Below are 71,833 nucleotides of genomic sequence, written 5' to 3'. Positions count from 1 at the left end.
CTAAATCTTTGTGTTCCTTGTACCATCGAGTTCCAGAGCCGTCGATCCTTACCTCCAAACCCTACTGCTAAGGGTATCCCTGAGCAGGCTTGGCGGTAAACACCGACATTCGAAGCTTTCGTGTACTTTCCGAAGCCTCCCCACCAGCGTAAGCAGTTCGTCCTCATTCCCCTCTGGGATCTCCACAAGTCCTGCCACATCTTGAGCAGCATCTCTGAGTTCTTCAAGCTCTTGCTGCATCAAATCCTTGCATTCTGACAAAGTTTTAAGCTGCTGAAGACAAGTCGCCACCTCTTGGTCAGAATCCGCCTTGATCTTCTTGTGCTTTTCAATTTCATCTGCGTTTCAGTACATAAGAATCTTTAGATCCAGTACCAAGCTTTCCTCAATCTTTAATGATTTCGAGCAAGCTGTACTCGACTAAAAGAAAAACCTTATAAACACCAGGCAGAATAATCTAGTCGACTGCATCATGTATGCCAAAGACTAACCTTTTTTTCTTTGGAGAGTTTCTTAAGTTTCTCCTGTAGGGCAGCCTTCTCGGACAAGAACATTTTCACCCGCTCTCTCAGAGCATTCAGCTCTGAATCGTCTTGGACCTGGCTACCCTCCTCCCCCAGTACCTCATGTCAAAAAGTACAAAAAGGATCAGTATACACTACTCGATCTATACTCAAGTACTCGAGATATTCGACCACTTACACCCAGTAGCTTGAATGCAAGTTTCAGCTTCTTCTGCGGCACGACACTTCTCTATGAGACCTGGGAAACACTCGCCCGCACCTCAGAAATCGCCTTTTTTGGCACATCTTCAATCCTCCCCACAGTATTCCCTGGATTTTGGTAATTTAGAGGAAAAATGCGCTATTTAATCAAACTAAGAGCAAAGAAAAAGTACTTTCTCAGTACAAGACAGTACAAGTTTACCTATCGGGGTTTCTTCGGGCAGCTTTTTGCTGCCTTCCTCTTCAGGAAGTTTCTTGTCGCCTCCTTCTTCCAGAAGCTTATCGCTTCCACTGCCCTCTGGGAGGCTTTCGTCACTCCTATCAGCATCAGGTAGCGGAGAATTGCGAAGCATGGCATCTGCCATATCCTCCGCCTCGCGAGCACTCATCTCCGGAGTACTCGAGGGTTTCTCCGTTACTGACTTGGGGGCTGAGTCATTTCCAGACTCCCCTTCAGCCCCTAGGAGCGCATCACTAGAAAAACAAATCAGCTACTCGATGCAGAGATAAAATCCTACAATTACAAATTTCAAGAAACTTACGTAGGAGCCCTTTTCAGGGCAAGCTTCTTCACGCCAAATTTTCGGGTAGGCCTCAAGATGATGGCCTTATCACCCGTATTTCTAGCATTATCCACATTGGAACTACTCACCGGTAGAGTAGTCCCAGTCCCCTTTGATGGGTCCACTGTGGTGGAAGGGACGGTTTGTCCCACCACAGCATCATCCCCAGATGTTGAAGTCCGTGGCATTTTAGCCGCCGGACTTGAAAAAGCAAATATTCAAATCAAAACGGGCAAATCGAAGATGAAAGTACTCGATTGCAACTAACTAGCTACTTACCTGTCGCTAGTAGTTTGTGAGGAGCTGTAGCGCTTCCTCACCACTGACCGCGCACCCCTTGGATGCCCGGCCTGGGTATATGCACTTGGAGTGGGGCTGTGCTCCCTGTCACTCCTCTCCTCACCCGCCTCTTCATCTGCACAACCAAGGTTAGACATCAGTACTGTTTATATAAGATTTCATATGAACATGCAAGAATTTGGTTGATAGTATAAGAGCGCGTGGAGAAATAAAAAGGTCGAATAAGTGCCTGGCAGTGGAGGACTACTTTTAAAACGCTCCACGTCCTCCTACAGAAAGCAAATTCTATCAGAATCATACTAAGGTAAAAGTACTCGATTACTACATATCGACTACTCTTATCATGTACCTGCTTCGGAGGACTCGCAGCAGAAAAAGTATCAGGAACAACAGAAACATTCTTTACGTCCCTCAGCAGTCGCAGGACTCGACTAAACACTTCTTCATCCGAGATCTCTTCCTCCGAGTATCTTGACGAGTCAGTTGTTCCCTGATACTGAAAACCAAGCATTTCCCAGGCCTGCAGCGGCTAAATCCTTCTTTTCATCCAGTCGAACATGACAGCCTCTCTAGTTACATTCTTTTGCCTAAGATCGGCAATCCGTGCAAGTAGCTTGGAGATTTGACTATCATCGACTGGTTTCTTATTCCACTCGGGCCATTGAATTGGAGGGCCTGGGGTAATCATAGGGACGCTTTCCCACTGGTTCTCAACATAGAACCACTTGGGTTTCCAGTCGATTACCTTGCTGCTAAGCCTATAGGGCATATAAACTTTATCCTTCCATTGTCTTAGTTGAAGACCCGCACCGCCTACTACATCTAAAACATAGAAATCTGGCTGCGGCTTAAGGTGGAAAAGGAATCGAAAGAGTTCAAAATGGGGCTCGATGCCCAGAAAAGCTTCGCACAAATACACGAAGATTGAAATATGAACAAAGGAATTGGGGGTCAAATGGTGGAGCTGGATCCTATAGTAGCGCATGAGTCCAGAGAAGAAAAATGAATAAGGAAACCCCAATCCCCGTTCCAGATAAGGGACAAAAGTGACGATTTCACCTGTATTTTCATACGGACGATCCTCACCCAAGGTAGGACGCCATTGGATGACGGATTTCTCCAACAAAAGATCAGCCGAAACTAAGGCTTATAGGTCAGACTTAGAGCACCAACTTGCGACCCATCCTTCTTCGCGGGTTGGTTCCGCAGCTGCGCCCTTGCCCTTGCTCGACTTCTTGGGAACCATCCGGAAATCAACAGAGCGCTTCACGCGCATACACTAAATAAAACCCTAAAGGGGATTTGGGAGGCAAGGGAGAGCAAGAAGCTTAGATCTGGGGGCTTAAGGGCAAGAACAGATCTAAACTGTAGAAGAGAATGGCGGCCGGTGGGGTAAAATCTAGTTACCGTTTCATTTTATAATGGCAGTGATAACATGGTAAAAGCACTCAACAGGCCAACAGTCCATTGCCAATCGCATAAAAAACGGGATTTTCTGAGACATTCCTTTTTTCAAAGATTACATTCTAGAAAAAGAAAACACTCACATCCCTGGACAACTACTCGATTCATCTTTTATCAACTGGGTTTACATTCCAGAATAAAGGAAAGGTACTCGACACAGTACAACTACTCGATATTACAAGTCGAGTACTTCTTCCTAACTAGCTTTACAATGACTCAGACCTGCGTGCACACCGCCTGAATCTCCTGGAGCTTCTAATCGAGGCCTGCTGCAGCTAGATTGGCCCAAGGCCATGACAAAGTACAAACTTGTTATTTCCATTAAGAGAATAATGATACTCGTATTTTGGGAGAAAAGTTTCAAGAGTTTGGAGGCAGATTACAGTAATCGCCTCGCAAGATCTCTTGTAGCATCTTGCAGAGAAATTTCTCCTTCTCCCTGAATATGTTGTGACAAAATTAAGTCTCCTTACCAGAGATGTCAGTTCTTGGGCACCCAGAAACAGGCAACCCGAAGAGAACGACACATTTACCTGCAACCAGTCCACAGAGAACCTACTTCATTGGAATATGCAAGGACATGATGTTCAAAATGGATCTGATGAGAGCACTAGGGTTGCAGGATGAGGTAGTAGGGACTTCTTTTGTCACTCCAAGTTCTCTTGTAGAATCTTTTACTGAAAAGGACTACACGAATTTCAGGAGGGCGAGAGCAAGAACACCAAATGCAAGCCATAGCTTCAGAATACTGGTGCTTCTAGCAAAGGCCTCTCTCCTACCTTTTTTATAGCCGCAAGGGACTGTACTCGAGGACAATCCGTGATGCTACAGCGGCAGCATTCACGAGCGTAATAATACAGATTCTCCATACTGTACAAGTCCCATGTGAGCACACAGTAAAAAGATATACATCCCGGGTTTTATTTCTGAGGATATTTCGGGTGCAATCAGTGTGGTGTATCCAATCGAATCATTTTTCTGAGATCTTTTACCCGAAAAAGAGGTCTTTTCGAATACCGGATCTGATTAAACCTGCAAATATTCTGAAGAATAAAATCTGATGCCACGTCTTAAATCTTTAATTCCAAATCTTTGCTCGGGGGCTACCCAAAGAACAAGGGATTTTGATTTAAGGCTCGGGGGCTGCGGGATATGTGCATCCGAGATTTATTTTTCAATTTTTTTGGAAAATAATGAAGGAAAAAGACTGAAGTGACCCTCAGCCTGATTCTGCGATTCAACCTAAGGCTCGGGGGCTACTCCAAATGGAGCGCGAGTACTTCGTGCACCTTATATGATCAAGATTCCGAGTCTTGAGCACCTCACAGCCTCAAAGCAACTGGAAGTACTTGGAGTACTACTCGACGTATATGAAGGAAGACCCAGAGGCAACCAAGGACGTTCTGATTACTTGAAGTACTCGAAGACGCCCGACCAAGTACTCGACGCCTGCAGGACTCGGCTACGAAGAGCTCGGGGGCTTGTCAGACCCGGGGCAGCGAGACTGCTTATAGGCATAGAATGTTCTAGAGTAAGGGATAGCTCATGGATATACCTTACCTCTCTTGTAACTACCCGAATAGGCGTAGAACTAACTGCAGTACAAAGGAAACTACCCGATTATATTGTATAAGGACTCCAACTGTACTCAGCTAGGACACTCCATGTAACCCTGTCCCCCCGGATATATAAGGGCGGGCAGGGACCCCCCCCTCAAAACATCATCAACACCTAAGGCAATACAAACAACCACACAGGACGTAGGGTATTACGCAACTCGCGGCCCAAACCTGTCTAAATCTTTGTGTTCCTTGCACCATCGAGTTACAGAGCAGTCGATCCCTACCTACAAACCTTACCGCTAAGGATATCCCTGAGCAAGCTTGGCGGTAAACACCGACAGAGCAGACACGATGTGACTAATGCCCCAATAGCAACACTAATTCGTTTACATTTCACACTTACTGGTAAGTGTCTATGATCTACAATGCAAAATCACATTAATTCTCAATCAGAAAAACTTGAATAAATTAATTGAAATAAATCTCTAGAAACCATCTAGAATAAAAACACATTATTTTGACACCCTTCAGTTTCAGGCGAACACTCTTTTCAATATCCAGAAACTATCTAGAAGAAAAAAACTTTATTTTGGAAAATGTATATGTCAGTAACCTCGACCCTGCGGTGATGACACTGCCTTTCGGGGGGACACGGTACAGTACAAGGACGTCACCAATCGGCTAGTCGCAGCACCAATATTTACGCTTGATAGGAACGCAACACTTGGCACAGACAACGTGCTCGTTGATATGCTCTCAGTGCAACAACGGCCACACTGACTGCGCCAAATGCTGGGTTCGTATCAAGCGGAAGTGCTGGTGATGCAACCAGCCGATAAGCGACGTCCTTATAGCGCATCATGTCTCCCCGAAAGGTAGTGATGAGGACATGACCAATACGCATATGACCAAGGCCCAAGCGAAGATAGAGTTCAAAGCCCAATCCACATTGAAGTCCGATTTATTCGCGAGTCCGGTTCGGACTGCAGGAGCAGGCCTCACGAAAACGGACGCCCAGGCCACATACGGGCTCCGTTTTGGGCGTTCTACATATCGTTGGAAAGTTAAGGAGATAAGCTTTCCAACCCAACTGATCCCATATCAAAATACGCTCGGAGTCGACGGGAATCGTCGAAACAACATGACGACCAGAATCTGCCTGGATGCAGCGACGCCAGTTTTTGGGCCCGAATGCCTTGTACTCCCTAGGGTTGCCCGGCCACCCCCTTGGCCGCCCCCCTAGCCTCTCTCTTCTATATACACAGCAGCCGCCATTAGGTTACGGGGGTTTTGCTTAGATTATTCTGTCGAGAACAGTTTCGCCGCCGTGTCGGTTTGTGAGACCCCAACTTTGAGATTAATCTTTCATCTGCAGAGTCACTTCAATTGAGCTGCGTTCTTTCGAGTTCTTGCTTGTGTTCTTCGTTGCGCTTGCAGGGATTAGCCTTCTTGGCGAGGTCAACTGAGTTGTGACACGGTTGATAACCAGAGGAGTTGTGGTGCTAAGATTGCTGGATTCGGGTCTTAGGATCTGAAGCCGGATCGGTGTGTCTCGCTCCGCCTACAACGAGAGTTATCCAGAACCTGACGGAAGATCGGGAACCCACGTCCCCATTATTTGGTATTCAGAGACTCAGGTTTACTGTCAGGTTTCACATCTATCTTTAGTTTCATCAATTTCGCCATTGTCCCACAGTCCACCAAAAAGCCCTAGAAAATTTTGTGTTCGTGCTGTTTTCCCATCCCATTAGCCCTTTTAAGCCATTGCATATTTTGATATCGGAGTCCGCATCATTGAGTTTGTGTCCATAGTCATGGTCTTGTTGCTGGTTTAGATCGAGTTCTTAGATTGGTTTGAGTTTTGCATCGTGTCACCGTGTCCTTTTCCATCTCGTCATCACGTCCGGTTCGGACTTGTTTCTGTCCAGTTCGGTATTTTGTTGATATCTCTCACATACGAACTCGGATTTTTGTGTTCTAGTACTTTCTGGAAAGCTTGTGAAATTATCTACAACTTAATCAATTGTGAGAATTCCAGAAAACGTAGTTATCTGCGCCTAATCTGTATTGGAAGCCAATCTGTTGGTTACCCAGAAATTTCTGAATAGTCTGTATTTCGGGGTCAATATCTTCTACTTCCTTTATCCAAAAGAGACTTTCCATATATTGAAAAGAAAGAGAAAAAGAGTATCTACAACTTTCGTGTTGTAAGTTTTCGTGTTTGGGGTCTCTAAATTTGTCAAACAGCCTGTATAAGTTTATGTAGCAAATCTGTAATTTACAGACAACAATTTTGTGATAGTGTGGAGTTGTCTCTTGCTCTTGTGGCACTTTTGAATAGAAAAAGAAAGAAAGAAAAAGGCAAGTGCATAAAAAAGAGCTGCACAAAAAAAAAGAAAAAAAATCAGAAGTGCTTGCATCCTTTTGTGTCCTTTGTGCTTGGTATATGTCGCTTGCTTGCTTGAACTAGTTCTAGGAACACGTTTAGGCCAGCAACATTGATAAGTACTTTGGATATTTATTCAATTTTTGCTATCTGATTTTCAATTGTGCTAATCCTTGCTACTAAATAAAGCCCCCCGAAGCTCCACATATTACTTCAGATCAGTACACCCAAAGGATCTTGCAATCTTGGTACCACTTCCTCACAGGTATCACGAACCAGCCACCGGTTGTACCATCATCTGCTTTGTATTGGTAAGAACACTTGTAAGAGCTTGGTAAGATGTGCGAGATTGTGTTTCCACCATCCACATCCACATATAGTAGTTGATAGGGATAACATTTTTGTGTTTTCTCTTGTCTACTTACTAACAATGTCAGGAAACACTGAGATTGCTCAACGAGTGTTGAGTTCTCAAATGGAGAAAGTGGAGCAAAATCAATTCAACAATTTATTCCAGACTTTCTTTGCCGTGATGGAACAACGTTGCCGAGTCATCATTGATGGTGAGACTTGCACCAACCTTGCAAGTTTAGAGCTAGTCGAGAAGCTTGGTCTGACCACAAAGCCACATCCACATCCATACTACATGCAATGGGTAAATTCTTACGATAAGATTAAGGTAACTGAAATTGCACATATTGAATTTAGCATTGGTTTTTACAAGAGTAGTGCTAATTTTGATATAGTACCCATGCAAGCATGTCATTTATTGCAAGGAACGCCATGGATTAATATAAATGATGTGGTACATAAAAAGGTTGCAAATAGATATTCTTTCAACTACAATGGAAGAAAAATTACACTTAAATCTATGACTGCAACTGAAATTTTAGAAGCCGATCTTGAAAGAGCAGAGAGAAGAAAGAATGAGCCTTTTAGAAAAGAATGGATTATTTCAGATGTTACAGTGTCTTCCTCTAAATCTGATTTTGTACAAATTAAAGATATCGCTTTGTCTTCTGTTGGACCTAATATTTTGCAGCATGTATCTAAAACAGAAGACAAGGTGATAGAGAAGGAACAGGTAATTGTCTCAGGTAAGAGCTCTCTTGATGTGCTGAATTTGTCCACCACTCATGCTATAATAGAGCAACATTTAGTGGACACCAAATCTGAATTGACTTTGTCACATGATAAATATTCTACTAAATTTGGTGATAAAGAAGAGTTGTGTGATAGTTCTATATTTATCCCTGTGCCACAACTTGTGAAGGAAATTGATCCTTTTATTTTGGAACCAAAGACTTATGCTAAAAATAAACATTTGATTCCAATTGCTACAGAAAAGGATGAAAGGACATTGTTGTCTTCTTTAAATACTTTGGGTTATATAGAGTTTGATACTTTGTGTGCACTTAGTAGTTTGGAGGAGAAATTTAATTGTGTTGGATTGCCATGGTTATCTCGATGTACATATCACTTTATTGGCAATTATAATTGTAAAGGAGAGTACATGGTGCATCGTGTTTATATGTGTTCAAATCTGAAATCTCCTTTTGCTATGCAACAATTAGATGAAAAAGAGGGCTATTTTAAGACTAATCCTATCACGCAGAGTTCCTCTTGTTCTTCTTTGTTTGTTTTGTCACAACAGGTTCAATTTCAAGAAGGGGAGCAACGCAGGATCATGTCAAGAATGGGAACAACTACTTCCGCAAGCATCAGCGACTTTGAGTCGAGGACGACTCAAAACCAAGAAGGGGAGAATGATGAGGACATGACCAATACGCATATGACCAAGGCCCAAGCGAAGATAGAGTTCAAAGCCCAATCCACATTGAAGTCCGATTTATTCGCGAGTCCGGTTCGGACTGCAGGAGCAGGCCTCACGAAAACGGACGCCCAGGCCACATACGGGCTCCGTTTTGGGCGTTCTACATATCGTTGGAAAGCTAAGGAGATAAGCTTTCCAACCCAACTGATCCCATATCAAAATACGCTCGGAGTCGACGGGAATCGTCGAAACAACATGACGACCAGAATCTGCCTGGATGCAGCGACGCCAGTTTTTGGGCCCGAAGGCCTTGTACTCCCTAGGGTTGCCCGGCCACCCCCTTGGCCGCCCCCCTAGCCTCTCTCTTCTATATACACAGCAGCCGCCATTAGGTTACGGGGGTTTTGCTTAGATTATTCTGTCGAGAACAGTTTCGCCGCCGTGTCGGTTTGTGAGACCCCAACTTTGAGATTAATCTTTCATCTGCAGAGTCACTTCAATTGAGCTGCGTTCTTTCGAGTTCTTGCTTGTGTTCTTCGTTGCAGCTTGCAGGGATTAGCCTTCTTGGCGAGGTCAACCGAGTTGTGACACGGTTGATAACCAGAGGAGTTGTGGTGCTAAGATTGCTGGATTCGGGTCTTAGGATCTGAAGACGGATCGGTGTATCTCGCTCCGCCTACAACGAGAGTTATCCAGAACCTGACGGAAGATCGGGAACCCACGTCCCCATTATTTGGTATTCAGAGACTCAGGTTTACTGTCAGGTTTCACATCTATCTTTAGTTTCATCAATTTCGCCATTGTCCCACAGTCCACCAAAAAGCCCTAGAAAATTTTGTGTTCGTGCTGTTTTCCCATCCCATTAGCCCTTTTAAGCCATTGCATATTTTGATATCGGAGTCCGCATCATTGAGTTTGTGTCCATAGTCAGTGGTCTTGTTGCTGGTTTAGATCGAGTTCTTAGATTGGTTTGAGTTTTGCATCGTGTCACCGTGTCCTTTTCCATCTCGTCATCACGTCCGGTTCGGACTTGTTTCTGTCCAGTTCGGTATTTTGTTGATATCTCTCACATACGAACTCGGATTTTTGTGTTCTAGTACTTTCTGGAAAGCTTGTGAAATTATCTACAACTTAATCAATTGTGAGAATTCCAGAAAACGTATTTATCTGCGCCTAATCTGTATTGGAAGCCAATCTGTTGGTTACCCAGAAATTTCTGAATAGTCTGTATTTCGGGGTCAATATCTTCTACTTCCTTTATCCAAAAGAGACTTTCCATATATTGAAAAGAAAGAGAAAAAGAGTATCTACAACTTTCGTGTTGTAAGTTTTCGTGTTTGGGGTCTCTAAATTTGTCAAACAGCCTGTATAAGTTTATGTAGCAAATCTGTAATTTACAGACAACAATTTTGTGATAGTGTGGAGTTGTCTCTTGCTCTTGTGGCACTTTTGAATAGAAAAAGAAAGAAAGAAAAAGGCAAGTGCATAAAAAAGAGCTGCACAAAAAAAAAGAAAAAAAATCAGAAGTGCTTGCATCCTTTTGTGTCCTTTGTGCTTGGTATATGTCGCTTGCTTGCTTGAACTAGTTCTAGGAACACGTTTAGGCCAGCAACATTGATAAGTACTTTGGATAAAACCTTTGGCGCACTTGGATGATTAGAACCCTCACTAAAACTGGAAAAAATGGCGGCACCTCTCTAAGGGAAAGAAGAACTCGAGCTCGAGCTACTCTGGTGAAATGGCGCTGGCTCGGGCTCGGGGAGAAAGAAGGCGTCAATTTATAGTGGGCGCATTAGTACTGGCTAGTGGCTCGAGCCAGTACTAAATCTCCACATTTAGTACCGGCCGGAGCCAGCAACCGGTACTAAGTTTCCTGGCCGCCAACTAAATTGTCGCTAGCCGTTGCAGGCGGCTGTCGGTGGCACACTTTAATGCCGGCTGGAGCCACCAGTCGGTACTAATTGGCTCCCAGGAGCACGGTTACATAGGCCCGGTACTAAATGTGAGTGTTAGTAGCGGCCGAAACCGTGACCGATACTAACGTCCACGAACGAATGTACAGTTTTCTAGTAGTGGTATTGACAGGTTATGCTGAAGATTTTTATTACCCTATTTTAAGTTTTCTTTCAAACACCATTGCTACACTGCACGAGACCGAAACTGACAAGCTGATTTTACACATAAACATGTAAAGAAACTACACTTGATGTGTAATGTGAGTTTCAGATGACGCACCATCCACACTGTTGCATGCTTGATGTACCTTCCTGCAAAGGTCTCCACTTATAATTCCTAATTCTCTAACCGGGCAAAAAAATAAAACTCCAGCCAAGAATGACTAAGAACAAAATAGAAACATGGCATCATGGAATCACCAAGGGGAAGATCATTAAATGATGGTGATAGGAGAGAGCAAAAAAATTTCACAATTCACAGTTAGTCCCTGTATATAGTTATGAGTAAATTACACCCACCATTCAACAACTTGTTACGTGGGTGCAAATTAGTCCAAGAACTTGTAAAATGCTCAATTTAGTGCAATAAATTGACAGGTGGGTGCAGATCGGTCCAACAACTTGTAAAATGCCCAACTTAATGCAATAACTTGGCAAATAGGTGCATTCACAGTCCAAACATTACGCGGCAATGTAACTAACGCAAAGTCTCAATAAAGAATATATTCATGTTAGGACAAATTATTAAGTATTATTCGACCATTGATTTTTGTGCTATACCTGCGTGGCAATTTTTTTGGCCAGGATAAACACCCTCACTATTTAGAAAATTAATGATATGTCTTTACATTAATTATTTTTGTATAGTGATTTAATTTTAATTAAAACTATTTAATTTGATATTCAATATCAAAAAATTCACCCCCACTGTTATAATATAATTGATTATATACACTGTTAAACTAAAAAAGTCAATACGTTGATACAAACTATTGATACCTTTTAGGAGCTTGGTACATATATTTTTAAAGTCTCATATATTTGTTAGAAAGGAAAAATGAGCTAAATAAACAGAAACAAACACGAGCATTTGTAGAATACATGAGCAGAAGCGCAGAAGAAACCTAAGGTTTCAAGGTCTCTCTTATCGACTTCAGTGTTTGAGTGATGCTAATGGTGTAATTCTAAAATTTGTTTGCATTTGAACTAATAAAAAATTGTACATAGTTGAAAAACAACAACCGGATCACCATCAATAATTTTCATTTATAAAATTTAAGAATTATTGACGTTCATCTACTTTGCTTAATATGTTGCCGTTGTAATGGTGGTTAAATAATATATTTTTTAATAAAATCATAATTAATTTATTCTGAGAGTGTCCATTGCGACACAAAAATCTACGGTCAAATAATACATTTCGATGTGAATATACTCTTTATTGTGACTTGATGTTAGCAAATATATTGTCGTGTAATGTTTGGACTGTGAACGCACCAATTTACCAAGTTATTGTACTAAATTAAGTATTTTCTAAGTTGTTGGATCAATCTGCACCCAGCTATCAAGTTATTGTACTAAATTGAGCACTTTACAAGTTGTTAGACCAATTTGCACCAACATATCAAGTTGTTGTATGATGGGTGCAATTTACTCTATAGTTATAGATCTTTCGTTGCAAAACAAAAAGTGGTTCTGGACTGCGTATGTACCTGGATGAATCACCCCTTTAAATTCTTCTATCCTTGTGGTATAGAAATAATTTCTGAAGTGATCTTACCTTTTAATTCTTGTCTCTCTACCTATGGTACAGAACTAATTGCTGAAGTGATCTTCCCTTTAGAGATGTCTTGCATAAGACATCAATTTGCAGTTCTATTGATTGTTGTCGGATAATTGATGTTGGATGAAAATGCACATTAAATTAAGACCTCTTTTTTCCAATGAAATATAACAAATGAACAGTTGAACACACAATCAAAACACAAAATATAACTATCTTGATAGTGAAAGATAGATGGACATAAGTACTTTAGACATACAACTTAAAATCTTACGGCAGTAATTAATGGCTAACAGAATCGCTAATCATCTAGGTATTCAAATCGCATGGTCGGGCTCTAATAGATCATTGAATCCACCTTACCAGACTACAATTGTGTACACTTATTTGATTATGCAAAAATGCGGATCTGGATATGTATGCATGGTTTAAACAGCGCAAAGATATTCATGCTGACTTGTTTGGATGATTGCTGGTTTTCAGCAATTTTAATTTTTATGTCTAGTACAGTCATGAGTTTAATTGGTTTGACAAAACGAAAAACTTACCCAGTTACCATTCAATGCATCTATCTACTTTTCCTGTCAGCGGACACATAGCAAAGACGTAACCAGTTCACATTAATGCATGAACTTAGTTTCTTCGCCTAGCCCTAAGGCCCCGTTTAGTTTGCAAAAAGTTAGCAAAAAATTATTGTAGCATGTTTCGTTGTTATTTGACAAATAATGTCCAATTATGAATATTAATTAGACTTAAAAGATTCATCTCGTGCTAATCAGTTAGACTGTATAATTAGTTATTTTTTCAACTACATTTAATACTTCATGCATGTGTCGAAAGATTCGATGTGATAGATACTGTAGGAAAAATTTTGGGAACTAAACCGGGCCTAAGTTCATATCATAGTGAGCAGGGCGTAGACCCGTTACTTCTTACTATGGTGGAGGGGATGCCACGATTCCAATGCGTATTGACTATAAAGAAAAATTGTAGTTTAGAGTGTGTTTAGTTGGTGAAAAAGTTTAGGTTTGGGTACTGTAGCACATTTCGTTGTTACTTAACAATTCATGTCCAATCATAAATTAATTAACATCATTAGATTCATCTCGTAGGAATCAGATAGACTGTATAATTAGTTATTTTATCCGACTGTATTTAATACTCCATGTATGTGTTCGAAAACTTGATGTCACGGTTACTATACACAAAAATTTGGGAACTAAACGCTGTCTTAATAGAACATACACATTCTTATTAGAAAAAAACATGTCAACATGGATCAGTTTGTTTGTTTCAGATTCAGAGTTGATACAAGGCAACGGGTTGAAAATTATTGAAAATAGAAAAACAACCTACAACGTATAATTAGCAACACGGGAAAAACTATGATCATGTATGAATAAAAACACACGTAAGAGGAATCAGGGTAACAATCTAGACCTGGTTGAAAAAGTTAAAAATGATGCCGTCAATTGAAGAAGCACCCATGATTTACTCGCTCCAGGAGAAAAGCATGACTGATTTACTCGCTTGTTGGTGCAGCACGGTGGGACGGCCTGCACGGCGTGGGGGGAGCAAGCAACCCGAGCGACCAGGCCTCATCAAGCGCCCCCGTCGCGGTGGCTGGGGCGGCGAGCGGGTGGCGGCAGGCGAACAAGCGCGTGCGGTGGCAAGAGCAGCTCGGCGGGCAGGCGTGGCCTTGGCGCGGCGGCAGGGATGGTGAGTGGTCGGTGGCCAGGCGAACAGGCGCGAGCAGCGGCAGGAGGAGCTCACAGGTAGGCAGGGTGTTGGGGACGCCACCTTCAGATAGTTAACCGAAGGTCGGGTGAAGAAGACGAGCGAAGACCTGGGGCCGCGCGACGACAGAAGCAAGATATGGACTCTTCGGTACCAGGACGAAGAGTGTGGCTTCGCCTGAGGAACGAAGAGTTCACGAAGACTGGAGCGTGCCGAAGGGAGCTTTGGTCGGAGGCATCTTCGTAGCATAACGGAAGCAATGCGGCGAATTCCTGGGTGAAGAGTAGGCTCGGAGAATAGATGAGCTGTAAAGAGAGCCAGATCAGGAATTAATGAACCAATCGATCAGTTTGTTTGAACCAGACAATATTTCTGCTTACACTTTCAACGGAGGAGTTGCTAGTCACAACCAAACTGATCATAAAGCACTTACCATTGCTAAAAACAAAAAGAGCATTTTACCTTCATTATCAACTGAAGTTCAATCTATGCTCTGTTACTCAGTTATCTCTTACACTTGAGACTTACAATTAACAACGAAGCTAGGAAAGCCAGCTGTAAACTTACAGCCCGCTTCTTCTCTCCCCCTCTCCTCTACTCCATCTCAGCATTCAACCTACTTACAGCGTGTTATAATACTTGCTCTTAGGTATAAATTCCTGCTGTGCAGAGAATCACGTACACAAATATATACAACACAAAACAACAGATTAACATGCATATATACCACAGAAAAACAAAAACTTCTGCAACTTACCACCGGTATAAACTCCCCAGAAATGGAAAAATGTTAAGTGATTTGTATCCCACACATTCTACCAAGGCACACCAGTTCTCAATTGCCAGATGAAAAGTCTGCAAAAGATGTTCATCCACAGTATGAATACATTGATTAAGTCTTGCATAGGCTGAGTACCCCCAAAATTGCTGGAGATCACAAATCTTCCACAGATTGTAATTGACATTCAAATATATGACAATACTCATTATTAGGGGTGCTGCAGGCCTGCAGCGCACAAACCACATAATTGCTCCAACTCCTCTAACAAATATATAGTCAAAATTCTTTCCAGACAGGAACTCGGATACAAGATTTGAGGTCAATAGCTCCCAAAACAGAGGAAGCAACCCTTTGCTCCATTGCCTGTTCCATGTACAACAACACAGCACTCTAGTGTTATCTTCATCATCAAGAACTTCTACCTTGCTTTGCATAGCTGATGCATCAGGCATGTGCATGTCACCTGGTTAATATCCATTTTTCCTGCATGGAAACAGAACAAATAGTCAAGAGGCCTGACGAGACCACAACCGAACACAGGCTACAGTACGCGCATAGTTATTATGAAGGAATTTTTGTAGAAGTCCAGTATGGTTGTGTTACAAGAACAATTGATGTAGGGGCAAGCAGAGTACAGTTATTATGTTAAGTTAGAAGAAGACTTCATCCAACACAGGATATGAACACGCATTTGTACCACAGCATAAGCAACTCTCCCAAAACCGTGCCCTGCTGCCTTAAATCTCAAATTGTGGATTTTCAACAGCATGAAAAAATATTTTGTCCACAAAATCACCATTTTAATACATTGTCCTATCCATTTAATAATACAAAATGTCATTTATGATTATACACTAGCAACAACAACAACAACAACATAGCCTTTTTTCCCAAGCAAGTTGGGGTAGGCGACAAGAAAAATTATATCAATCAACATCACAAAGGCTTCATTGTTTCAGTGAAAAAGTGCAGCTTACAACACACATTAACGTTTTCTTTCATCTTGTGATTCTTAAAGCTACGATCCGCAATCCCAGGCTGAAACAAACAAGGCCTTCAATAATTTACTATCAAGCCTAACTAATTCTCACATGTCATGTGCACTTTGATGACTTTAAAAATTTATGGAACTGAGATGCACTTGAATGTAGACACTCCCACCGCATATTTGGATGCAAAATGGGTTGGTTGTCCGGACTCTCAGCGTTCTACCTCTGGCTAATGTGTGTATCTCGGTGACAAACTGGTGTCTTGGTCCTCTAAAAGACAAACAACTGTCTCTCGCTCCAGTGCCGAGGCTGAGTACAGGGCAGTTGCCCATGTTGTGGCCTTGCTTCAGGAACTTCATATTTCCTATCACCACGGCTACCATTGTCTATTGTGACAATGTTAGTGCAGTTTACATGGCAGCCAATCCTGTCCATCACCATCGCACGAAACATATTGAGATCGATATCCACTTCGTTCGTGAGAAGGTGGCTTTGGGACAAGTTCGGGTCCTCCATGTTCCATCTTCTCACCAGTTCGCAGACATCATGACCAAAGGCCTACCAGTACAGTTATCACTAACTTTCGGTCCAGTCTATGCGTCGGTGATCCTCCCACTTCAACTGCGGGCGGGTATTAGACATAATTAGAACTGTCCAGTTCTTGACCTTTTGTATTCTACCATAATTAGCTAGACACTTTGTATCTTGCCTTAATGGCTCACCCTTTTGTATTCTGCCGTATTGGCTATTTATATGGAAGCTCACCTCCCTAGTTGGGTGTGGTGTTTGCCCAACTCTCTACAGATAGTAGAGGGACAAACATGAGTTTAACATTTATAAATTCAGATACAGGTACTGGGATACCTAAATTACATTCTTCTGAAAATATCATTAGCAGAGAACAAGTAAAAAAACTATCTAAAACGAGGCCTGAAGATATTTGAGTTAGGTAATTTCAGATATTCTCACAAGGATGGCGAACCTCTACAAGGATCATACATGCAAGGATGGAGAACTGTGAACTATATTATGTAGAGAAATTCCATGAACTGTGATTTTGCGGCCGTATATACCCTCATGTCAGATGTATTTTATAATGCTGTACAAATTAGCATGTGAATATTACTTTTAACATTTTGTAGGTGTAGCATTACTCATGCAGTAAGAACAAAACTACAGAAGCAGCAATAAATTCTTGATATCTTAACAAAACTAACATACTGATCTAGTCCTCATCTTCATCAGAAATGAGTATAACAGGACCCTTCACCCTGCTATCACTATTCCCAATAAGTTCCTGAGCAGCCTTTGCAAGGAACTCTTCCGCAGCAGCACGGACAGACTTCTTTTCAGGTAAAGGCTCAGGCTTTCTCTTCTGCCCAGACCAACCCCTTCTTTCTCCTCTACTAATTGCCTGCATGCTTCTCTTCTGATCTGAAACAACAACAACAATAACAACAACAACAACAACAAAACTCAAATCCAAGCCATAATAAATTAATAACCAAAAAATCCACACAAATTTAATATTCAAATATGTACCAGATGTCAGGTGGGAAAGTGAGTGTCCAATGAACCTTGCTGCTGCTTGAGTATTCAGTGTAGTAGTAGGGCGAAGTGGTGCTGCAATTGAGTTCAGGTAGTAACTGGGTACCATCATTGCATATCTATGAATAAACTATGAATACACATTTAAAGCGCAATACAGTACCCTTGTCCCAATCCTCAAATCGATCTAACTTCTCTTGACACAGGCTTAACCTCTCCTGCAAAGAAAAGAATCAGAGCTCAGGAAAAAAGAAAACTATCAACTGAAGAGCTAGACTAATTGACAAATACAGAGATTGCATTTTCACTTCAAGTAGTGGCCACGTAGCCTCCAACAAACAATCTACAAATATTGAATTGATGTGGCTACATAGAATTCTCCACTCACTGCTTGTTCGGTTAATCACTTCCACTAGGGGATTGTGAGGGATTGGAAGGGATTGAGTGGGAATTTTGACTTGTTGGGGATTTAATCCCTCCCAATCCCCTCCAAACAAGCCCTCAAGGATTACAAAATATCTTTTTTTTCCTTTTAACATATAACTTTGAACAAAATACCTGACAGCATAGATAGACTAAAATTTCCAAATCATGGTATATCCAAATAGAACTCTTCATTCAAGAATTGCTGTTATCAAAAAATTTCTCAATAAATTAAAATTCCGACGGAACTAGAACAAATTGTTGACAAAAATGAAACAAAATTTTCGATTTAAGATGCTCTCACACAGAATCCCAAATCATAAGTCATATTGCTAATATACAGCTTTCACTTAATCATTATTGTTGTTGGTCTTGCTGATTGTTTTGTTGCTCATTCATTGTGCGGCTTGCTGCTTGGGAGAAGAGAAAGAATGGCAAGAACAACTGGAAAGGAGAGAATGTATGGCACGACTGCTCCACAAAAGTTTGTACATGCTACTAAATTTTGCTGTCATGGTATGTTTAGGATATGTCTATGGCGTCACCCCGCCACTCATCTTGTACGCTTAGGTGTTTTGAGGGGGCTAGGTCACCACGAGTCACCTTGGCACCTTAAATACCATGATCCCAATGACCTCAAATGCTAAAACTTTCTCCATGCAAATTCTACGGTAAAAGGGCAATAACAGCAAATTAAGCTAAATGCTGAACCATGCCAAAAGCAATATAACAATGATAGAAGCTCTGTTCGGATCCACAAAAAGCTACTGTAGTATAACCATGTGCATGTTGAATAAGTCCAAGCTAAAGTGCTCCACCCTCACGCTCAATGCTCCAAGGCAATTATTTACAAAAGGTACTCCATCTTTGTTCCAGTCAATAACACTGGCATATAACTCCTACTTCAAGCGCATCCCGAAGCAAAACACTTCGAAAGATTTGAGGATTCTCAGAGATAGGAGGAGCTTACAAACTCCTTTCTGATGGGGTGCTCGTCGGGGTCAATTCCTGAACACCTTAGCCGCACTGCAAAAATCCACAAAAATATACCTTTAATGAGGAAATTAAAAAAAATGGCTAACCTTACGCAACGAGAAAGGGAAGTGCCGACGGTACCCGCTAATAGGGAGGTGGCGGCCTGCGCCACGGCTAGGAAGGCGCACGCCCGAAGCAGGGGAGGGAGCTCGGCGACGGCGTCGGGGTCCTTCACCGCCTCAGCGAGCAGTTGGGATAGGTGGTCCCCGACGGACTCGGCGGCCGCGAGCGTATCCTCGGCGGCGGATACCACAGAAGGACGAACCGCCGAGGCGGCGTCGGCGGAGGGGGTGGCCATGGTTTGCGCAGATTTAGACGGCGGCGAGTTGTTCAGGGAAGTGGGTCGTTTGGGTGCACGGTTATTTAGGGTTGGAAGCAGGGTTCACCAAACCGTCGGTAACTGGTCCGGTTTGACCGGTTACCGGTTAAACTGGTCCGGATCGGTTTCGGTTTGGTCCGGGATGAAACCGGTCCAAATTCAAAATTTAAATTTGAATTTAAAAAATGAAAAATTCTCAAAAATTCCTAAAAATACTTCAAGATGCGACAAATCTAATGGTGTCAAATTTTCTCAAAAATTCGTTCATTTAATATAGTTTGCGGGGATTTGAAGTTAAACAAAAAAACATCCATACAAAAGTATACAAATACAATGTAAAAGTAGTACAAAAGAAGATTGGAGGGTTCATTTAGACTAAAATATGTTATACAAACATTTATTTAGTATACTTTGCGGCATTTGAATTTAAACCAAAAAAGAAAAAAATTGAATTTGACCGGTTACCAGCCAAACCGGCCGTTATACCGATACGAACCGGTTGAACTGGAAAGTTTGAATTTAAATTTGAATTTGTCCGGTTCCAACCGGTAACCGGCCAAACTGGACCGGTATACCGGAACCGGAGGCGGCGGTTACCGGTCACCGGTCGGATTTTAAAACCCTGGTTGGAACCGGGTCCTTGGGTTCAAGGTCTAGATCCTAGTGAAGATGCACGTACATGTGGTACGTGTTTTAAAAAATAAAATCCTAACAAGAATTTTATATTTATAAAGCGATGAATCAAATGGAGAAAAGATTGAGAGCCGACAAACCTGGACGGAAATCGAGTGCCGCCGCTAGCCGCGTTCATTGTCCTCAATGGATTATACAACTGGATAAACTCTGACGAGTCACCAGAACAAAGTACGGACAACAAAAGAAAGAACAAGAAATCAAATCAGAACAATAATCAAAACAAATAAGTAAAAGAAGAAAAAATTCAATGAAAAAACTTTGGATTTGTAGGCCAGCGTGCTGGTCCCGCTACTTCGCCGTCGCCGAGTCTGAACTCCAAGTCGCGGTCTTGATGTTTCTACGGTGGCGTCGGTAGAGACGGTGTCGCGCCGCCGCAGCCTAGCAGCCGTCCTAGGGTGGCTACCCTTGCCACCTCCACGATGGCAACGACTCCGGCGATGGGCCCTGGAATAGCTGCGGCGCCTGCGTCGGCACCACCGCCATCGGCCTCCACGCCACGCGCGCCTCCCATAGCCGCGAGCAGAGGAGGGAGGCCACGACGCTCTTTCCCGGAGCAGGGACACTCCGCGTGTTTGAGGACGCGAAGTAGGAGGCGTTGCGCGGCGCAAGGGGCAGCTACTTCACAGACGGTGAGGAGGACTCGAGGACTGCTCCCATCGCCTTACCCCGTGCACCGGCGAGATGCAGAAAGAATGGGAAGGAAGGGGTAGAGGAGTGGCGGAGATGGTGACAGGAGCAGGAGTGGGAGTGGGAGTGGGAGGCGCGAGCCGCGCGGCGGCGGGCGAGGGGCCGGCGGTGGAGGTGTGGAGGCTGATTGACTAACTGATTGATTGATATTAATTACCAAATAATAGGAGCAACAATTTAGGAACAATTAGATTTCGGTGCAACAAAAGGCAAGACTGATAGTTTGTCTCACGAGACATACATTTTTTATTTCACATCCATGCCATTATATAATCATACAATATTTATTTCCTTTGATCAGAAAATAAACGATTGATTTCCATCTATAATAGTATCCATAATGTAAATATCTTTAATGAAAAGCTACATAATTTGATTTGATATATAGTAATTTATATAATCTTCTTCTGTAGGAAAGCATCATGTGATTACATCCCTACCGTGCAAAGTTATGTGTATATTTAGAAAGATGCAAAGAAAATTTCACACCCCTGTCATTCTTCCCTCTCTAGAAAATCATTAGCTTTTCCGACTCACCATGTCTTCTCCTAAGTCGACTACAAGCCTCACTGTCCAATGGTGCGATGGATCCAAGCAGCAGCATCATCGGCCATATTGATGTGCTGGACGTCCTCAACTTCTTATCCATATGCAGGCCCTGGGCATCGATCTGCAAGAAAAATAATATGCATGCTAAAGTTACACAAGGAAAGTAATTAATCAATTTTAAGTGAATAAGGAAAGTAAATAGAGAAATTTTAGAAAAAATAATATACATGCTAAGGTTACACAAGGAAAATAATTAATAAATTCTAAGTGAATAAGGAAAGTAAATAGAGAATTTTAGAAAAAAAAATAATATGCATGCTAAGGTTACACAAGTAAAGTAATAAGTGGGTACAAACGTGAGTAACCAAAAGTGCTTGGTGTAAAAAGTATTGACATTTTGGCGGAAATATTTTAGAAACGTCAAAACCATGGTTCTTCACCTCTCCTGTCAAACCTCTTGTGCTGACAAGTGGGGCCTCTGTGAGGAGTAAGGTGGGACTAATCTTAGTGAGAAAGGGTTTCAATTCTTTCCTCCTTTATAGTATAGATAGATAGATACTACTTTGCTGTGATAACACCTTTGTCAAAAATCCAATCCAAATATTGAAACTTTGACTACAAATAGTAATCTCTGTTTTCTCAAATTTTTAAAAGTTTGGCTACCAATACCAACTTCCATTTATGTCGGCTGTGTTTAGATTAGAAAAAAGGAGGATGAAATTCACTGTATTAATTTTCAACCAAAAATTAGGACGACTAAACATGATCTAATTATAAAACTAATTACATGGATGGAGGAAAATCGCGAGATGAATCTATTAAGCCTAATTAATATGTCATTAGAGTTTGTTTACGGTAGCGCGGCATTGTCTAATCATGATCTGATTAGGCTTAAAAGATTCATCTTGCAATCCGAAGGTTATAGAATGAGTTTTGTCAATTATTCATATTTAGTACTCCTAATTAGTAGTTGAACGTTAGCGCCGAAAAAAGTTAGAGGTTTAACACAGCCATTGTTAGTTGTTGCCGACAAGTGACAAGGTACTCAAACAATTTTGACCCCACATCTTCTTCTAAACAAATTATAAATACGTGAAACTTCCTCATTAATATATTTATGATGTAATATATTGCGTTAGTATCCTACAATTTCAAGTATCACGAAAGGAATCAAGCGGTCAAACCTGTATGGTAGTGGTAGATAGTGAAATAGTTCATAGATGTGCGTAAATTTCAGATATTTAATGTTTAAACATAAATCAATATGTTTATAGTTTCATATGTATTTTTTACAATTATATGCTTATAAGTTAAAATTATGATCAAAGTTAAAGCAAAAGACAATAAAAAATTAACGGTCTTAATTAGTGATAGGTGACGCGTCCGACAACAACAAGACGTCTGGAGTAACTTCGTCAATTTCGAGGATATGTTGGCATAGTCTTTTGATAACAACGCGAAGGTACATAGTCGCTAAGGGATACAGATGCACCCACAAGAAAATGGAAAATTAGTGATTTGGAATTTGTTCACCATTTATGCACCGCCTATAGCTCAAGCTCATGCACCCAAATGGCAGATGCACCTACTCTAATTTGCTCTAGCTTCACCATTGCTCGGAGGTGCTAATAAGATAGTGCACATACTTGTATTCATAGGGATGAGTATGGGTACATATGTATAAGTGTTTGCCTGTGTACTGCATTTTTTAAAAACATTTATTGATCCAAGTGACTAGTATAGTAAAGTATTTTAATAAAAATTATATTTTTAGAGGTATGAAGGGCAACCTGCTCGGCCTCTATTTCTAAGCTCACATGCCTCGTCCCAACAATTGTAGCCAGCCACAGTGGGGCTATGTCTCATTAGACCTTGGCATTGAAAACCACATAATGTAAAGCAACAACGAAAATAGGTAAATACATAGTTCATGTATTTCTTCAATCCGAACTCGCCAGACCCAACCAGCAGGTTTTTTTTTTGCCTGGGTCAAACTACACCTGACTTTTTAGTATAATTTTCAGATGTCGTATTTTTTGGGATTCGGGTTTGAAAAATTAATTGGTGCCCGAAATGATTTTTGTTGCAGGCTGCAAATTTCAATCCAAGTTCGGCTCACATTCTAGTCGAGTCGGATCATTGGATTTATTTGGATAGATCTTGTCACGACCCTAACGCTGAGCGCGCGGAGCGCCGGCGCGCGCGCATCGCGGCGTGCCGCGTGTCGGCTTCGCCGGCGTCCATCCTTGAAACACGCGTCGGCGATCCTCGTTCCGCGTGCGCGCGTCCTTATCTGCAGCCGCCGTCGCCAGCCTTATCCTTCCCCGCTGCCGTGTTCTCCTTCTCCTCCCCATCTTCCTCCTCCTGGAGCTCGAGCAGAGCTCGCCCCCATCGCCGCGCCGACCAACTCCGGTCGCTGTTCCTCGATTCCGCGCGCCCACGGCCCCTTCACCTCGCCCTCCACCTCCTCCAGCCTCCTCGAGCTCGCTCCCGCGTTCTCCCGGCCGGAATCGAGCCCACGCCGCCCGGCCGCCATTGACGCCGCCGCGAGGAGCTCCATCGGCCGCCATCGATTCGCCCGTTCCGGTGAGCTTCTCGTCGATTCCTCGCATGGGGAGCACTCCCTCGTCGTCCTCGACCCATTCCCCTCCTCACCCGGCTCCCTCCCCTTCCGCAGGGCCTCCCGGCGGAGCTCGCCGTCCGCCGCCGCCCGCTGCCATCGCGCCGCCTCCCCGTCGCTTTTCCTCGCCATCCGCTTGCGGGGTGAGCTATGCCTCGCCCTAGAACATGCCATGCCCCTGCCCCTTGCCCCGCTCCGGCTCCGCTTCGCCGGCGGCGCCGCCGCCGTCATCGCGCACGGCGTGCGCGTGCGCGACGCGCCACGCGTGCCGTGGCCGCGCCCACGCCGCGGTCAAGGCCTCTGGCCTTGCCTTGACCCGGCCTGGGTGGGGCGCCTGCCCGTGGGACCCACCTGTCGGCCTCTGGCCTGGCGGGTGTGGCCGGATCCGGGTGCACCTAGCAATTTTGCTAGTGTTTTCTTAGGTTTATTTGTCTGCAATCTTGCAAAATGCGTAGAAATTTGTGTATACCTCCAAAAATTATGAAACTTGTTTTGTTGGATTCCTCTAGTTTAGGTATACTCAGGAAAAATATTGTTTTGCATCTTACTTTGCTATAGATTTATCTATAGTTTTATTTTGCAAAAGTGAGTTTAATGCTTAGTTATTTGAGTATTGCTCTAAAAATTTCAAACTAAATTTTTTTAGACTCCTTGTGAGGTCTAGTTTTCATTGGTGTAACTTGTTCACCTGCTTTTTTGCTGTTTATCAAAGTTTTAGCTTGTTTTCTTATACTTTTTCTGAAAATGGTTTAATATAGAACTTTTTGCTGGAAAGTGAGAAAATAGTAAAAATAGTATCTAAGATAATGTTTTTGGATTTGTTTAATTAAGTTTTCATTCCTTTTCTGATTTACCTTGTTTAGAGTGGCTGAAAACTAATATATTTATGATTAATTATAGGAAAATCCTTTTACTGCAAATCCAATTTTCTTGAGTTCCTTGTAATGTTCTCTGCATGGTCATTTTAAATGGTGATTTATGCTTGCTATATAAGTTCATTTCTTAATTCTTGCATCGCATTCATGCATTATAGTGACCGAGCCGTCGGAGGTCGAACCCGTGGAGCCCACCGAGTCCGTTGAGCCTGAACCCGGAGTCCCGTTCGTGGTCGAGCCCGAAGTTAACCAAGGCAAGCAGCTAAGCATAATTCCTTGCACCTATCTAATTTGACTAGCTTAGTTATTTCACTTGGGTAATGTTGGGTTATATATATTATGTATGTATTGCATTCTTGTACCTACTTTGATGCATTATCCTTCCTTGAATTGTTATCCATGTCCTTTCCACGTATTAGTCAGTTAATTACTTAACTTGACTAGATGCTTAGCCCTGCTTAGATTTCTTATCGCTTGCTAGGAAGGAATGTTTGGAGTATCACACTTACCGGTTACCCTTGATCGCACTTGTTGGGTTTGGTTGTTAGTCAAGTGGTAGTACCGAGATTCGAGCGGAATGGTAAGGCCTAGAGAATGAAATCACATGGGCATAATCCTCTTGGATCGATTAAGGACCGAGTGGATGCCATCGGCCTTGAGCACCTTTCCGTGCTACCACATATCCAATATAATGGTACAGATGAGCCAATTACCTTCTTTGACTTAACCATTGGGGCTCGGTCCCAGATACGTGGCCAAGGGCTATGCAGGGAGGCTTAGCGGATCCCCGAGTGGAACTATGTGTAGGAAAGTATAGAGATGTCCTCGGTGGAACTAAGTCTCCACGCACAAGCTGGGCGTACCCTCAACGGTTGAGTCTTGTTGGGAACGGTTGACGCGAGTACCCCCTTATCCAACTTTAGCGGGTTGGGTGAGTCGCATGGTCCTTGCGTCTTGTGGGTAAAGTAGTACACCCTTGCAAGGTTATAATCAATTCGAATTGCCGCGCTCTCGGATATGAGCAAGCTCACTGTTCGCCGAATTCCTCTTAGAGGGTTTCGGTATTGTTGGTTTTGGAATCATGTCTTGTCAATGATCTATTGATTATTATGTTACTCTTTTAATCAACTAAAATTATTTGGGGGTTTCGGGCAACACTAATTAAATCTGCTAGGAGATATTCTAGGAAGCTCATGCTTATGTAATAATTACTTACCCTTAAAAGCTTTTACTTGAGCCTTGCATGATCCTTGTTTATTTAATCGCGTAAGTCTTGCGAGTACCTTTTGTACTCAGGTTGCTTTCTAAACCTAGTTGCAGGTGAGCCGGAAGTGGTGTTCGGCCACTTCTACCCCGCTGATCCAAATACGGGGGAGGAGTAGGTCGTTGTGGTTGAGATGATGTCCTTGAGCAAGGCATCATCATCTTAGTATGTCTTTGTCGTAATCGAGCTCCGTGAGAGCATGTAAATATGATAATCTTTAAGTTTCTGTTTAATATGGTTTTCGTGAGCCCAAGGCTTGTAATGGAAGTTAATTGAACCCTCCTATATTGAACTTGAAATATTAAGTTTCGAACTCAGTTTTTGATAAAACTGCTCTTTGTGGATTATTGGCGATGTATTCGATTGTAAACGGTATGTGCATATGCTGATTCTGGGTGTATGTTGGAGCACATACCGGGACTACCGGATTTGATATTATTTTGGATGAATGACGTGTCGGTTATTCGTGTCTCTAGATGTGGGATAACACGTGGCACGCTCTCCGGCAAGCACATGTTAACTCTCATCTGGATGATAATGACCGACGGTTCGTTTAAAATAGTATCAAATTGGGCGGTTCTCACAGATCTGGTCGGGGTTGCTATGTCATTGTAGCCACGCGCGGCAGGGCAGGATTCCTTTTGGAATGGAGTATCATGTAGTCGCTCATGGTTTTTTTTATACAAAGCACAGCTTCATTAGATACATTTGATAAGCATATCACCCAAAACAAGGCTATTACATAGTCTGGGACTTGGCTCATAAACACTTCAAGCCAGAGGGCAACACATAGTACAAAAGGAGAACTCAAAATGCATATTGTCTCGTATTTGATTCACCAAACAACCAATAGCACTATGATAAATGCTACTTGATTTGAGGGCGGAAGCAAGAATTTTGGCGTCAATTTCCAAGATTATTCGTGTAATACCTAAATGTACTGCCTGAAGGATGCTCTTATAATAGCTTTAGCTGGTAAGGATGACGCTGCAAAGGTGATGTTTTTTCTCGAACACGTAGGAAGCTACGTATCATTGTATTGATAGAAGAAGAAAAGAGTCATACATAAACCCAAACATACCCCACACACCCACTACCAGAAAACAGATTATTCCTGACGACCAAAAACCATCAGGAAAGGGCTAAATGCCGTCCGGAATATAATTCCCGACGGCTCACCATCAAGAATTCGCCGACAGGACCACGCTGTCAGGAAAGATGACCTTTTCCTGTCGGTTGGCCGACAGGGACTATTTCCTGTCGGTAGTCCCTGTCGGCTGTTCTGAGGATGCCATGAAGATACATTCTTGACGGTTTGTGATCAATTCCTGACGGCAAACCATCAGGAAAACAGTTAAAAAAGCGAAAAAAAATAATATATTCACACAAGCACAGATTTGCATCCATGATTACAATTTTTTAAACCACCTAAAAGAGATAAGAAAATAATATACACACATGCAGGTCCGCATCCATGATTACAACAAATACAATTTGTAGGTTTCATATACATCAAGTACATACAGACCACATTGTCATCCATCAAGTTATTGGCATAAAATTCTATATAACTCATTGTATACAAGACTCCCAACTAGGTTTTTGAACTTGTAGACAACTCAATATGACTCCAAGTGAAACAAAAGGTAACCGAAGTTCACCTTGAAGCTGAACGGTAGTAATATAAAGGATGGCGGTTCATGCTAACTCTATGTCGCTGTATTTTTGTACCTGACCAAGAACAAAAGTAACTTAATCAGATGACAGCCATGTTGAAGTTGTCAAAACTGAAAAGAACTAGTAATGATAGAACTAGTAATTCATCCTGCTGCCTACATCTAGTTCTGAACCAAAAGGCATTTCAACTTAGGACAGAGAATGCATATTACAAACTGAAATTCAGTAAACCACCATTTTCATGTCCCAAGAGTGCCACACCCTGCACTATTTCAGAATCAGCAATCCATTTCATACGTCTGGAAATTTATCAAGCTCCAATACTGGTATGGTCTTTTCAGAATCCTCTAAAATATCACCTTGTTGGCAAGTTGGACCCTTAGCTGTAGCTAATGAAACCTGCAATCCATGTCGTTCTGCAATATAATGATATGGCATAAGTGAACAGATACCCAAGATAATTTTGGAGGTAAACACACAAGCATCATAGGAACAGAACTTTCACGTATCGCTGTGGACATGTGTTACCTCTCTTCTCTAATTTGACAGAGCCAAAAGGATCAATGTTTTACAGAACAAACTAACCATACATGAGTGCAAGAGAGAAAAAGCTAGCTCATGAATCAAGATCTACACAAGAACTAGGATATAAAAGAGGCACTCAACTTCCAGATTCCAGCAAAGTACAATAGTGATGCTTCATATATAGATTTGCTCACACACCCATTAGATTTGTGTGCAGCAGCTAGCTAGCAGTTCACAACACTTCCTGGTAAATAAAATTACTAACCAATCAGTTGATTCTGCCAACATGCAAGTACACTCCAGCTAGTTGCCTCCAAATAAATTCTAGGATATATCATTATGAATAGAACAGGGTCAATCCTTATCTATCGACTAATTACAAGTCATCCTATCACATCACACTATTAGTCAAAAGCAGTAGTATGTTGAACTGTAAACAAAATTCACCTATGAAGCATCCAGCAAGCAATATCTGGTACTTCAAATTCATTAAAACAAAAATCATCATTGCACCTATAGGTTGAGGCATGATTATTCTCCTGCAAGCTTGTGTACACATTTATAATGAAATGAATAATTTTGGAACTAATAATCAAAACTCATCCTAGTTGAAAGCATCTTGGCAAGGGAAAACAAATTGGCAACTCTTGTGAAAAGAATGACTCCAATTGCAGTGGCAGGTAGTCCCATACATCTCTAGCAAATTTACAACATATATTTTTAGAAACTTATCTAGATTCCGAGAACCTAAAAATAAAAGGACAACTAATTAAATCTACATGATACTAAGGCATTGCTAATCAACTTGAACAGCAGAGGAGAAATGTAATGAACATATCCCAGTAAACTCAAATTTTAATCTTGTGACCTAAAAGGTCCAGATATGAAAGAAACAACCAAAAAGCCAAAATGAACATCTAAATAAACATGAAGCATGATGATTGAGACCCTATAGCCTGAACATGGTTTCATGAGTTAAAAAGATGTGCTAGAGCAATAGTCAAAGGAAGCAATTGACGGATCTAACACATAGAACAGGAAGAACCATGCATTAGTAGTGTAGCATCAAGAGGCAACAGTTGCATCAAGAATTGAGACCGAATTACATCTGGGAACATTCCATGTGATAGTCTATCAAGTGTAAACTATAGAATCTGAGATATAGTTGGTGAGATTAACTGAAAAATCATAGATGAAATTAAAATTCTGACTAAGAAGAAAGTGTACGGGGTGGTGAAGCACACATATCTGAGCCGGCCTGAGCTCGGGGAGGAGTGCGCCGGCCCGAGGTCGAGGATGAGCGTCGCCGGCGCCGGGGTCGGGGAGGAGCAGCACCAGCCCGAGGTCAGGGAGGAGGATGCGGTGCCGTTGGGGCAGATCCACCTAGTACCGAGGTCGGAGAAGGTGGCTCCGGTGTGGATCCGGCCGGCAAGCACGGCGCCGGTGCGGAGGTGGCGCCTAGGGTTAGGGTCATGAGGACCTCAAGGGAGGCGGAGGCAGAGGAGCTCGAGTGAGGCGGCGTGGACCTGGAGGCAGGCGGCGGCGGTGCGGAGGGGACCTCTTGGGCAGGGGGAGGCGGAGGCGGAGGAGCATGAGCGGCGATGGCGGCGGCGGTGGCCTACGTTTCTAAGGAGCCGGGGCTGGAGTGGAGAGGATAAGATTTGAGAAGCAGGTTCCTTCGTGGCGATTTGGTGCGGGCTGCGGGTTGCGGGCTCTGCCGATCGGGCTCCTGACGGTCGGGCCTATACCGTCAGGACCCTTCGCGTTTCCGGTAGTGACCCCCTTAGCCCTTCGCTGCATAGGTGATGTTATCCGCCCCCTGTAGCAAGAACCTCACCACTATTATTCCTCACAACCAAACCTCAACCCCTGGCCTATTACATGGATCTAACGATCCATCAGAATTAATCACTATTATTCCTCACAACCAAACCTCAACCCCTGGCCTGTTACTTAGATCAAACGATCCATCAGAATTAAATTTGTAAGTGTCCTCAAAAGGTGGCTTCCAATTATTCCGGACCACACCCATTTCTTTCATTGCAGTCCCCTCAAAATTTTAGAACTCCATGAAGAAATAACATACAGCTATAGATCTCCTCTGCACTCTGCATCCTCCCACCATCATTAGCCTTGTTTCTTGTTGACCACTATCTCCAAAGAAACACAATAACTTTCAGTTGTATGTTCCTCTCCAAACCCCAAGTCTTATTAAGTGTTTCCACTTCTGATCGACATTTCACCAATTCAGCTCTAATGTCTCCAATATTCATGAGGCGCCAACATAGTTTTGCATACTTACCTTTGAAAAACAGTGTGTGCGGTCTTCATTGAGTCTTCTACAAACAAGGCATATAGTGTCAATATTGATGCCTCGGTTTGTCACAATTCTTCTTTACTGGTAGGCTGTTATGTGCTAATCACCACATAACAAGGAACCGAATTGGTAACCGAAATTCTCGGTTCCGGTTCTTTCGGTTCCGATTTCTGGTTCTTTCGGTTCGGTTCTCGTTCCTCAGTTAAATTTGCCCACCTGACCTAAAACATTCCTGTCCCATTCCCATAGAATGCACAACACCTTCTCCATCTCCACCATACTATCAGACCCCTTCCTCTAATGCTCTTGCTCTCCCCCACGCTTTAATCTCTCAAGGATCACACTCCTCTTCCAGCCATCTAGCTACAAATTTTAGTAACACCTGCACGGGGCCATTCCACTCGATGTTCTCTTTATTACCCACATCAATTATAATTGGACTATGGTTTGAATGTCTATTGTCCCATTAACAACCCTTACCGGAGGGAAAATACACCTCCAAGCACTATTAAGCAACTGCTCTATCAAATCTCTCCTTCGTAGAACTAGCAGCCATGTAATGATTATCACGCTAACCCAGGATCACCTAAGAAGCCTCCTGATTATTTTTTTGCCTTTTAGGGTTCCTCGAAAATAAAAAAGAAACTGTTACGGACGGGCCAATGGCCCAGTGGTAAGCTCTCATGGATGGGAGACAGCCAGCGGGGAATCGACCCCCCGCACTGCCTGGTCGGGATTTTTCGGGATTTACTTTTGGAGGAGCCTTACGCGCCTATGGACTATATTAAGATGATGTGCCCGTCACTTTGCACTTAGTAGCCGTGTATGAATAGATTGTAGTTTCTGATTAGATACAGATATTATAGCTCGTACATAGGTTGAGGCTTTAAAAAAAGGCCATTGAACTTTTTTTTTGAGGGGGAAAAAGGCCGTTGAACTAAAAGAAACGGGAGGACACGAACAAAACGTGAGGCTGCCGGGTCAGGCCCAATTGCTTACTAAAAGACCAGCTAACGTGAGCCCATGATTGTTTCAAAAAAGAAAAAAATGTGAGCCCATAAATGCCACCAAGTTCTCGTGCAATCTTGTGGCCCACTGCCACTGCAGATTGCTTCTTCGTTCTCCCAATTCCACGCTTGGGAAGCTTTGGTTGCCGCACATCAGGTAGAGGGGGAAACGCACAGAACCCTAGCCAGCCAGATGGCGACCAGCGGGCTGGTCTGCGGCGAGGAGAAGTCGGCGGCGCCGGCGCCGGAGGAGGAGCGGGACTGGTCGGATATGACGCCGGTGTGCCTGGCGGAGGCGTTCTCGCGTCTGGCGCTGGAGGACCTGTGGCGGGGCGCCATGGCGTGCTGCCGCTCTTGGCGCGATGCCGCGCGGTCCCGCCCGGGGCTCTTCGCGGCTCTCGACCTCGAGCCCGGATTCGCGGAGTCGACCCCCGGCGCTGAGGCGGCCGCGTGGTGGACGCCCGCCTTCCAGCGCCGCGTCGACGCCATGCTCCGTTCCGCCGCCACGCTCGCTGCGAGGGAGCTTCGCGAAGTCCGCGTCAGGCACTGCTCCGACGACGGGCTCTCTTTCGCCGCCGAGAGGTACGTGGGATCTTTGATTTGTGAGAATTGATGCCTCATTGGTGTGGCGTGATGACCTCAAGCTCTCCCATGACGAAATGTTTGAGCAAGATTTGAGGCTTTTTCCCCGGCATGTATTGGTAGACCTACCGAACCCCGTGATCTGATTAGATGCTCAGATTGCTGGAATGATATGCATAGTATGCAATTTATTTGTGCATGTTAGTGCCTTAAATTTGTGGAGGTTCCTTTCTCGGCTGTTGAGGTCTCAAATTTTTGTCTTTCATACAAAGAAGTAAATTATGCAGGAAACCAACATACCAAGCTATAGTCTTTGTTCGCATGAATTAGGTGATAGCTCCTCCTGCATATTGTCATTTATTAGCTTTTTAGCCAATTTCTCACTAGAACTAATAAATTGACAGAAGTATAAGACATAGGTTGAAGCAAAGAGGAAATCTTTGAAATGAAAATACTTCAAAGAGGCCATTGGTGTATGATGGGGTTTTATTGCACTGAGGATGGAGCTACAAATGTTTGTATCTCATTCTGAATATTTGCGGGATTGGAGAGAAATGTGCACCGAAGATTCTAATGATATTCTTGGGATGGAGAAATGTGACCACTTTCTCCAAATTCCTAAATGACCATATGGTCCATGTTGCTGAAGGTGCTGATCATTTATAGGAACACAGTTTATAGGTTTTATCTTGACTCTTTTTTGAAAAAAAGGACTTAATTCCAATTAATTCATTTTTATGTATAAACCTGAAACCCGGGGATACATTCAGTTTTCTTACAGTACAACTGAAGCTTTTGACGAAAGAGATCTTGTGAACTAAGTCCAGACTTCCAGATGGCTTTTAGGATTATTTGTGTTTTGGGCATGAATTTTTGGATCATGTTTGATGGTGACTAGACTTATTAGGGCACAACAGAGGATTCAATATTTTCTAGTGTATGCTATTTTGTTTTACCCATTTCCATGTTTGATAAGCTTAATGGAAACCGTATTGTTTGCAACCAAGCCTGAGTCTTGACAGTTTTGTCTGGTAGAGTTGGATTCATATAAGTTAATCAAGTAAGTCTTCATTATTGAAGTTTTTGGTAGATTGTGGCCTGAATACTAAAAAAGCATGGGTACCCCCACACCATATGGCTGATTTCTTGGACATAGCAGTTTGTGAATGTCTTAGGATAAAGGGTGGGAAGTGGAAACAGGTGCTGCATCAGTTTATATTGCCACATGGATGAGATGCCACAAAAAAACATATTTTTGGCATACATGGGTAAATACTCTTTGAAGGACCAAAACAGTTTTCAAGTTGATGGATCTACCTGTACTAAACATACTAGTTTACAGACCTGGGATACTGCATCTTTCCTATTATAGATGTGTTACATGTAGAGTATCCTTGATGGGGGCTTATTATATGATTGTGGATACAAGTTCTGCTAATACTACGATGTTTTCTGGCAAAACATATACACTAATATGCATAAAAGTATCTATATTGATCTCATGAAAATGTATTACTATATTCAGAATGAAGAAAACAGCTTATAAAGATGTCATTGTTAAGCTTTTCAAGTAAATGCAATGGTATTTGTCTGAAGTAAATTCAAGTAAATGAAGTGTACAGTTACTGGCAGTTTAAATATTGTTGTTTTCTTTCCAGTTCTTTTATGGTGAAATCGATAATTTCTTTTACTAAAAATGCCTCAGTCTACTGAAATCTTCTCTTAAGAGTTAAGTCTTAACCTTGTTTAGTCTGCTGTGTTATGTGAGAAGCATCATGTTATCTTTATTTTGTCCTGAAGTTATGTGGCTTGAATCCTGCTAATCTAGCTATTTTAGATTGTACCATCTTAGTCTGTTACTCAAATATCCATCATAGCATGTTTGCTGTTTTTGTTGGGAATGTACCCTCAGCAACAGAGGATGAAAGATGCCTTGTCCTCGTCCATATGCCTAAAGTAGTTGCTATTGCTTTTCGATATTTGTATTTTGCATGCCATTGTGAGTCATTCTGATGCTATTTTTTATTTTTGTTGTCTTAAGTATTCTGTATTCTGTAATCTGTACCGTATTTTCACTTAGACAGAAAGTGTTAATCTGAGCTCTAAGTAACTTCATCATGTGCAGGTCTCCAAGTCTTAGTATCCTTTCCATCAGAACAAGTCCGGCTGTAACTGATAGATCAATGCTCATTGTTGGAGCATGCTGCACTATGCTTACAGAATTGGACATCAGCAACTGCTATGAGGTTTCATACAAGTCACTGGAAGTTATTGGCCAGAGCTGCCAGAACCTCAGGGTCCTCAAGCGGAATATTTTCAACTGGATCGACCCATCAGAACATGTCGGAATAGTTCCCGAGGACTACCTAAGAGAATGCCCCCAAGATGGTGACAGGGAAGCCATTACGATATCCAAGTTCATGCCAAAGCTGAAACATCTCGAGCTAAGGTTCTCAAAGCTGACTACTGTCGGTCTCAACTCACTCCCTGTAGGATGCAAGGAGCTGGAGGTCCTGGACCTGTTTGGCTGTGCGAATCTGACAAGCCGGGGGATAGATCAGGCTGCTGCTAACCTGAAAAATCTGGAAACACTTGTAAAGCCCAACATCTACATACCTAGGTCCTCCTTCCATATGGGGAGGTATGGCCACTGGCAGTTATATGACGAGAGGTTCCAGACAAATGTATTTCAGATATGATTATAGCATCAGGTTTCACGTAAGTTGTCCCTTGGATCTATGGTTTGTGCTCTATAATATTGGTTGTATGTATGTGTGCACAAATAATAATAATGATGTGTGGATTTATTTACTTCTTTTGACACCATTTTCGTACAGATAGTTCTGCTCCAGTTATTTGTAAAGTTAGTTTGGTTTTATTTTAAGTTAATACCCAATTACCCATATATGGTTGCAAGAAATATTTTCCTCTCTTCCCTCTTTCTCTTTGTTTCTGAGAAGATAGTGGATATTTAGCGTCTATGAGGCGAAAACAGCATTCTGTACAAGGAACTATGGGTATGGAACTCTTGGCAATAATCAGTTCATAGCATCTTATTTCTTTGGGTGAATAGTCTATTTGCCTTGCCTCTATCTATTGTCCTTCGGTTCATCCTGGAAGAATGCCATAACCTGTTCTCATGTAACATGGTTTGCTTATTCGGTGCTGATTCGAAGGCATCTTTCGTGCTTTGGTGTCATCCTACTGCCCCTTCGCTGCACCTGACGGTGACCACTTGATGCCGTTACCGGTCATGTTCATGTCATGTGCGCCAAATCTGATGCGTTGTTTGGGATAGATAACGAAGTGCCTTTCAGCCAGTTGGAATCTGTCTTGCTGTTTAAATGTTCAATTTGTATGCAGCTTTTCTGACCACAAATACATCTGTTTGGAACAGAAATTACTCAAGACCCTGTGGAATGCTTCACGGTCTTCTTTATTATGGACCAGAGATATAGAGTGTGGCCCAAATTTCAATCCCCAATCTATCTTTTGCTGAGCTGAACAGAAAAATGGGAATTGGATGCCTTTCTTTATCTGAAATCTTCCATGTAAAGACCGCCTTTGCCTTGCGTTTTGATATCACACTATCTTTTTTGAGAAAGACAGACGCTGACTCTAGAAAACATGTAACTTGAATCTTACTCAAACAGCTGATGAATTCCCATGATCGAGGTAGCATTGATGGGCATCATCCAAAATACATAACTAAATTTCTTACATGTTTTGCCGAAAATTTATTTGCATATACGTGGTCATCCTTTCCTTCCTGTTCATGATCTGCTTTACAATTCAGTAAAAACTACATGCCATGATGAAAAGAACAAGTGTATCCGTACCTTTGTTTGGGCAAGTCACTGACGAAAGGTGAAAACCAGTGTGGATGAGATCTGGCAAGCAAAGGCCCTGGTCCATGGAGCACCAAGCAAAACTCTGCACCCACCACATGCAACAAAGCCACCAAATCTGCACATTGCAATTCCATCTGTCCCTCTTTTCCCCAACAGCACATCATTGGTGCCCAAAGGCGTGCAAACAAAAAAAAATACAGGTTCCATTCCAAAATCAGCAACCTTTATTGGGATTTAGGTCCCATTAGGACCTAAACCATCCCTACTATTCCTAATCTCACATGTAACCTAAGGGTGAGTAATAAGAACAAAAGAACAGCCCCGATCAAATAGTTTTGCTGGTCTTTTCAGAATGTCTGCCGTCCAAAAAAGCCCAACTGAATCAGGTGCCATCTTGCCAAATAAGTTGGTGGCCTTATCTTTACCAGCAGCTTCTTTGCAGGAGTTATAAGAGGGGTCTTCGGAGACGCTCCACATCAGAGCTGAATTGTTGCTTCTGGTGAACAGTCCATCACAAGATGAAGAAAGGCATCCTTGCACTGTCTCTCCTCTTCCTCCTCACCCTTGCCTCCCAGTGTTCATGGTGTGCAGCTGAGGGAAGCGCCAGACTATCCGCAGGGCATCGTCTCAGGCCTCATCTCCAGATACAAGAAGAATTGCATGGTCAGTTTTTCCTCTCCCTTCTCAATCGGTGTTTCGATTTCAAAAAAAAAAAAAATGGTGTTTCAGCTCATGCCATGATTGTGCTGATTATCCTGTGGAGAGTTGCTTCTGATAGTCTGCTTGGATTGTTCATGAACTGAACTGAAGGAAAGAAGGACCTGGAGATCCAGAGCCCCAGCAGGAGGCCTGGGTTTGGGCACGAGGCGAGCACGGTGGAGATGAAGCATCACAGGAGGATGGTCACCGGGCACAAGGGCGGCAGCATGGGTGGAGGAGCCGGCGCCGGCGGCGCCGCCGCGGGCGCGGGTGGCCGGACCGTGGGCGGCGGGGGCGCCGTGACGAGGCCGCACAACAACAAGAACGGCGCGGCGGCGCTGCCGGTGCCGGTGGCGTCCGTCCTGGCGCTGGCTCTCGGCTGCGGCGTTGCTCTTTCAGCCTTCAGCTTCTGAAGCTATTTGCTGTCTATAGAGCTGATATCAGTATCTGTGAGTTCACATTAGTGGTGTGCTAATTTCTCGATTTGTTTGTTATTACAGTGTGTAATGTGCAACGGAGTATCTGTCAGTATACTTCACAAAAGTGTTCAGGACCGTTCGTCATGTCCACTTGATTCTTCTGATTTCAGTTTTCTCTGTTTTTTTTTTGTTTTGGAAATTTCACATGGCTCTATGAAGGTCAGGGTGAAATTTTCAGGTTTTACATGGAAACGGGAAACCTAACGTCCTTCTCGAATTGGTCCTTATATAACTTACAATATTAACTTATATCAATATCAATCTTAAATGCTGTATAATCCAATTTCACGTTAAGCATTGTTTGGGGACCTTGAGGACTAATTTAGATAGGTAGGGGTGCACGGCTTAGCGAGATATGTAAAGGTTCGGTATAGTTGAATAGGCTGTAACGAAGCCTCTTTTTTTTTCTTTTCTTTGGGGGTGGTGTCTGTGTGTGTTGGGGGGGGGGGGGGGGGGGGGGGCAACATGAGTAGGCTTTCGAGAACCACGTATTTCGTTAAGGAGAAAAAAAGTCCCCTCCAGACGTAATATTCTCTTGTGTAGAAGAGGACAAGATGCGCGGCCAATTGCAGGAAGCGCACTACTGGACGCAGAAAATATTGCTGTCGTGCAAATCGGAATTTGTTGCGTGTGAACTCTTCAGTTGCTTGCCAGTACTTTTATTCTTTCTTTTATTCTCTGTTATCTGTGGAAGAGAATTTTCCTGTTTATTAATTTAAAAAGAAACGTTTTCTTTTCGAAAATTATACCAAAACCTGATTGGTTGCTTTTCAAATGGAACCTTGTTGGCTATAAAATTAATGAAAAAATATTACAAACTATACACCTATGAGCAACAGAAAGTGCATGGTGTCATAATCTAGCCCTGTGCCATTGGACCATCGTGGGCCAACTGGTCAACATTTTCCAAAAAGTCATAGGTCAGTGTACCCTTTTGCTCTCAACCTTGGAAACACCATCCAAAATGGACCAATAAAATTACAGAACTATTTGGTACGTACGTACTAGATATGACAATCTGAGCTGGAGCATCCGGGTTATGTGGAATGACTGGTCATAGTAGGCTCTGGCCCACCATAGTATGGTAGAGCATGCAGGCATATCCGCATATTTTGCTAATTCAGCTTCAAAGTGGTCACCCTTAAACTCTGTAAACCATGTATATTCTAGAGTTGGCCCACCTCTAAATATTGGCCCGGGGTCCACCATTCGAATGACTTTACTTTTTACATCAACAACCAAACACAATGTCTTGCAAGTGGGCCTTCAACAAGATATATTTGCCCATGGAGCAAAGAAAATTCACTTCATAACAATGGGTAAAAAGATTATTGTAACCTTTTCTCTTTTGTTTGTCTTTTATTGAATTTGTACTCGTTTTGTTCCTTTTACTAAGTAACACATATCATGCATGCAGTGCTCCAAACAATCTACAGGCTCAATCTTATGTGGATAATATGCTTATAAGCACCTCAGGTCTTGCGGAAGTTACAAACACAGCTGGCGTCAGCTTAAAAAATCTCAAGATCGATGGCATTGATGCCGCCGCCGCCATGGTGGTAAGTGCCTGCCTGCATCACGCCACCTCTGCCGAAACACTCTTAGGCATCCTCCATCTCTTCTATGTTCACTACTACAGATTCAGCCTTTTGTCCCGGTTTTGGAACCGGGACAAGACTTCCGAGACAAAAGCCTCGAGGCTTTTGTCCCGGGTGGCAGAACCGGGACAAAAGGTGCATGATGTTAAATTTTTTTTTGCACACTACGGGATTCGATCCCAAGACCTCTTGCCTAGCGTATGGTTTCCTTACCAATTCACCTAAGTAGTACACGTGACTCAGTATAGAATAACTTCCTTTTGAACTATCATGTGGAGGGGCCTTTCGTCCAGGTTAGTAACACCAACCGGGATAAAAGGGGCCTTTTATCCGGGTTGGTAACACCAACCGAGACAAAAGGGTCACCCTTTAGTCCGGATTGGTGTTACCACCCGGGATAAAAAGGGTTGGGCCTTTTGTCCCGTGTGGAGCCACCAACCCGGATAAAAGGGCTCCACCCGGGACAAAAAGCCCCTGTCCCCCCACGTTGGCCCGGCTAGCCGTTGGACTCGGGACAAAAGCTACCTTTTATCCCGGGCCCAATGATAACTGGGATAAATGGCCTGGAACAAAGGCCTATTTTGTAGTAGTGGTTTAATACTTACGGGCACTTACTGCACAATGGCTTCAATTAAAGGGCATCACAAAAGAGTGCAAATTGATGTGTGATTGGATAAAAAAAGGGGACAAGCCTATCACCTTCAGCATTTTCACACGGCACGAGCCTTTGGAATGCCGCTTGATTCGCGCCAGAACCTTGGACGTTATGCTCAGCATACTGAAAAGAGTCTTCCTTTCCTTCTGCCAAGGTTAGTGGAATGGTTTATCAGAATGGTGCTGCTGTTGGATTTTTTTTGGCTGCTCCATGTTTTGTGGGGCATTCCAGTTATTAAATGCTGTTATGCCCTTCTGTTTGTAACATATAGGATTTATTCATTTAGTTATAATTGTCTTCACATGATCATACAAAATGTTGAGCAGGTTAGCTCGACATGTCATGAGGCAATGGGTTGGCCATTTCGCATGGATAGCATAGATTCCTTTTCTTTCACTTAGTATTTATAATGCCGCTTGTAACCTTGTGCTAATCAAACTCGACTTTATTCATATCATTTAATGGTAAGCCTTGTGCCAGTGTTAAAAATTTTAGTCTCATTGGTGGTAAATATGCCAATCACTGAGGAATAAATTGTCCATTTTAATTCTATGTAGGTTATCATGATGGATCTGGCACCTATTTTGTTTTCATGTGTAGTAGTTGATTAACTGATTCATGATATTTCTCTTGTGCTGCAGATGTGGCTTGATCTAGTGGCTAGTAACTAATAAAAATGATGGTGGGAAGCTCCATGGATGCAGTTTCTTTTGGCTGGAATACTTTGCTCACTAATATGGGCGTCTAGGATTAGACATTACTCGTTTCGGAGTACATGCCTACCGCTGTTGGGCATGGTTGTCAAATCAAACTGTGACAACTGCTAGATTGCACTGTGCTATTTAAATCTGTTGCTGAAATGGCATATGTATCTTTGTGTTGACGACTAAAATTGGCACTGGTCGAACAGACCGGTCTGACCGGTGCTTGAGAGCGGTCTGACCGGTCTGGACCATGTAGCCGGTCTGGCAACACCGACCGGTCTGACCGGTGGGTCTGACCGGTCAGACCGGTCTACCTGGAATCCGAGTACAACTAGAACTCTTTGTAGATTTAGATGTGTAATAGGATTTCTTGCGGGATAAGTCCACCCCACCCTATAAATATAAAGGGTCACGGCCGATTAGGGTATCCAATCGATCAAATCAATACAACTTTTATCTTTTTACTTTTATCTTGCCCTAGCTTTTCCAATCTGCTATTTGCTGTTCCTCTGTCGTCTCTACGTCGATTGAGGGCGTTCTAGGTGGCCTGCCGACCCTAGAACAACCCTACGTGCGCCTGCCCCGATGGGTCTTCTCGGGCGACGTTCGTTGGTCTCACCGCCGGCCTGCTCGGCGACAACCGGTCTGACCGGTATACCCGACCGGTCTGACCGGTCTGAGCATCGGCGCTGCATTGTGCCGTCGCTCGCTGCGCGTTCAAGCGTTTTCGTGTGTTGGCCCTAGTTCTGCGCCAACATATTTTTGGCGACTCCGGTGGGGAAAAGAATCAATCGGCTGCCATAGCCGGTAAAATTCCTAAACCTAGTGATGTTGATGCCGCCAACATCCAAAGGCCGACTGTTCATCAACTTTCGGCCGAACAACAGAAGGCTCTTGATGATATCCAGAAGATCAGAGAGGAGAAGGAGAAGGAGATCCAGAAGCTGGAGGAAGAAGCCATGAAACAGTACATCTCATACTTCTCCATCGACCGACAAGGTAAGGTCACGACGGATGCCGGCTTCGATGCTTCACAGTTTGAGGTAAAATTCGATGAGAGCGAACAGCCCATTCTTAATTCTGAAATAGCTAATGCTATAGATGATGCTGTTTCTTCTCATGTGAATAATAAGTTGGAATTTATTGGTCAAAATATGCATGATATGTTTGATGATCGCTTTAGCCGAATTGAAATACATCTTGGTATGAAGTCTGTCGGTAATAATGCATCTACATCTAATACCGATAAGGCAATTCGTGGTTCGGCAATTCCAACTAATAATACTATTGTGACTAATTCGGCTAATCAGCAAAGCCGAATTAATTATAATGCATCACCTCATGCCAATGTGCCATATGGGGCAGCAAGTTCGTTGCGACATTCCACGCCGCCGAACTTTGCTCAACCTAGTAGTACACCGATCACAAATCGGCCTAACGCCGATGATGTTGGATCAGGTAGTATCAAAGAGGAGGTGATTAAGATATTTCGGCAAACTTTTGGTATAGAGCCTAAAGCCAAATGCCGATCTTATCAAAGGCCATACCCTGAGAATTACGATTATGTTGCATATCCTCAAGGGTTTAAAATTCCTGAATTTGTTAAATTCACTGGTGATGATAGTAGAACTACATTGGAGCATATAGGTCAATTTATTATACAATGTGGTGAAGTTAGTACTAATGATATTTACAAATTGAGGTTATTTCCTTTGTCTCTATCGGGTGCTGCATTTACATGGTTTATTTCATTGCCACCCAATTCAGTTTTCACTTTTGCTGATTTAGAGCAAAAATTTCATGATTATTTCTTTAGTGGTGAAACTGAATTGAAATTGTCACATCTCACATCGGTTAAGCAAAAGATACATGAAGGTGTTTCTGAGTATATTAGAAGATTTAGAGATACTAGAAACCGATGTTATAGTTTGACAATTTCTGATAGAGATTTAGCTGATTTAGCTTTTGCTGGTTTACTTGATTTTCATAAAGCAAAGTTAGAGGGACAAGAATTTCTAGATGTTAGTCAAGTCTTACAAAAGGCTCTGGCTAATGAAAGCCGAGCTAAAGAAGCTAGAGATTCTCAAAAGTCCAATGAAAAACCTAATCGTCTTGTTTATGTGCTCGGGTGTAATTCCAATTGTTCGGACGATGAAGGTAAAGATGTTTATACCGCTGAATTTGTTTGGTCCTCTAATGATAAACCTTGCGTTTGCGGTTCTTTTAAGCCGATTCACAAAGATCGGCAAGAAAGATTTACTTTTGATGTATCCAAATGTGAGAGGATATTTGATGAATTATATAAGAATGGGTACATCAAGATGTCGCATGTCATACCGCCGCTTGAAGAATTAAAGCACCGAGCTTATTGCAAATTTCATAATACTTTCTCTCATGCGACTAATGATTGCAATGTGCTTCGAAGGCAAATTTAATCGGCTGGTAACGAAGGCCGAATAATTGTTCCACAAATGCAGGTGGATCAGAATCCTTTCCCTGCACATACACATGTGCTTGAATTGAGTAATCCTAAAGTGTTAATTCGGCCAAATCAAGCCGAGTCAACAAAAAGAAAAAATATAATTATTGGTGAAGAAATGTCTGAGCCTTCGAAATCTCATCAGGAAGCTCTAGAAAAGAAGGTCCTTGAAGATTCATCGAAGAATTCAGCGCTCGGGGGGCGAGAACAGAAGAAAGACGCCAGATCTGCTCAGACCGGTCTGACCGGTCTGGAGACCGGTCCGACCGGTCCATCTGGGATTTCTAAAAAAAATTCCAGAAACAACAAAAAGGAGAGGCTGAGTTTTAAGCAACTCTTGGCCAAGTATGTGGAGAAAGGAGCTACTCAGAAACAGAAGAAGCGACCAGATCAAGCTAAAGATACAAATCCATCATCGAAGCATCGTGAGCAATCGGTTTCTCATGTTCAACAAGGTAATAATGCTTGTGCGCCATATTCATTTGGTGGGCCGACTGCTCCATGGTTCTGGTCGTATCCTTATTATTACACACCTATGGATTATAGTAGAATGTATATACATCCGTATTTTATTCAGTATTCTTCTATATGTTCAAGTTATGGTGCCTCTCAAAGACCGATTGTTGCTAGTAATAATCTGGTCAAAAGCAAACTTGATTGCAGCAAGGAGGGTGAGAAAGACATAAAGCAAGACAACAAGTATTTACAGCCGAGGTGGTGCCCTTCAGGCTTGTCTCACACCCAAAAGAGAAGGCTGCAGCGGATGCGCAAGAAGGAGTCTATGGAACAGCAAGCGGAGGTTGTACCAGCAAGGTCGACGACCATGAAGCTGGTATGGAGGCCTAAGCAAGTTGTTTCGTCATCAGTTTGAAAAAGAAGCAAGATATGGCCGATAGAATTCATCGCCCTTAGAACAAAATATGGCCGATGCATATTTATCATCGTCCTTAGACAATTTTGGTCCAGATGCTTGTTTTTTGGCATGCTAGCATCACCAAAAAACATGGAGGGCATATGTTGACGACCAAAATTGGCATTGGTCGAACAGACCGGTCTGAACCATGTAGCCGGTCTAGCAACACCGACCGGTTTGACCGGTGGGTCTGACCGGTCAGACCGGTCTACCTGGAATCCGAGCACAACTAGAACTCTTTGTAGATTTAGATCTGTAATAGGATTTCTTGCGGAATAAGTCCACCCCACCCTATAAATATAAAGGGTCACAGCCGATTAGGGTATTCAATCGATCAAATCAATACAAATTTTATCTTTTTACTTTTTTCTTGCCCTAGCTTTTCCAATCTACTATTTACTGTTCCTCCGTCGTCTCTACGTCGATTGAGGGCGTTTTAGGTGGCCTGCCGACCCTAGAACAACCCTACGTGCGCCTGCCCCGACGGGTCTTCCCGGGCGACGTTCGTTGGTCTCACCGCCGGCTTGCTCGGCGACAACCGGTCTGACCGGTCTGAGCATCGGCGCTGCATTGTGCCGTCGCTCGCTGCGCGTTCAAGTGTTTTCGTGTGTTGGCCCTAGTTCTGCGCCAACACTTTGGATTTAACTGCACCGTTAAGTTTTGTAGTCCAATCCTCATTTCGCACTTCGGCAGCAGCGAGACGTTCACCCGCTGTCGCATCCGTTCTGCATGGAGGATTTTATGGATTGGGACGACGGTCTGTGTGGCTGATTAGCTGGGTCCTTGCGTGGTTCGTGGCTCAAAAAATCCATCTGCCGCGTCAAACAGCGGAATGTTGCTCGTGCGGATGACATCAAAGGGCTTAAACTTTTGCGGATAATAAGGCCCATGGTTAACTCACGTCTTATTTGACGAGTTATCAGTGGCTATATCGGTTCCTTGCTGATAGGGAAATCGGTAGTTATCTATGTGGTATTCCAGTAGTCTCGGTGGTGAGTAGTAGCAGGTTCTCTTCTTCCATCCTCAATCCGCTTCCCTAACGCTGCTCATGCGCTAATCTGCAAGATTAAATCGTACATCGACTGCTGCTCCACTAATTGCCTTTGCCTGAGATTGACCTCTCCCCAAATCTCAGGCTTCTCCCTGGTTATCCATCTCCCTCCCTCCGTGCCTATGCGCATAATCCACCGCCTGCAGCCGATTCATCTCTCTGTCTTTCCCAACATGCTTTATCTGGTTGTGTTAAAAAAATGCTTTATCTGGTTGATGAATCACCAAGAACTTCTATTCTTGCCTCTTTCGCTCATTTCCTATTTCCTCTCATCGACATGGAAAACGTTAGATCCAACATCATGGACTCGCCACCCACCTGATCCACCTCCACCACGCCAGACAAACACATCGAACAACACTCTCCCTGATGCGGACCTTTCAAGGTCTCTGCAAGCTTTTCAGCTCTCATCACGTGCTGCCAAAAGCTTTCATCGTCAACAACAAGATGCAGTGGACACGTGCCGCAATTTGCTCACGAAAGTTGCGGATCCCCAGGGGACTGCAACAGAGATCAAGCTACAGCCTGTTAGAATCGAACTTCGGAACGCATGGAAGCAGAGCTATGGGTGAAGCCATCAATTTGCTACGGAGGCGCGAGCAGAGGATGCTGTTGCGGGTGCCTTCGACAGTGCAAGCAGCTTGTCGATCCCGTCGCTGAAGATAGGTCAGGTGCTCATCACGATGGGGCCCACCAGAGTCAACGTCATCGACTGGAAGTCCCACAACGGCATCTCGCGGCCTTCATGCCCAGGATGTTCCTGTTCTTCTCTGGTTCCGATCTCAGGCGGGTGCGACTGCGACGATTGGCGGGACTGCTGGTGCGATGGCTGACGGGTGCTGCGCGGCCTCTGCTCTAGCGGTCCAGTAGTCCAGGGCTCCAAGCCTCCAACTCCAGAGTCTAGACGCCCAACTCCAAACCTGCTGCTCTGCCCCAAGGATCCAATCTCGACAACATGGATAATGCACAAACTTATCGATTTGCAGCAGCAACACCAGACCAATGCAGTTAAGGAAGATTGTGCAGCACAATACCAGGTTGAGGACAGTCAAGGCCAAAGCAACCACTACTCTACACAAGAGGCAACCACTACTCTACAGGGCCACCACGACGCTACTACTCAGGCTCCGGCGCCAGCCTTTAAGGCGCCATAGGGGCCATGAGTCTACTGGCCTCGAACTCGGGCGGGAGCCTTCCTAGTTCTAAAAAAGACACGTCTCGTCCGGCTACTAACTTCAACCAATGCGCAGGTATGTTTCATCTCTGAAACCAGAAACACCACCGTTAAACGAACTGCTTGTCAATCGTTTTAACTACTTTGATGTGTTTGTGGTTCCAGCACAAGGCCAGTCCGGTGGCCTTTGGCTTATTTGGAACGATGAGTCGATGATGAAGACCCAACTGTTTTAGACCACTGTCACCACTATATCATGGCCAAGGTTTTGGGATTCGGGCCGAATGGGCCGAATTTCACCGAAATTCATCCATTTCGGTGAGGTCCAAGATGAAACTAAACCGGCCAAAAAAATTCGACCCAATTTGAATTTGCAACCCGGCCCAAGGTTCATACCAACCCACTAATACTTCTCATCACTATAAATACTCGAACTCCATCCGAAACCCTAGGGAATTCATTTTCTTCCCCGTGCTCTCTGGTGGCGGCCGCCATCAGGAGGCGGAGGCGCGGTCGCGCATGCCCGGAAGCCAATCCCCGTCGTCCTCCTCCCAGATCCACCCCTCTCCTGTGATGATGCGTCGGCATGAGTTGCAGCAGCTCGGCCTGCCCGTCGTCCTCCTCCCAAATCCACCCCTCTCCTGTGATGATGCGCCGGCAAGAGTTGCAGCAGCTCGGGCTGAAGCAGCACGCGAGGGCAAAAAGTAGATATACTTGTGTCGCTTGAGTTTGTTCCTCTCACTGCTCCTTTGACTCTTGGGCTTATTGGATACAGAGTACTTGTGTTGTTTGATCCTTTTCATTCGTTGATTGGTTGCAAGCACAAGCAATGTGTTAACTGGACTATTATGCATGCAGTGTTTTTGTTCCTCTTATCCCCGATGCTTGTATCACCTTTTTTTTAAAACAATCTCCCATAGAATGCCTATTTTTTTGTTTTGTGAAAAATTCAGTGCAAATTCGTCCAAATTCGGTCAAAATTCGGCCAAAATTTAAATTGGTTGACTGGTCAACTTCGCCCAATTCGGTGGGCTCCGAATTTTTTCAGCTTTTGAATCCCAAAACGATCATGGCTATGTGCATAAATAAACAAAGCATGAAGCAATTCGGTCTTATATGCATCTATGGTGACCGCCATCGCCATGCCACTGATAATATCTCGAGTCAAGTGCAAAATTTTCTAGTAAATAATCGACAATGCATGCTAATGAAAAGTTAGGTCCTAGAAGGGCCGATGTTAGACGTATTAACATTTTATGTGCTTATGTTAAACAATGTGGTTTCATTGATTTGGGCTATAGTGGACCGGTGCGGCTTATACTTGGACTAATAAACGTTTTAGCACTAACCGGACGTATGTGTTAAGTTTGAAAGAGGGATGGTCTCATCCATTTATTAGTCAACTTAACAACCGGTCCCGCCCAAGACCCACGTTCTCATGCCTAGACGTGGGCATCATGGGCACGAACTCAAGTTCATGGGAGATGTGGGAATTTTAAGCAGGAATGAGAGAAGTTAAACCTTGCTTTGTATCTATAAATACCCAAATGATCAATGAGAAATGAGTCCATTCACTGGTACATCCTGTGCTCATTACACATACTCACAACACGTTATCAGCAGCTCTACAACTGAGCACACAAATCACAAGGAGGAGATCGACGAGCAAGGGTAAGATGCCGAAACACTCACCCATTACGCTCGAAATTCGTAGTCATCTCCGTTAGCTGCTCCTGGATGGCCTTGTGCTCCACTGGGTCACCGTCATCGTCGTGGATGTCATGGTGGAGGCACTGCTGCAGCAGCTCACCGTGATGCCGAGGGAACTCCCTACAACACCACCGTCAACAACCTCGCCGTTCGCCTAGGACCACCAGTGCCGCCGGACCATTGCACAGCGCCTGGTCGTGTCTTGCTGAACACCCTGCACTATTGCACGCTCCATGGTGGACGGCAAGAGTGCAGGGCGACGACGACAAACCCTCGGCAGCAGCTGAGCACGCCAATGGCCACGCCTCTATACGTTGCACCCTATTCCCGACATACTCGCCAGAGACGCCACTGTACACACCGATGCCGTCGGTGCCACCAGGCTTTGAGCTTCCTTGTGGTAGGGCAAAGGCCCGGCCTTGGGCTCGTGCGCGCACGGGGGAGCCCAGAGCACAATGGCCGGTCAGGGTTTGTGGGCGCGCGTGCCGTGTGGCCACGGCGAGGCCATGCCGGCCGGCGGTGGTGCTGTTCACCGTTGCGATGCAGCAGTGGCGGGTTTGGGCGCCAAGGCGGCCAAAGGGCCTGCCTTGGGTGCCCCTATGCACGCTCGGGCAGCGCACACAAGGCGTGACTGCAACGACGGCGGCTGAGCTCGGTTGCCGGCGATGACAAAGCCATGCTCGGCTCCGGTGGGTTTGGGCGGCGGCGTGGCATCGAGGTCCTTGCAAGCAACAAACAAGGGGCTAGGGGAGGTCGTAGGGCTAGTTAAAGCTTGGCCATGGTGGCCAATTGTCGACGTCGGTATGGTGTAGCGGAGGAACAGGGCAACGGTGGCGAGGCTCACTGTCGGGCTCGTGGTGGTAGTGGCGGTGCAGTGGCGAGGCGACATGGGGGAGTCGAGGCCGTGCAGGGAGAGAAGCAACATTGTTGTCGTCGTACTGGTCGCCGACGTGGGAATCTGGCGGCGTGCGTGGATCCCTCCTCGCGGCGCTCCCCCTCCTCTCTGCTTCTCCTCCCCTTCTTGCAATTTTGGCGGCGGGGGCGAGGGAAACCCTAATTGGGGCTCTAGGGTTCCATCGGAGTGGAGCTGGGGGCTTTATAGGCGGCGGCCAGGGCAGCGGTGGGGCCTGGATGCCGAGGAGCGGCAGTGATGGGACGAGCGTGGAGCGGGGCGACGTGGAGCGCATCCAGGGCATCTCCGAGCCGGGCTTAAAATGGGTCGTTATCGAGCGTCAATAATCGACACATGGATGAAGGAGGACGAAGCTTAGTCTTCTATTTTTTTTATCTTAGATTTTTTCTTCTTTTGTTTTTGAGCTCCTCATTGTTGAGGATTAGAGTCTAATAACTCTTTAATAACTCTTTGTAACCATTGTATATATCCACAAGTTGAATATAGAAGACCGGGTTTTATCCTTAATTAAAAAAAATAGGCCTGGCCGACGGGATGCAAAAAGAGCTCTCGAGCGTGGCTCCCGGGATGCGAAAGTTTTTCTTGTTTCTGCAGGGCCAGACTCCCGTAGTGCGCTGGTGGAGCGAGTGGGTACTTACGTGGTGTCTGAAACTGATATGTGCATGCTACCATCTGACCAACCGAACACCGGCTCAATCTGACCAGGCTATACGCCTGCTGGCATCCAAACAAACTGACTTGCATAAACTCAGCCAGCCCAGCGGGAGGCGGCCATTTCTATTTGTCGCGCGCTACCCGCGGGCGAGCTATCGCAGAACACAGGCAACGCAGGCCGCAGCTCGCAGGGGGGCGTCTATTCGTCGCTTTAAGCGGCTTCCGACGATCCCATCGCAGAAACATCCGGCGGGCGAGCGGCGCACTAAAGCGGAACCTTTCTTGAAACATTTCAATTGGAGTGATAGAATATTTTCAATTGTTCTCAGAAGTAATTCTTGAAACTTTTATTTGGGAACATTTCAAATGGAGTTACATAACATTTTCAAGTGTTCTCAGAAGTAAATACTGGAACCTTTTTGGGAACACTTTCAAATGGAGTGTGAGGAACACTTTCAAATGTTCTCAGAATTCTGGTGCAGATGTTAAGAAAGATGGAACAAGAGAAAAGGTTCTATAATGAAATAGAGTAATAAACAGTATGCTTAGTTTTTCAGAGCTGCAGACACATGTAAAACTTAAGCCTATGTAACCTACTTGAACAGCAAAAAGTATCATCTCATAGAACCCGGTTACTTTGACACATTCTTGAGGTGCCACAACATAAAAGCTTGTCTTCAGAATTCATGGTAGGCCCTACAACAACAAAAAACATGATGAATTAGACCACCAAAAATTGTAAAAATTAAGAAAATGATAGTGCATGTATCCACATGTTGGTATCATGCATTATCATCATCAAATGTGATAACTGCTCTCTTCTCCCTGTTCTTCCTGTCAATCGTACTGGAACCCATTCTTGCCTTCCTTTTGGAATTAACTGCAGATTGAGTATTCTGAATAAGCAACAAGATGATAGTACTAATAAACTGTGAGGTAGTGCTATATGAACTGAATAAGAGAAACAAACAAAGTATGAAAAGCTATAAGAACGGGATAAGACCAAATTTTGGCTTTTATCTTGGCAAGCCATATCAACTGAATAAGCATATAGAACTAAACAAAAAGATGATAAACAAAACTTGAATAAAAAGAAGCAAAATGAATAGATATATACCTCTGCAATCAATTTCTGCTACATCAATGCTTGCTTCAGTATCATATCCCATTGCATTTGTGATTCCAGGAGTTATATCATCTTTCAAAATCTGGTGAAACTAAAAATATTGAATTACACTGATCTGCTTGATCACATGATTTGATGGAACTATTGAGAAGATTAATTGGAATGTCTCCAGAAGGAATACCAAGGATTTGTTGAACCATAAATCTGGTGAACCTGAAAGTCTATCCTCTGTGCATAAACTAATAAGGCTCAATGACAAGCAGACCCATCACCCATTCAAGAAAAGGCAACGGAACACTGAACTTGCGCATAGCCAAAATACTTTGAAAACCATTCTTTACAACAAAACCTTTTTAATCTTCTGATAGAGAATCAATAACTTTTTTAAACCGTTTAGTGGAAAAATGATTCTTCAAACGATCCATAACTGTTAGCACAGTGCAGAGATAACTAATAAAAAAACAAAAGCAACAAGTTAGAAACAACTTCAGGAGCAGGCTGGGGGGGGGATGGTAAAAAAATGGATGTATAAAGCTATTCAACCGGGAGATTTATGGTATAGGTACAGCCATGAATGCTAGGAAGTAGGAACCGAGCAAGAAAAAATGAATCTATAGAGCTAAAAAACTTTGGAACAAATGCATGCGTCCAGGAGCATAAATAAAGAGATATCTCTCTCAAACATAATAAAAAAGAATTTCACCCAAATAAGTAGATATCTAACCACTAATTTAAATTATATACAATTCAGAAATAAAAAGTAATGGTTCCAAATGTGTGTCTAGCTAACTACATACTTGAATTGAGACACATTTTGTACACAGAAAAGTACTGGACTCGGATGCGTACACTAAAAAGAATTGGATCGAGAACAGAATCTATATAAACGCTAAACTTTGGGCTACCTGATGAATCTCAAAAATAGATACAAAAAGAGATGAATGCTAAACCCAAAAAATATTCATCAAACAAATCAAATTGTTTGTTTCACAAATTCCAAATTTGTTTGAGAACAATTCAAAGTGTTTCGAATATTGGTAACAAAAATGTTCCCAAGAAAGGTTTTGCACTTTATGAAATGTTTGTAAACATTTCAGAATGTTACTAGATGTTTGAAACATTCTAGAATTATTTGGAAACATTTCAGAGTGTTCCCCAAAAAATATTCATCAAATAATTCAAATTGTTGGTTTCACATATTCCAAATTTGTTTGATAACAATTCAAAGTGTTCTGAATAATCAAATTATTTGGAAACATTTCAAAGTGTTCCCCTAGAAATGTTTACACAAAAAATGTTTGTCAAACAATTCAAATTGCTATAAATGTTTCATAAATTCTGAAATTGTTTGAGAACAATTCAAAATATTCTGAATAATCAAAATATTCTAGAATTATTTGAAAACATTTCAGAGTGTTCCCGTACAAATGTTTACAGAAAAAATGTTTAGATGTTTGAAACATTCCAAAATTATTTGGAAACAAGTAAGTTCATGCAGTGTGAAGAAGAATGGCAGTCAATATTCTTTTGAAAAGACTGACTACACAGATATGTACTTCTCTTGGGGAAACTTGAAACACAAAACTCCAGCAGGAATCAACAGCATGATATCTAACTTGCAGAGCAGAAGATAAAACAAGCAGCACGGCGGGTCAGCAACAAGTGCTGAAACTTAGTCTTGCTTAAACCTCATAAAGACAAACACCCTGAAACAAGGCATGCTTGTGGCGAAGTATGTAGAAACATTATGTACTCCCAGATTAATATATAGATAATGCAACCCCTAGAATCAGAACTATCAATTATGTCACCCTAAACATCAGATACATATTTCTCTTGGTCAGTCTTCTAAATGCTAGTCAGACAAAAACATTCATGCCAAGAGCTTCAGAGAAGAAATGCTAGTCAGACAAAGGTGACTGAATACTAAATGTCAGAATTGAGAACAACAGACTATTAACAAATTAATCACAACGAATAAAGTTAGATGTAACTGGAGGTTATCTTGTTAATAGCCTAGCTAATCAATCAGATCGAAACTAGCGAACAGGAGAGAACGGGCTCATGAAATGAAACGAACTGAAACGGGCGAAACAAAACAAATTGGGCATATTCAGGAGAAACGAAACGAACCTTGGAAGGAGATCAAAAGCAATCAACAAACAGCATTAGGGCGACGTGAAGGAGGGATCTGAATCAGTAGATCGCTTCATGAAACCCTAGGAAGGAACCGGGGGGCGAAGCCAAGGAGACGGCGGAGAAAACGAAGGAAAACGATGAGCGAGGCGACCTCTTCTAGTGGGCCAATAAAGAAAAAAAAAGAACATAACGAGGTGGGTGACAGCTGCCTGCCTGCTTCTGCGATGGCTCGGAGAAATATCGCACGCGCGATAAATAGAAATCCCGCTCGCAGGCGCACGGCCCGTGATGGTATAGCTTCATTATTTTTTTATTGGCCAGTTCCTTTATTTCTTTCTTTTTCATTCATTCTTTTCACATTTGCTCGCAACGGCTCATTCATTCTTTTTTTTTCATTCGCTCATTCTTTCTTTCTTTCTTTCTTTTTTCATTTGCTCATTCGTTCGTTTCACTTTTTTTTTCATTCGCTCTTTAGTTCTTTTCTTATTTTGTTAGATTTATTTAAACATTTTTTTATTTTTCCAAGTGTATTATATTGAAATCCAGTGGCAAAACTAGAGAAAATTGAATAGGTGCACTAGCTTTGTGGATGCATAGAGTTGAGCTATAGGGGTGCATATGTCGCACCCGGGGCCACAGGTACCTAACGTGACGCAGATCAACACCGTATATGGGATGGGGCATGTCTCGTACCCCCTGTCATGTAACTAGTCGTGATCAACACAATTACAAATATGTTCTTTTTTATCCTCGAGTCATCCCTTCAAATCCAACTGCAATTCTGGAGTTATAATTATATGTTAAACCAGTAGATCATTCAACTTTCAAATCTGAAATGTTTCATTTCTGTAATGTTTCAAATCTGTGGCAACTTTTTTGCTGCCATATATTATCAACAATTTGAATTGTTTCAAACAAATCCAGAATGTTTTAAACATTCTAAACAATCTGAAATGTTTGATGACGAATTTTTGGGAAATTTTTAATTAAACATTTCGTCTAAACAATCTGAAATGTTCTAGAACACTATTGATAAACGTCTTAATGTTTCCAGAACACTCTTGAAATGTTCCAAATTCAAAATCTTGAAATATTTTCAGCACTAATTTTGAAATATTCCAGAACACTTTGGAATGTTCCTAAACAAACTTAATGTTTCAGAACATTTTGGAACAGAACAATCTTGACATGTGTTGGCGGTCGATTTCGATGATTTTTACCACCACCATTCCTTCAGATTTCATGCTTCTAGAACTATATTGTTATAATTTTTACTAACATTAACAAGTTCCATAAGTTTTGGTGATTATTTGAATCCAGGAGCAGCATATACAAAAATGAGCTAAATTGGGATGATTCCCAGGCCGTCCGGCCTAGGCTAGGCCGGCTGGCCTACCCCTGCAACACTTTATCGTGCAACTTTGTGGAGGGTGTTTGGAGCCCAAGATCAAGTCACACCAATGTGGTTTTGGCAAATTTCACAAGACAAGGCCAAGAGGCTTGAACCAAATGGAGTTGAGCCCAAATCCAAAGACAACCCGAAGATTCAGAACCCAACTCAACTTGAGAAGCAATGTGGGCCTTGAGAGCAAAGTGCCAGAGCAACAGAAGCCCGAGCAGAGCCAGAGCTAGGCCGGCCGGCCTAGGAGAGGCCGGCCGGCCCCTAACTGTCACCGTTGAAGCTATGCAACTTCCACCGACCTCAGGAGGAGATCCAGAGCGTTCACTCAAGGGCGGTGGCCAGATGGCCACATCCCTAGGCCGGCCGGCCCCACCTGGCGGCCTCTGAAGCTCTCCCTTGGCGTGAAAGACAAGCATAACTAACTTACCTGCGTGCAACCAACGCTCAGCCCAGTACCGACCATATAGTAGTATAAATAGAGCATCACCCCCCTCTTGTAACACACACCCATCCTTAGAGAAGAGAGTCTCTTGATACATTCTTGTGATGAGTAGGAAGAGAGTGAGGTGAGTGCTCTGGTGAAAGCCGATCTGAAAGGAGCGGACTCGAGCTCTCTCGGTCTTACTCCTCTTTGTATCCACCTCGGAGGAATATACTTGAGTAAGTTCCTTGTCTCAACTTTAGTTTCTCGCTAGCTTTATGTTGGTGCCTACCAACGTCACCTAGCGATGACGCCCGGAGATGCCAATTTGGGACGGCAGTATTTCATGAACCACGAATAGATCCGTAAGCGCACGGAATACCGCTGTAGCATTTTACCCAGAAGTATACCAGGGTGTCATTTATATTTCAGCAGGGAAGGCGATGAGTGAGAGAATATATAGATCAGTTGGTGAGCTCTATCTAGATTGGATATTCTCATTCATAAATAGGGGTAAGATAATAACATGGTAGGAGGTAGTGTGACACACACACACACAAACTACTCTCTTGGATAAAAGAATAAGGGTTACTTTAGGCCGGGAGCAAGGTAAAAGTCAGAGCTCGAGTCAGCTGTGCTAGGCTAGCTATATCTACACTTTCTCATTAGTTAGCTCGTCAGAGATTAAACTACACAACAGGGAGATCGCTATCGAAGTAACGGGAGGAGCCCGTACACCCCGGCGAATTTATGTACCTCCTACCCCCCATACCGAACATGGAAGATTACTAAAAGGCACGGACAGGGCTGTCACCACCTGCCGGCTACCTCTACAAACCGTGGGTATAGTTGACATCTAGCAACTCTTAGCTAATCTAGACACCATGTCTACACTAGTAAGGGATACTCTAGTGTCCCGCGCGGAGCCCCCACCCTCCGGATGGACAGACATCACACTAGAGCAATCATACGAATACTGGAGCTGTTGATAGAGTTCTAAGAACAAAAAACTAACCATCTCCAGCACTGGGTGATCATGCAATGCAAGCATTGAATAATAACGCAACCATGACAAGAAGCATATACTCGATAACTCAGAATATACTTCAAGTAGATACCAGTAACCATAGCCTAATCCTATTACAAACGACCGAATATTACAAGAGAGAGCTAGAAATGAACACATACCAGACTCTCGAGCAACTCCCGCGACTCGATGACTCCTAGACTTCTCCTAAACTCTACTAAGCCTAAAGACTATGCAAGGAATGTAAGAGAGGAAATGAGAGGTGTGTGGTGAGTGTGTGTGTGTGTTCTATTCTCTACCCCCTTTCTATTTATAGTAGGGAGCCACCAGCCGCAGCACCCCAAACCAACGTTGTGAGCCAACAGGGAAGCGCCACGTGCCTTGGTTGAGGTGGTGGGGCCCACGGGCCTGGCCGGCCGACCAGGTAGGTCGGTCGGCCTGCCCGGGCTGCCAACCGGCCCCCAACTTCTTGGAGTGGGCTTGTCTTGGTCTCCCCTTGTCCTAAAGTTGAGGCACGGCCTACCCCAGCTGGGTTTGCTTCAGTTCTTGGGCTTCACTTGTTCCATTTGAGCCTGAATCGGTACTCTGATATTTTCTGTGATTTTGTGTCAGGACAAAGTGTGCTTGTAACCTGCATATTAGCTTGAAAACATAACTTGCATATTCTAAAAGGTAAAGTGTGATTTAGGAACTTTATTGGATAAGGATGTGTGTAAGAAATGCAAACTCTCATGATTTTCTGATCAAGTTGACGCCTGAAAATGGTCATTAGTGAGCGTCAACAAGATCCCCCAAGCCGTCCCGAGCAAAGTAGGACAAATCGGGTTGTTGATCAGAAAATCACTTTGACTCGTACCTTACCTGTCATGTCATAGTCTGAAGCAAAGAGATTCATCTATAAGCTTAAATAAGTTGGTTAGCATACCTTTGCTCAATTACCTTACTCCCTCATGTGGCTTTTTAGCTGTCTCCTTGTCTTGAGCTGTTGAGAGTTAGAATGGTGCATAAAGCAGTACTTACTTGTTCATAGATCCTCAATCCATCTGGAGACACTTTTTTTGAAAGATTTTTGAAAACATGGCAAAGCTCCAGAATAACTCTCTCGAGGCACTCATCTTGTATTTCCTTACCAGGGCAGAGTTTGCCTTTGATCTTCCCTACTACTACAAGCCTTTGTGGAGCTCAAGGTAGGATAAGAACAGAGCACACATGTATTCTATTTATTGTAAAGTCAAAGAGAGGATCCATAGAGAAACAAGTCATGCAATCTCGATCAAAAGGTGCAAGTGTATGAATGGATGGATAGATGGATGAATATGGCTTACTCCTTGAGGTAATGGCTTTTCTCTCTCGAATCATCCCTGTCTCTCTCTTTTTCTTTTTTTTTTCTTTTTTTGAGACATGGTTACCCCCTTTCTCTCTCCTTTTTTTGGGTCATGCTTCTTTGGCATGCCATCTTTTCTCTTCTTTTTAGGGCAACCATAATCTGACTTTATTTTATTTCAGGAATGTTCTACGAGAGAGATCACCAAGACATGGAGTATTTATAGATGTGAAGTGGATGGGGGTGCTAATTCCCAGTGTAGGAATATAACAAATGGATGGGACGTGTACGTGCTTATGATCGAGAAAGCATGAAGAGCATCTTACTAGGGTCACCCAATTTGACAAAACTCAACAGAATATCAAGTAGCATATGTATAAGAGTTTTTCATGGAATATGCCATATGGCTCTGGTAGGACATTGCATATCACTGGGAAACTTGCCTTTTAATAATTTTTTTTTGAAAACAACTCCAGACTTCAAGAATCACTAGAACAAGCTTGCATAACCTTATTTACCATATCTAAACTCACAACAACTTAGACTCGGAACAAGCATATGCAACCCACGGAACTTTCAGGTTTATTGGCAACATATTTGTATAACCAACGAATATAAACTCAAGAGAACTCTTATTTTCAAACTAGGCACAACAGACATGATAGAGCAAAGCAAAACTCATCCTTTCAACTTATCAAAACGGAGTTAAAACATTATTACCGCGCATCATGGAAAAGGGAAATAAAGTAGTAAATTTTTATTTTGTTTTTGGAAGTTTTTATCAATTTTTTTATTGAAAGCAAATAAAGGGATACAGTTGACTTAGGGGAGGGAACCTCCCCCGAGCTAGCTCTTAGTTTAGGGTCAAAAAGCAGGACCTTTCTCCATACCTGATCAGGTTGAGGTCGTTTCATCCGTACCTGGAGAAGTAGTAGCGGTTGATGACGTCTTGTTCTTGTTGCGCCACACCTTCTTGGTCTTCTTTGGTGGCGTAGCCTGCGCAGGAACAAGATCCTCGGATGTTGGATAGACGATTTCCAGATCTTCCCATACTATATTGGTGATGAAATCAGGGATCTTATGATCATCTTCCACTGGCTCGGTTGGTGGAGTATGAATTTCCCAATCCTCCCAAGCTGGCTTGGAAGAGGGGTGATAGTCTTGATCATCCCAACCGGGCTCTGCCCATAGCCCTTGTTTCTCACTATCCTCATGAATCAGGAATACCTCTCTCTTGTTTTGGAACTTAAATTTCATGGTCTTTCCCACGATACGGAGGCTGATTCTTCCTCTCCCCACATCAATTCTGGCATTTGTATCCTTGAGGAAGGGTTGCCCAAGTATGAGCGGAATTCCAAGATCTCCTTTCATATCAAGGACTACGAAGTCCACCAATATGTAGGTATTCTTGACTTTTACCATTAACCTTTCCACAACTCCTTCTGGATATCTTATCGTGGAATCTGCCAGCTGAACACACATAGTGGTAGGGGAAATTGATGGATAGCCTAGCTTCTCGAAAGTCACCTTGGGCATGATGTTAACGCTGGCTCCAAGGTCACAAAGGACGTGATCAAATTCATAATCAAATATTGAGCAGCTGATCACTGGGGTTCCGGGATCTTCTCTTATTGTGGCTGCCAACTCGCCCCACGCACCTCTTCTTGGGCGTGTGAGATTCTCTGCATAGCTGAGGGATGTCCTGCTAAGGGGCTCTTTCCACATAGCATTGATGACATTCATGCTTTCTAGAGTTGATTCGGGTTGCCCCGGAATCTTCCCTACTTCAGCAGCAGATGTAGCAGCAGCTAGTTGAGCCAATTGAGTTTCTAGCGCCTTATTGAAACTCAGCTGGTTCTTCATAGCAGTGGAGAATCCGTCCATCTTAGCATGGATGGTCTCCATAGATTTGTCTATAGCAGCCAACTTCTTCTGAAGGGACTCATTGATCTTCGCTTGGCCGTAGACAAGATCTCTCAAGGTAGGCTAGTTAGGACCGAAAGAATTCGAATTCCCATTACCTCCTTGGTAATATGGGCGTGGTTGATTCCTCCCCTGACCTCCTTGTGGACGAAACCCATTGCTACCATTGAGGAATAGAGCTTCTTCTTGGGTTTCTAGGCAATTGTCACCCAAATTCCAACATTTTCGCAGACCTCACGCATCATGCGAGTTCCAAGGCTTGAAGTGTTTGCATCTGAGCCTTATCTTGGGAATAATCCTCAAATTTCTTGAGGAGGAGATCAATCTTCATAGCGAGCATGTCGGCCTCCTTGATGGAGTGCATACCTCGCTGGTGCGGTTGGAGGCGATCATCGCTCCAACCTTGGTTGGAAACCATCTCCTCGATCAATGATGTAGCTCTTTCAATGGTCAGCGAGAAGAAAGCTCCACCCACAGCGGCATCCACATGATCACGGGATGACTGTGTCAACCCATTGTAGAAGTTCTGTAGAATGAGCCAATTATCCATTTCATGGTGCGGACACGCCAGAATATACTCCTGAAGCCTCTCCCAAGCTTCCGGAATTGACTCATTTGATGCCTGCTGGAAGTTCGAAATCCGACCACGAAGAGCATTGGTTTTACTCGTCGGGAAGAACTTCGAGAGGAATGCCTTGGCACATTTGTCCCAAGTATCCACAACAGCCTTGTTAGCATAAAACAATTGCTTCGCTCTCCCCAAGAGAGAAAATAGAAACAGATGGAGCTGGATTGCATCTTGCGATACACCCTTGATAACAAAAGTACTGCAGACATCCAGAAACTGCTGGAGATGAGCGCTGGCATCCTCATTGGCCCTGCCACAAAATGGGCTGGCCTGCACCATCGTAATGAGACCCATCTTGATCTCGAAATTTTCTCCTCCGGTGTTAACCTTGGGTCCGGTCAGGACCTGGCTAGCAGACGGAGCAGAGTAATCACCGAGTGTCTACTGGGCCATAGATCTAGGAGCTGACGACGATGCGATGACTGGATAAATTTCCAAGAGTGATCTCCAAGGTGATACGAGACGAGCTCGCGTCCTCCTCAAAAGTGACTCTGGATCGGAATGAAAGTTTTGCGGCAAGTCGAAACCGGTCATACACTACCCTGTTTTCATATCAATGAAGACAAGAAAACAAAGCCAAGTTAGCATGTTTAGCAAGCGAATACCAATTTCGATTTTGTTCACAACTCTGTCTATATATTTCACTCTGTGCCTTCCCGGCAATGGCGCCAAAAATGCTTGTTGGCACCTACCAACGTCACCTAGCGATGACTCCCGCAGACGCCAATTTGGGACGACAGTATTTCATGAACCACGAATAGATCTGCAAGCGCACGGAATACCGCTGTAGCATTTTACCCGGGAGTATACCGGGGTGTCATTTATATTTGGGAAAATTCGATTCATGCCACCACAACTCCGTGAAATTGGGTGTCATGTTGAAAATCATGCCACTCAATGGCATGATTTTCAACATGAGATCCAATTTCAAGAAATTGGAGTGGCTTTATATTTCCGCAGGGAAGGCGATGAGTGAGAGAATATATAGATCAGTTGGTGAACTCTATCTAGATTGGATATTCTCTTGTATAAACAGGGGTAAGATAATAACATGGTAGGAGGTAGTGTGACACACACACTACTCTCTTGGATAAAAGAATAAGGGTTACTTTAGGCCGGGAGCAAGGTAAAAGTCAGAGCTCGAGTCAGCTGTGGTAGGCTAACTATATCTACACTTTCTCATTAGTTAGCTCGTCAGAGATTAAACTACACAATAGGGAGATCGCTATCGAAGTAACGGGAGGAGCCCGTACACCCTGGTGACTTTATGTACCTCCTACCCCCCATACCGAACGTGGAGGATTACTAAAAGGCACAGACAGGGCTGTCACCACCTGCCGGCTACCTCTACAAACCGTGGGTATAGTTGACATCCAGCAACTCTTAGCTAATCTAGACACCATGTCTACACTAGTAAGGGATACTCTAGTGTCCCCGCGCGGAGCCCCCACCCTCCGAATGGACAGACATCACACTAGAGCAATCATATGAATACTGGAGCAGTTGATAGAGTTCTAAGAACAAATGACTAACCATCTCCAGCACAGGGCGATCATGCAATGCAAGAATTGAATAATAACGCAACCATGACAAGAAGCATATACTCGATAACTCAGAATATACTTCAAGCAGATATCGGTAACCATAGTCTAATCCTATTACAAACGACCGAATATTACAAGAGAGAGCTAGAGATGAACCCATACCAGACTCTCGAGCAACTCTGGCGACTCGATGACTCCTAGACTTCTTCTAAACTCCACTAAGCCTAAAGACTATGCAAGGAATGCAAGAGAGGAAATGAGAGGTGTGTGGTGAGTGTGTGTGTGTTCTATTCTCTACCCCCTTCTATTTATAGCAGGGAGCCACCGGCCGCAGCACCCCAAACCAATGTTGTGAGCCAACAGGGAAGCGCCACGTGCCTTGGTTGAGGTGGTGGGGCCCACAGGCCTGGCCGGCCGACCAGGTAGGTCGGTCGGCCTGCCCGGTCCGCCAACCGCCACCAACTTCCTAGAGTGGGCTTGTCTTGGTCTCCCCTTGTCCTAAAGTTGAGGCACGGCCTGCCCCAGCTGGGTTTGCTTCAGTTCTTGGGCTTCACTTGGTCCATTTGAGCCCGAATCGGTACTCTAATATTTTCTGTGATTTTGTGTCAGGCCAAAGTGTGCTTGTAACCTGCATATTGGCTTGAAAACACAACTTCATATTCTAAAAGGTAAAGTGTGATTTAGGAACTTTATTGGATAAGGATGCGTGTAAGAAATGCAAACTCTCATGATTTTCTGATCAAGTTGACACCTGGAAATGGTCGTTAGTGAGCGTCAACACTTTACTTTCTGTCTTAGTTACTTGTTAAGTACTTACTTTGATCTACGGGATTCTGAATCTGCATAAGTAGCAAGTTCTGCTTATTTGAGGTTGCTTTCTATCTAAGTACACGGTAGGAGCAAGTAGCTCAAGAGCTGTGGGCGCGGTGCCCAGGCTTTGTAGTTATCTCAGGTTGTGTTCCACCCCACAGAACTGTTGTGGTAGTCGGTAGGTGGTGACAGCCCTATCCATCCTTTTGTAGTCCACCACGTTCGGGTGTTTTCATAGCAGTAGTGAAGGTTGCCGTTGGACTCCCCTCTCATCCCTTTCTGAAGTCCTTCCTCTTCCAGCCGCCGAAGCAGATCAAATCAGTAGTTAGCTCGTCAACTAGTCAGGATAGTAGGTTATCTGGAGTTAGGCCCTCTTCCCTTTATCTTCTTCTCGCTGGTTGTGTTCGGTTGAAGTTCTCTATGTTTGGTCGAAGCTTTACCGTTCCTTGGATTCGATATCTCAAGTATACTCCCTGGTAAAAGCTACAATCAGTCTCTGTGCGCTTGCGGAGTATTTCGTTAGGCTAAGGAGTGCCAACAAGCTTTTCTGGCGCTGTTGCCGGGGAACGGTAGCAACACTAGATTTAGGGCTAATTAGTCGTACGACTTTCCATCCATCCACATGGAGTTTTCTTCTAGTTATCCGGCACTTCCATCTCGCGAGTATTTGGAACCGCCACCATCTTGCCACCCCATTCTATCCGATGGTTACGAGATCCGTCCCAGTCTCGTAGCCATGGTTTGCGCACAGTCCTTCTCTGGTAAAAAGGACGAGTGTCCCTATGCTCACTTGCAAATCTTTGAAGAGAATTGCTCTCTTCTAATCATACCTGGTATGACCCAAAACACCTTACGGTGGAAGCTATTCCCGTTCTCTCTGACGGGGGAAGCCAAAATTTGGTACAATCGGACGGCAAGGAGGAGATTGGATACAGTTGAAGAATGAATTTTGCTTGTTCTTCTATCCTATCTCCAAAGTGATTCCGCATCGGAAACAACTGCTATCATTCGAGTAAGGCGATGAATCACTTGGAGTAGCCTAGGCTAGATTCATGCATTTAGTAGACTCCGGGCCACCACATCAGATGTCGGAGGAAATACTTATGCAACACTTCTTCTATGGCCTTAAACCGGAAAGTGCACATTTCATGAATGTGGCTTCCGAGGGTTCCGTCATGTACAAGAAAGTGGCTGAAGTCTAAACTCTCCTAGAGAAGGTTCTGAACAGCACTGACTACACCGGTATCTATGACGATCCACCAGAGCCAATAGAGCAGCCCAGCGAGACACAACAACTTCAAATCCTTTCAGCCTCTCCTCCTCCACCATACATAGAGGAAATAACTGAACCACCAAAGTCCCCAGATCATGAGCCCCTCATTGAAGACATGCCTATGTTCGTACCCAATCTCTTCACAGAGGAAGAGTACTTGGAACTCAGTAATGTTGCAAGCATGCCGAAGGAACATAGGTGTATTTGCTCAAGATCTGAGGCATTCATTCCCGAAGCTTCATCACAGATAGAGGGTCTTTCTGCGATCATAAGTAAGGAATGGACAGAGGAAGCCGAGGCTAGCAGTAGTGTCATTCAAATCTACTGCAATCCTAGAGTGCTCCTCTGCACTATTGGGGATGCTGAACCACAAGAAACTTTTTACAACCCGAAGGTTGGGGTGAACGTGATGTCCAAAACCTTGGCAGATCACATTTCATCTGAGCCCCTGACCCTCTCGCGTAAGCACCTAAAGTGGATCGACGGCCAGATCGTGGAAAGTAAGGGAATTCTCCATGCTATGTCCCTAAAGATGGGACATAACAAGGTTTACCTGGACTTCCACATCTTCGATGTCCCGGAAGCTGAAGAGTTTGTCTTGATTGGTCAACCAATAGAGCCCCTTGTCAACCCGAACGGAGACCGAGCAACTCTCGAGGTCAAGGTTGGCAAAGACAAAGTCCCGGTTAGTCTAGTTTGTTCATGTAACACCATTGTTGAGGCTAGACCGGAACAAGACCCAGTGGAGGACGCAGTGAACAATAGCCAAGAAGAGCAAACTCAGCCTATTCTTGAGGAAGATGTCTCACGCTTCACCCAAGAAACAGATCCGGCTGGCAAAAGTAAGCTCGACGAAGAGGAGATCCTGCAACCTCCTCTGCCTGAGCTGAAGCCGCTGCCACCTGGTTTGAAGTATGCATTCCTCCACGACAACAGAGCCACGCCGGTTGTCATCCGCGACAAGCTGACAGAGAGTGAAACTCGGCGGCTCGTTGCAGTCTTAGAAAAGTATCAGTCCGTCATCGGATATTCTCTCCAAGACTTGAAGGGGATTAGCCCCAATCTATGCACCCATCGCATTCCAATGGAGCCAGAACATAAGCCGTCACGAGAACATCAACGGCAGCTTAACGATGCGATGAGGGAGGTAGTCAAGAAAGAGGTACTCAAGCTACTGCACGCGGGCATCATATACCCCGTGCAAGACAGTGAGTGGGTCAGCCCAGTTCAAGTGGTCCCGAAGAAGGGAGGCATGGCGGTACTTCGAAATGAGAGGAACGAGCTCATACCTCAACAGACAGCGACCGGATGGAGAATGTGTATCGATTACCAAATGCTTAACAAGGCTACCTGGAAAGATCACTTCCCTCTTCCCTTCATCGACGAGATGCTTGAACGGTTGGCAAAGCACTCATACTTTTGCTACCTCGATGGATACTCTGGTTATCATCAGATCCCTATCCACCCCGATGATCAGAGCAAGACTACCTTCACTTGCCCCTATGGTACGTTCGCCTATCGGCGAATGTCCTTCGGCTATGCAACGCACCAGCATCATTTCAAAGGTGCATGACGGCAATCTTCTCAGACGTGATTGAGCACATCATGGAAGTGTTTATGGACGACTTCTCAGCCTATGTAAAAAACTTCGATCAATGCCTTGAGAATTTGGAAAAAGTTCTCAAGAGGTGCCAAGAGACACACCTAGTTCTCAACTGGGAAAAGTGTGACTTCATGGTCAGAGAGGGAATTGTTCTCGGACATAGAGTGTCTGAGCGAGGGATAAAAGTGAATCAGGCAAAGATCGATGTCATCGAACAGCAGCCACCCCCGACTAATGTCACGGGAGTCAAGAGTTTCTTGGGTCATGCTAGTTTCTACATGAGGTTCATTAAGGACTTCTCCCGTATAGCCAGACCCTTGACAAACCTGCTGGCAAAAGATGCCTCGTTCAACTTCAACGAGGAATGCCTCGTGTCTTCTATACCCTCAAGAAGGCACTTGTGTCCGCACCCATCATTTGGCCTCCCGATTGGAAACTTCCCTTCGAGATCATGTGCGATGCAAGTGACTACGCCGTAGGCGCAGTGCTTGGTCAATGTAGAGATAAGCAACATTATGCTATATCCTACACAAGTAAGACATTGACCGGACCACAACTCAACTACGCCACAATGGAAAAGGAACTCCTGGCGGTAGTATTCGCCATGGATAAGTTCAGGTCCTACTTGGTTGGTGCAAAGGTGATTGTGTACACAGACCACGCAGCACTGAAGTACCTCCTAACCAAGAACGATGCTAAGCCGCGACTCATCCATTGGATTCTACTCCTAAAAGAATTTGACCTGGAAATAAGAGATAAGAAAGGAGCAGATAATTGTGTGGCAGACCATCTCTCAAGGATGCAAATACAAGGATCGGATCTCCCGATCAGTGATTACTTGAGAGATGACACTCTCCTGAAGGTCACCTCATCCAGTCCATGGTACGCAAACCTAGTGAATTTCATGGTGACTGGATATACTCCAGGAGAAGACAAGAAGAAACTGATACACCTCAGTAGATTCCATTTATGGGATGACCCATATCTGTTCAAAGTATGCGCTGATGGTTTACTCCATTGTTGTATCCCGTTTTGTGAGCCCCGCAAGATTTTAGAGCATTGTCACTCCTCACCCTAAGGAGGACATTACGGAGCCTTCCAAACCCATGCTAAAGTTTGGCAAAGCGGATTCTTTTGGCCAAACATGTATGGAGACGTGAAAGAATTCGTGCGGCATTGCCCAAGATGTCAAAAACACGGGAATATCAATTCCCGAGACACAATGCCACTAAAGAACAATCTTCAAGTGGATATCTTAGACGTTTGGGGAGTCAACTTCATGGGTCCTTTCCCAATGTCGGAACAATGCGAATACATCTTGGTGGCAGTGGACTACGTGTCCAAATGGGTCGAAGCACTTCCTTGTGTTGCGGCCAATTCAAGGAGCTCCAAGAAAATGTTCCAAGAAATCATATTTCCTCGCTTTGGAGTTCCAAGAGTCGTGATCAGCAATGGAGGCTCACACTTCATCGACATAACCTTCAGGAAGTGCCTCAGCGAGCTAGGAGTAGACCACCGGGTTGCAACACCATACCATCCCCAAACAAGTGGTCAGGCAAAGACATCCAATAAGCAAATCAAGAACGTCTTGCAAAAGATAGTCAATGCCATGGGGAAAGGTTGGAAGGGTAAATTACCCGAGGCACTTTGGGCTTATCGAACGGCTTACAAAATGCCGATTGGTATGACATCGTATCAACTAGTCTATGGCAAGACTTGCCATTTGCCAGTTGAACTCGAGTATAAGTCCCATTGGGCTACTAAGAGGTGGAATATGGATCTCCAATCAGCCGGAATCAAGCGACAAATCCAACTGGCTGAGTTGGATGAATGGAGTGAGAAGGCCTACCACAGCTCTAAACTCTACAAAGAGTGAACAAAAAGATGGCATGATAAGCGTATCAAGATCAAACAGTTCAAAGCGGGAGACAAGGTACTCCTTTTCAACTCCCATGTTCGTCTGTTTGGTCATGGTAAACTTAGAAGCAAGTGGGAAGGCCCCTTCTTAGTGCTTAATGCCGCCGACCACAGCACTACAACCCTCCAGGACGATGACAAATAATGTTTTCAAGGCCAATGGCCAGAGATTGAAAATATTCCTCGAGGCCGAAATCCCCGAGCTCGAAGAAGTAGATGTCTACGAGCTTTCCGAGATTGAATAATCATCTACGGTCGTCGCCGTACCTAAAACGTGCCGTATCTAAGGTTAAATCTTTCTTTCCTTTTCCCCTCTATTTTTTCTTCCATTTTTTGGACCAAAACACCAAAATACTCGAGAAAGGAAAGGATCAGGAGGAGTTTCTAGAAGACTGGAGCCCACACCTGACAAGGTGGGGGCCGGCCGGCCTACCCTAGGCCGGCCGGCCTGGCTCCGGGGCCGTTCGGCCTCATCCTTTCGTGCAACGTTCACCGCAGCTCAAACGTTCTGATCCTGGGTGTTCGGAGCTCGATGAGTTGATTTAAACCGAAAGACTCCCTCCTCTTCCACAGTTCACAGCCTTCCACCATATCTCATTTCGAGTTTCATCCCTTTCTCTAAGATCACCACCATGGCCTCGCAATCTTCCCGTCAGACACCAAAATCCGAAGCCATGGACATACCCACTCCTAGGGCACCCTCCAAATCCAACCAAACCCGTGCATCATCGAGCAGCGTCAGGATCCTAGAACGGGTGGAGATCGCCGTGTTCTCGCCATTGCCGCCAGCTGGACAGGGGCGCCAGCCCCAGGCCGGCCGGCCTATGGGAGGCCGGCCGGCCTCACCCTGAGGCCGCCTGTCTCCCGGCTCAGTGGAGAGTTCTGTCCAGGGCCCAGGATCGAGGGCCCTCATGTGCTCCCGCACGCGCAGCCCGACACGACCTACCACAGGGGTTCTTTCCCCTAGGAATGTTGTGACGAAGGGCGCGGGAACATCATCGGGAGGGGCGCGTGTTGCGCAAGTCGCTGCACTCCAGATGGTGGAGCAGGAGTTGTCCACGTACTCCCCGGAGTACTCTCCTGCCAGTTGTGACACCTCAGGTGTCTAGCTATTAAATTAAAGTTTAGTGTGTGAGTAATATGTTTATTCTTGTTTGATTGTTGAAAGTTTGTAGTGCAAAAGTAAGGGTACTTTTGTAATTATGAAAAATTACAAGCCCCTTGTTGCAAAAAGTTTTGACTTAGGAAGTATTTTCAACTTTGTGAAGTGCTTTCTTGCAAATGTGCTAATAATAATTATTTTGATAGCATTGTTGCAATTCAGCCCAAAAATATAGTAATTTTACTACCAAAAATAAAGTTTGTTTGAATTTTTGAAAATATCTTCAAATCCTTAGATCTAGTGGAAATTTGCATAACATGAAAGTTGTAGATCTTGAAAAATTGAACAATTTTTATGTTGGGCACTTTTTCATTTGAGCCCTAGATCAGTGGGAAATTTTGGTTTACAGTTAAGCTCCTGAACTTCTCACAAATTGCAAACCAGTCCTCCATTCCATCTTCAACCTCCAACCTCCTCGGAGCCCTGGCGGCGCCGCCCCCACCGTCGATTTTCTAGCACCCCCCGGCCACTCCCACCGCCGATTTGGATGCCGCCAAGCCTCCATGACCCCTCTGGACCCACTCCCCCTTTGCTGGCGCCTCATCCTCTCCCCACGAAGCGCCGCCACCGAGCCGCCTCTGTTTTCGCATTCTGGTGAGCTCGGCCGCCCATGGAATAGCCTTCCCACATCGCCTAGCTGCCTCCACGTGTCGTGCATGGAATCCCGCAGCCTCCAGCACCGCCTTTGCTGGCCTCCATGCGCCGCACCGCGCCGCCGCAAGCTCCCCTGCCCGCCACATTGCCGGCCGCCCATGGAGAGGCCAATTTCGCTGCCGGATCCCGCCCACAAGGCCCCTGGCGAGCTCATCTTCTCCTTCTCGAGCTAATCCTGCTCACCAGTAGCCTATAAATAGCTCTGGCCAGTCCTTATCACCGGCCGTCCACCGCCACACCTCCTTCCAACTCCGGCGAGCCCCTGTCTGCCGCCGACCCACCACCACAAACCTAATTCGACCACCAGAACCCCCTAGCTAGCTTTGCCTTGAGCTCACGAAGCTAATCCACCACTCCTCGTCACCGTTCCCTTGCCGGAGCACCCCGTCGCCGTTCACCCCGCCGTCGTTCGATGCACCATCACCGACGAGCTACCTCCGGCCACTCCGCGCCCCACTCAACACCCCTAGCAGGTGCGCCTTGAGTTGCTTATGCTCTCTGGCCCCTTGGCCCTCGCCACCGGTGACCAGCGCCGCCGGAACCGACCGGTCAATCCTTCCCTCCCCCTTTGACCCGGCCAAGGGCCTAATTGTTATGATTCAAACTTTTCTGAGGACCTTTCTGCAAAAGTATAAATCCTTTTTAAGCTGAACTTTGAAAATTCACAGGAAATTGTAAAAAAATCAAAAAAATGTCAAACTAATTTTGTTATTTTCTTTGTTATTAGCTCTACAAGATGATGGTATGATTTTTCTTTGAAACCTTGTATAGCTATTTAAAAAAATAGGAGTAAAATATAGCTCTTTTATTTAAAATCTATGCTCCAGGATGGTTTTCTTTCTTGTGAGCTTGAGCCATATGTTCTATAGAACATGTTTAACTATATGTAATTTTTTTCTAGAACTATTAGTGGACACTAGCTCGTGCTTTTCAAAATTTCTTTCTTTGTATTGTCTGGCGCTTTAGACATTTATTGAAATCCTTCCTATAGATTATTTCAAAAACCTTTCTTCATGTTATTCTATGTAGTTAGAGTACTTGACATGAATAAATTAAATTGTTTGACTGATTGGGATTACAACTTTATCTTGATGGAAAGCTATACTCAAGCACTTCACTAATTTACATTTACTGCATTGCATATAGAAATAACATCGTTAGCCGACGGAACATACAAGCTCATCCAGGAACCAGACGGGGATTTCTCCAAAGCTCAGGCCAACGCTGTTGAATTAACTGAAGCTCCGAACTCTGATTCAGAAGAACCAAAGTCCACTGACTCTATAGACATCACTACAAGCAAGCCCCGGTGCATAATCCCAATATTTTAAATTATGCAAGTTATTGTTATTATTTACTTGTGCATTTAAGTTATTGGAGTTGAATGAAAACCTTAAATGCATAATCCTAGGTACCTATTGTTTGAACACTAGAAATAGAGTCCGACTAGATGCTATGCTAATAGGACCAGTAAAAGTCGAGTGATTGCCTATCACTCGCGAGCTTTATAGGAGTTGATTGTTTACTTTCTTGCAATCACTATAAGGACCAGGGACGGGATTTGGCTACAAGATTCATGTTTATATTCCGCCTGTGTAGATGAATTTGTTAAGGCCGCAGTGTGTGGTAGTGTTGATTAAGCTTTTGAAAGTACTAACCACATGCGTAAATATGGTACGCGGCAAGCCTAGTAACTGATCAGCCCGGCAAGTGGACATACCTCCCACTCTTTCTTAGTGATAAGATGAATAAAATGGATGAGGGACGAGGTTGGTGCCCTATTAAAAATTGTAGCGCTACACTACGGCTATGAGGGACGAGGTTGGTGCCCTATAGTCGGGGAGAGTGGCACTGATCCACAAACCGGAATGAGAAGCCAACGGTTGCTTGTCAGTGACTTGACATTGCTCCAAGAGTGTGTGTTAGGTTTACCTTGCAAGGATTGAAATTCGGTTCGAACTGTTCCGCCGCTCCTGGATATTGAGACTGCTTAATCTCTTTGCCACATAGAGTAAAAAGTGGAACAAAGATGATACTCAATCTTGTTGGATGCAAATAATTCTTCTCTACCATGCTTGTATAGATAGGTGCAAACCTAGATTGGTTAATAAAACTAGAACCTGAAAGCTAAAACTTAAAATTAAGGACCTACTCTTTGTTGCTTTTCAGCAAAAGAAAACCCAGAACCTTTCCAAGCCTAACATGTTCACATATGGGGTTACTATATACCCTCAGACGGATCAATCTTGCTGAGTATTAGTATACTCAGTCTTACTTGTGACCTTATTTTCAGGAATAACTTTGGAAGACCCAAACACTAGTTTGACTTGGCCTAGTGTTTTACCTCCTGGCTGGTCTTTGGAATGGGATCCATTTTCGACCAACAATAACTCGGCTGAATGATGTCATGCTTGGGTTTACCATGACATCAACCCTACAACGTTTGTGTATAATCGTGTTTTACTTTTCAATTGCAGAACTTCTCTTTTACACTTAGTTTCTGTAAAACCACTTTAAGTTCCTTTAGTAATAAGTTGTAAAAGCTAGAACTTCAGCTTTCTAGTTTCAAACTCTGATGTAATTTACACCCCTTATCATTGTGATGTAAAATGTTGTGGAATGTTGTATCTCTGATTCGCCTTCGTGCGGTATGTATACTTGTGTTACGATCCGATATCAAGTGGTTTCATCGGGATTTTACCCGACAGACCAGTGATTATACCGGTTGAGGTGCATTTAGGTGTTTAGTGCACTCGAATTGGTGTAATTTAAACTGGTTCTGCCACAGCTGGTATCAGAGCAGGCAAGTATACACCGGATAGTACAACAAACCTTAGAAAGGTTTTGGATAAAAGATGTGCTCAACAAAGTATTCACAAAATTGTGTTGGACTCGTTAAGGATTGTGTTTAGATCGTAAAGCCCTAGGGTGATGTTTTATGGGTATTATAAGGTGGCTATTAGTTATATATATGCTATATGTTTTCTGCAGGTACACTAACCATGATTCGATAGGTTAAGAATGGTTAGGATCTATCGGCTAGCTATTATAGCGAGAGACGTATCTAAAGTATGCCACCGAAACTAACTACGTAAGACCAAAAGTATTTGGCAGTTATTTTTGGTTGTGAGGACGATAGAACGTGCATGCATTGTTAAAATTTGAATGCTTTGCTTTTTGCTTGAATATCTCTTTTTAAGGATTTCTAGAGTGCTTGATTGGTTTGTGAGAAAATTTGTGAGTGCCTTTTTCTAAAAACATAGATTTAGTTGACCTTAGAAGTGGTAAACTAGTTGTGCTTAGAACAAGCCTTTGCATCCTTGATCTTTTGTTCAAGGGATTTTCTAATGATCAACTAAGCCTTGTTTATAGCTGATCATTCTTAGATTCATATGAGACTTATGTTTCAATGAATCAGAATCACATTTCTCCGCAAGTCTTCTTAAAACATTCGAGAATCTTTTACCATCATCTTTCTACTTGATTCTTGAATGGTAGATTTTTGTCAAACTTTTTATCACTATTCTGCTGAAAATCAACTTTCTATTTTCAACCATGGTTAAGCTGTTCAAATGTATTATATTTGTATGATACCATTTGATAATGGAAGTAAGGACAAATTGGGATTTAATGGACATCTTCTCTGATTCAGATGGTGGGCTCAACGCGTGGTACCCCGGAAGGGTTTAGTCGTGGCCAAGCTTGTGGATCTCAGCAACCGCCACCACCACCTCCTAATTTGGCGGAAGTTATGGCCTTACAAACTGAGCTCCTACGTCAACTAGTGCAGGGGAAGCAAAACCAATCACGCTCTCCGCAGCAAGGATGTGATGATCACATTCCCCTGGCATCTGGAT

General features: G+C 43.8%; 3 protein-coding genes and 1 long non-coding RNA gene across 5 annotated transcripts; 2 read left to right on the top strand and 2 right to left on the bottom strand.

Moving 5' to 3' along the window:
• Window positions 1-15,088: 15,088 nt before the first annotated feature.
• On the bottom strand, window positions 15,089-19,382 carry LOC120679083 (nuclear nucleic acid-binding protein C1D-like). 2 transcript variants are annotated; one of them, XM_039960584.1, is made up of 6 exons: window positions 19,107-19,382; window positions 18,961-19,016; window positions 17,731-17,785; window positions 17,562-17,642; window positions 17,241-17,453; window positions 15,089-15,513 (listed from the first exon to the last, which is right to left on the bottom strand). In XM_039960584.1, exons 1-5 carry the CDS (start codon window positions 19,321-19,323, stop codon window positions 17,245-17,247), a joined length of 618 nt encoding a protein of 205 aa, XP_039816518.1. In that variant the 5' UTR covers window positions 19,324-19,382; the 3' UTR covers window positions 15,089-15,513; window positions 17,241-17,244. The 2 variants fall into 2 exon arrangements, with proteins under 2 accessions (XP_039816518.1, XP_039816520.1); XM_039960586.1 differs by having other exon boundaries at window positions 15,099-15,513; window positions 17,237-17,453; window positions 19,107-19,376.
• Window positions 19,383-31,638: 12,256 nt separating this feature from the next.
• LOC120678891 (F-box protein SKIP1-like) lies at window positions 31,639-34,983 on the top strand. Its single transcript, XM_039960334.1, has 2 exons — window positions 31,639-32,143; window positions 34,269-34,983. Exons 1-2 carry the CDS (start codon window positions 31,755-31,757, stop codon window positions 34,840-34,842), a joined length of 963 nt encoding a protein of 320 aa, XP_039816268.1. The 5' UTR covers window positions 31,639-31,754; the 3' UTR covers window positions 34,843-34,983.
• A 1,032-nt stretch (window positions 34,984-36,015) lies between these two features.
• On the top strand, window positions 36,016-37,281 carry LOC120678892. Its single transcript, XM_039960335.1, has 2 exons — window positions 36,016-36,657; window positions 36,805-37,281. The coding sequence occupies exons 1-2, from the start codon at window positions 36,513-36,515 to the stop codon at window positions 37,104-37,106; spliced, it is 447 nt and encodes a 148-aa protein (XP_039816269.1). The 5' UTR covers window positions 36,016-36,512; the 3' UTR covers window positions 37,107-37,281.
• Window positions 37,282-49,447: 12,166 nt separating this feature from the next.
• LOC120679168 lies at window positions 49,448-50,598 on the bottom strand. Its single transcript, XR_005677025.1, has 3 exons — window positions 50,141-50,598; window positions 49,797-49,903; window positions 49,448-49,719 (listed from the first exon to the last, which is right to left on the bottom strand). It is a non-coding gene; the product is annotated as an uncharacterized LOC120679168 (long non-coding RNA).
• Between the last annotated feature and the right edge of the window lie 21,235 nt (window positions 50,599-71,833).

This window comes from Panicum virgatum, chromosome 6N, assembly GCF_016808335.1.
Source record: "Panicum virgatum strain AP13 chromosome 6N, P.virgatum_v5, whole genome shotgun sequence".
Lineage (NCBI taxonomy): Eukaryota > Viridiplantae > Streptophyta > Magnoliopsida > Poales > Poaceae > Panicum > Panicum virgatum.
Note: the sequence above shows the minus strand (reverse complement) of the source record. Positions and strands in the feature narration are given on the sequence as shown.

What these genes read in the sequence shown, in the direction of transcription:
- LOC120679083 (XM_039960584.1), bottom strand. Translation starts at nt 19,323, where the DNA reads ATGGCCACCCCCTCCGCCGACGCCGCCTCGGCGGTTCGTCCTTCTGTG. An exon ending in ACCCCATCAGAAAGGAGTTT is followed by an intron (nt 17,786 to 18,960) that starts GTAAGCTCCTCC and finishes TTTTCTTTGCAG; the next exon opens with GAGAGGTTAAGCCTGTGTCA. An exon ending in ATTTGAGGATTGGGACAAGG is followed by an intron (nt 17,643 to 17,730) that starts GTACTGTATTGC and finishes ACTCAATTGCAG; the next exon opens with CACCACTTCGCCCTACTACT.
- LOC120678891 (XM_039960334.1), top strand. Translation starts at nt 31,755, where the DNA reads ATGGCGACCAGCGGGCTGGTCTGCGGCGAGGAGAAGTCGGCGGCGCCG. An exon ending in CTCTCTTTCGCCGCCGAGAG is followed by an intron (nt 32,144 to 34,268) that starts GTACGTGGGATC and finishes CATCATGTGCAG; the next exon opens with GTCTCCAAGTCTTAGTATCC.
- LOC120678892 (XM_039960335.1), top strand. Translation starts at nt 36,513, where the DNA reads ATGAAGAAAGGCATCCTTGCACTGTCTCTCCTCTTCCTCCTCACCCTT. An exon ending in GATACAAGAAGAATTGCATG is followed by an intron (nt 36,658 to 36,804) that starts GTCAGTTTTTCC and finishes ACTGAACTGAAG; the next exon opens with GAAAGAAGGACCTGGAGATC.